The sequence below is a fragment of the Tenrec ecaudatus genome, chromosome 12 (genome assembly GCF_050624435.1).
Source record: "Tenrec ecaudatus isolate mTenEca1 chromosome 12, mTenEca1.hap1, whole genome shotgun sequence".
In the NCBI taxonomy this organism is placed as follows: domain Eukaryota; kingdom Metazoa; phylum Chordata; class Mammalia; order Afrosoricida; family Tenrecidae; genus Tenrec; species Tenrec ecaudatus.
In genome coordinates this window covers 8,463,549-8,535,637 of record NC_134541.1, presented here as the reverse complement: position 1 = coordinate 8,535,637, position 72,089 = coordinate 8,463,549, and the positions used below count along the sequence as shown (strand labels likewise).

At 42.9% G+C, this 72,089-nt stretch overlaps 1 pseudogene; it reads right to left on the bottom strand.

The window, feature by feature from the left end:
• Positions 1-43,425: 43,425 nt before the first annotated feature.
• On the bottom strand, positions 43,426-44,836 carry LOC142422343 (NEDD8-activating enzyme E1 catalytic subunit pseudogene; annotated as a pseudogene).
• Positions 44,837-72,089: the final 27,253 nt, after the last annotated feature.

The following is a 72,089-nucleotide window of genomic DNA, read 5'->3' as shown; positions in this document are numbered from 1 at the left end:
CACAGCAGAAAGATGAGGTTTTCTACTCTGTTAAAAAGTACAATCTCAGGGGCAGGCCAACTCAGCCCTATGGGGTTGCCATGAGTTGGCAATGTAGTGGTTACCCGTTGGTCTGCGATCGGCATGGTAGGCAGTTTGAAATCACCAGCAGCCCTGTGGGAGAAAGATGGGGCTTTCTACTCCTCTAAATAGTCTCAGAAACGTACAGGAGGTCACTCTGAGTCAGCAGTGATTTGATGGCAGTGAGTCAGTGAGTGAGCTCCTCTGTGGGAGAAACATGGGCAGATTTTCTACTCCTTTGACCAGTGAAGTCTCAGAAACGCACAGGGGCAGTCCCACCTTGTCCTACAGGGCCACTCTGAGTTGGCATCGACTCAATGGCAGGCTTTTGTTCACTTTAATTCAGGAGCCCTGGTGGTGCAGTGAGTTGGTTTGCTAATCACAAGGTCAGTCTGAAGCCCAAAAGATGAAGCTTGATATTTCTGTAAAGATTTGTAGTCTCAGACGCCCAGTGGGGTGATTTTATTTTGCCCCATCGGGTCGCTCTGAGTCACAACCGGCTCTATGGCATCGTAATGGGTTCACTTTTCTTAACACTTATTAATTTGAATTGCCAGTCGAGATGTCTGGTCCCAGGTAACCAGGCAGCCCCAGGACAACTGTCATCATCGTGTCCTGTTGCTAGCTTGATTTGATGTCTATTTTTAAAAATCTGTCAAAGGAGGCTGCTTCTTTTTGGTTTGTCTAAAAAATTGTTTTAAGTGTGTAGAGTTGTTAAGAAAAAAATAATATATCTGTTGAAAAATAGTAAGTCAATTGGAGTGATTTGGTAGAAAACTTCACGGCAGCAGCGTGGTTTCACTCCCAGGCTTCTGATGCGTGGTTTGTCCCAGGCACTCTCTTACTCTTCGCTTTATGAATTCCCTCGTTGCAATCCCCTTCCTTACCGCTAGATGCTGATTGTTGCTTCTGCCCCCACCCCCACCCCCACCCCCATAATCCCTGGTACCTGTGATGGTGACCTTACTTGGAAACAGGGCCTTGAGCGAAGTAATTAGTTCACATGAGATTACACCAGAGTTGAGTGGTCCTTACGCCAATACAGCTGTTGCCTTGGAAGAAGAAGGTGAGCGCTACAGGTACACACGGAAAGAACAGGGAGGACAGCCATGTGAAGAGAGGGGCGGGACTGGGGAGGGGCATGTATAAGTCAAGAGGAACCCGAGACCACCAGCAGCTGGAAGAGGCAAGGAAGGAGCCTGCCTTAGACCCTTCAGACAGGGGGTGGCTCTGCTGACGAGTCACTGTCCGGCTTCTAAACTCCACAACCCTGCAGCAGTCATCCTTCTCTATCACCTGATTTGTAGCACTTTGTTACACAAGCTGCAGAAAACATATCCGCTTACTGTATGCGCCCCCTGGTCCTCAGGCCATCAAAATGACCTTCGAAGCAGCCATATAAGTAAATCCATCGATTGGGTCCGTAAAGCTGTCCTTGATCACATAATAAAAAATGTTCTCGGCTGTTTTCCTTGAGTCATTTCTATCATTTAAATCACCTCCTCCTTCCCCACATTTCCATTATAAGTATGAGGAAACCTGGTGAGACTGTTAATGAACCTTCTTCCTCCAATCCTTGGGTCCCTTCTTCTTCAGGTAGTCCAGCATCTCAGATTTTTGCTCAACATATAGATGGAAATAGTACAGTGGAAGGGTACGACTCTGAGGCACACTCCTCCTGGCTTTCAAACATATTTATGACTACAATTCATAAATATGCTATTATTATTAATTTGGAGAAGTGGAATGATTAGGGGTGATGCTATTTATTTTTATGAGACTTTTCTATATTTCTAAAATTTCTGCTCGTGTAATGCCAGCAGCTTTATTGAGATATAATGCATAGGCCATAAAACTCATTCATTTTAAGTCTACAGCTCAATAATTTTTAATATGTTTACAGAGTTGTGAAACGATTACCACAATTTATTTTAGAAAGCTTTCCCATCACCTCAAATGAAACCCTTCACCCATTTGCAGCCCCTTCAGATCTCCATCTCGTTGAAATGGAATCACATCATTCAAAGGATCCTTGGGTCTGCCTTCTTTGACTGAGCATCCTGTCTTTGAGGTCTGGTGGGCTAGAGGATTTTCATAGGGTGGTTAACCACAAGGTCAGCACTTTGAAACCACCAGCTGCTCCTTGAGAGAAAGACGTGGCTTCTACCGTGTCCTACAGTGTTGCTATGCATCGGAATGGACTCAATGGGAGTAACTTTGTTTTGTTTTTATGTGCATTTGAGAAGGTGCCCTGGTGGCGCCGTCGGGTCAACATTGGACTACTAACCTCAAGGTTGGTGGTTGGAGCCTACTAGCCACTCTGCAGGAGAGAGAAGAAGCCCTCTCCTTCCATCAAGAGTCAAAGGCTCGTATGGATTGTGATAAGAGTTGTATGAGCCCCTAATAAAATGTTTTAAAAAAAAGAAAAAAAATTGAGCATTCTGTTCTTTGATGATCTATACAGGATGCAATTGGCAACAGCAACTTGAAATATTAGGTAGAGACCTTAGGGGAAACGACTTTATGTTAATGAGAAAGGCACAACGCAAGAAACGAAACGAGGATGTTACATCACTCAAAGAATGTTCTCAAAGTCATTGAATTGTATACATCGAAACTTGAATCAGTATGTGTGTCTGTTGTATCTATTCTCAAGAGCAGCAAATAAAATATTAAAAAAAACAGATTCCAAGTCTCAGAAACACGATGTCAAGCTGCGGTGCGTCAGAATCGACTCGATGGCAGTGGGTTTGATTTTGGCTTTTAATAAGCATAGGTGTGCCTACATATCTGATTATACCTTGTATACTGGAGACAGTCGTATCTGTGTCAAGGATACCTGTCTGTATAACCTAGTGCCTGGTGGAGAGTTTTGGGTCCAGGAGGAACCCGATAGACATTGGAGGAACCCATATGACCAGTTTTACATGGGAACCTCTTACCAACGACCACATTGAGTTTTTTGTGCTTTTCTTCACCGTGATGCAAAGCCACTTCTGTGGTGGATGAATCAATGTAGATGCGCTGCTACTGGTTTCAGCAGGCACAGCCTGTTTTTCAATGACCCAGCTCACCTGTAGAAACAGTCACGCTTTGCTCTCTCATCTATCCAGTGAGCCCACCCCTTCCATGTTAAACTCCAAGGCGTTGGGGATGCTCTTGGACCGGAAATGCCAATGGAAGCACTCCACATGCAACTTACACACCGGATTTTGCTGTCGTGTGAGACTCCTGCTCTTGAGAAGATGAGAGTGGAAACAAACCCACAGGCCTACCACGCACTGCAAGTGGTTTCTCAGGACGGAAGGGAGGAGAAGAGGCCGGAGTTCAGCTTTCTCGTGTGGGAAACGTTCCTTTCTCAAGTTGGTTAACATTTCAGAGGTTAACAGTCACGGTGGGGGGTTGAAATGATGCCTGTCCTGTAAGAAGTCCCCAGTGCATGGGCCTGCTGGATGGTGATGGGCTTCTCTTTTCTATACGACACAGGCTCTCGCCTGGAGTTTCCGTGTGTGTGTGTGTGTGTGTGTGTGTGTGTGTGTCCATCGCTAACATTTCTCTTCTGCTACTTTATCTCACTTCTTCCCTGTCAGTGAGTCAATTCCCCAAATACCTGGGGCGGCTGGGTTGTGTGTGCAGCCTCACTTCTGGATGTTCATTATTTCTAGATGCCCCAGCTGCAGATATTTATTTTCTGCAGAACTCAGGCCACAAACTGAACAATAAGCTCTGCTGTTTGTTACGGCAGCAGAACCATCTAAAATGCTCTTTCTCTTTCTGAGGAAGTTCAGAGGCCTTGCCATCTGAATTTGTCTGTCTGTCTGTCTGTCTGTCTCTCTCTCTCGTTCTCTTTTTTCTCCCCGTTTTCTTTTTCCCTCAAGGTTTTCTCAAAAAAGAAATCATCTGCTGGTGGCCTTTTGTTTTTTCTCCTACACCAGCTCCCTCCTCCAATAATGGAACCTGCAGGGTTTCTGTTCTTTCCCTGATCACCGCAGCAGAGCCATCTCCCAGTTAAGATGGAATGTTCAAGCAGGGTTGGCTTGCCATCCAAGATGTTTGAAAGTAAAACGAGGGCGGCTGGCAGAGAACGAAGACGATGCTTGCTGGTGTTTACCTTTGGACAATTCTCACAGCCCCGATGCAAGCACCAGGCCAAGTTCTCTGAAGGCGGGTGACATTAAATGGAGGATTGGGTTGCAGTTTGCAACTTATTCCATTTCTATTTAAACACTGAACTCTGCTCCCTTCATGTTCATCCCCAAGGACACTAAGAGCCTAAATAGCCGAACAATGTCAAAACCACCTGCTGTAGACTGAAATCAGTTCTCCCAAACGACTCCGTGTCCATCCTGCTCCTCACGTCTGTGTTATAATCCCGTTTGGGAATGGGCTGTTTCGTCACTGTAAGCAGGCAGGATTAGTGTCGGGTACATCTTGCGTGGACTCAGTGGCTGCATTGGTGGGCTCAACTATGAGAACATTTGTGAGGATGGTTGGGAGCCGGGCAGTGTTGCTATGAGACGGAACAGGTTGAACGGCACCTATCAACAACAACAGCAAGCACATAGAAGAAGGCCTGGCCTATCTAACTGTTAGATATAATGTTATTTTTATTTTCTTACTCATTTCTCCATGGCACCTCTCTCCCTAATTCCAGTCAGAATTAGTTTTCTTTTGTGGGATGCTTCTCGTCCCCTCATAGAATGCTAAGTAGAACATTCGCTAAACTCTTCCACCAGCTCTACAAGTTCTATTGTTGATAGGGTCTCTGTGAGTCAGACCTGACTCTGTGGCACTCAACAACAACTACACTTGAATCAATCTCTTTTAAAATAGGAAAGAGTTAAGCGGGCTAGAGAAGCCAGGACAGAAGCAGAGAGGTGCTCAGGCACATGGTGATCACTCAGGACCAGAAGCTCAGAAGACATAAAGGCCTTCTTCAGGAGGTGACAGTTCAGGAAGCCTTCCCCTAGAGCTGGTGCCCTGACCTGGGACTTTGAGCCTCCCAAACAATGAGAAACCACTTTTCTCAGCGCCATCCACGTGTGATGTCTCTGTTACAGTGTCCCTAGAGAAACCACACAAAGGCCCAAGTTCAACATGCAATCTTTATTTCTCTCTCAGTTGTTGGAGGAGCTCTGGTGGCATAGTGGTTGTGGGATGGACTACTAATTGCAAGGTCAGCAGTTCAAAACCACCAGCTGCTCCATGGGGGAAAGACAAGGGTTTCTATTCCCGCAAAGAGTTAACAGTCTTGTAAACTTATGGGAGTAACTCTATCCTGTCCTGTGGGGTCTCAATGAGTTGGCCTTGACTCAAAGGCAGTGCGTTTGAGGATTTTAAAAAGCAGTTGTTGGGAGAAAGGGCACAGACAAGGAAGTGAGCCAGAAGAAGGCAGAGAAATAGAAACAGCAGGAAAGCCATTTCTGAGTAATCTCTGCTTATTTATTTCTGCATAGCATTATTTAAAGTATGTGCCTCCTGCTTTGCTTAATAGCATGCGGTCATTCATAATATTTACTATAAATCCCCAATAGTTATAAGGAGACGTTGACTGAGAATGCGGAACTCATGCAGTTTCAGGGGCCAGAGACACAAGCTCTATGGCAGCCGATGAACCAAATGGCTGTTTCGTTTTCTCAGCTGTGTCTTTATTTTTCAAACCCGCTGTCCCAGCAATGTTCCCACTGGGGGTCAAGAGCCTGCTTATTTTCCTCTAGCTCAGATGTTAACTGTCAAATTCAGGACACCTGCTCCAGAAGATTCCCTCTGTCGCATCTCGGGAAAGACCTCCTTCTGGTTCTCTAGCCCCAATGTTCCGTGGTTCTGTGGCCATGTCCGCATATCTTGTGTCTTCCCTTAATGTGGTTCTGACTTGCCTCTACTTGAGTCACTCTTTTTATGTTTCAAAAGTGACTTTTAGACACCCAACACGGATAATGTCCTTATTAACACCATAAAGAAGATCATGGGCCCAAACGTAGCAACAATTGTGAGGCTGGCCCAGGACAGGTCATGCTTTGTTCTGACTTACAAGGGTCGCTGTGAGTTGGATCCAGCTCCGTAGCACCTAACAACAACAACACTGAACACCCGGTGTCTGATATGTGATTGGAGTCCCATCAGTGCCTTCTGAATTGATGCATGAATCTTAAAGAATGGATGCTACAGCATTGCATTTCCATCCAGCTGTGTTTTTGTTTCATCCTGATCAACAATGTTATGATTCTTGTGTAATTTGTTGAAGGAGTCAGCAGACGGACTGTGCATATTTCCCATCCACAGAAGAGCAGTGTTCAGGCTGAATATGTAAAATGCCCCCTGATTATGACATGAATTCACATTAAGCTTTTTTTTTTTTTTGCATGTGAACAAAGAGAGAATTTTCTTTTCAGGTTAACCCAACTATTTATAGTTCACTTGACAGTTGTGTTTTTCTCTGAAATCAATAAGTCAGTATTCTGGTAACCATCTCCATCTTCTGGAAATTTTAAACAATATTGAGCCGGTGTCTCAGAGCCTGGTCATCTTTGGAAAAAAGAAACCAGAAATGTCTTAGGATTTCCAGTGAGGTCGATCTGAATAGTCTTCTTCTGCGTCTCTACTAAGCCTATTTTAATTTTGTGTCTCCAATCCTTCTCATCCTATTTACAAAATTGAGCAAATAACTTACTTGAAGTGAGACCATTTAGAGCCTAATCCCAGCTCTTCTACTGATTAGTTACATAATCTGAGCAAGTTATTCAAACTCCCTGGGTCTCATCTTCCTTGCCTATGAAGTGGTTTATGACCATGCAGATTTTGGGAGATTACTCTGCAGAGTAAATGGAAGAATCCTGTGCCTGGCACCTCCCACTTGAAGAGTATCTCAGACATAAGACATGCTCAGGGGTGGGGGCCAGTGGAAAAGGCTGTTGCCACATTTTCCCATTCATTCTTCATTTGAGATATTTGTTTTTATTTTGTAGGATAAGAAACTGGTCAGTTCTGTGTGAAAAATGACCAGCTACTTTTAATACATTTTTATGTTCATTTGAGATTGAAAAAAAAATGGTATATTAACTGACTTTTCCCATCAGGCATGAAACTGAACCAGGTGAAGGCATTGCAGGTTAGGCAGAGGCTTTGGTGGTTGGTTCAAGAGAGGTGCTTTATTCAAGATACCCCATAATAGCTATACAACTAAATCTTTTTATGAGATATGCTGTACTATATGTGTTATGAAGGGTTCTCTAGAGAAACAAAAGGAGGACATTTATATATATATATATATATATATATATATATAACAGCTAATCAGCTAATTAGTCCACACAGCAGTATAGAAGGCTCAGTTCAACTCCCTTCCATGAAACAGTTAATATACTGAAAGTCCCTCAACTCACAGAAGAGGCTTCAGTCCAAGGTCAAGGAAGCAGACAGAGAAGTCTTCCCTCAGGACAAACAGGCACTATCTGCCCACAGGCAGCAGATAGTTGGGCAGGTCAGCAAAAGTCAGTATTTCAACATTTTCGGGAAGAAGGCCTGGATGGGATATCAAACTCAAGCAATTCAAGGCAACAGGATTCACCAGTCTCAAGCTCAAGCGATGTACGCATCAGCAGTGGAACTCTCAAAGGAGCCTCAAGCTCCAGTGACATGATCGACAGGTTGACTTGGCCCACAAGGAGTGTAGCTCACAGGTTGAGGCATAGAACTCTCTAAAGCAGCAGCACGCTGGTCTGATCGCCAGAAAGCAAGACGGGGATGGGGGCTGACCTGGGAGAGTCATTTATCTTTTTGCCCTCCAATCAAACTTTGACCTGATCAACCTCCACCCACGTGTTCGTTTTGGCCAGGTTGGCACAATGAGCCTAACTATCACATTACGGGAGGAGCCCTGGTGGTTTAATGGTTATGCATTGGACTGCTAACTGCAAGGTCAGCAGTTTGAAGCCACCAGTAAGAGTTATGGTCAAATGTGCTTGACACAACGGATGGATGGATGGATTGTGAAAAGAGGCGTACGAGCCCCCAATAAAATGATTACCTTGGAAGCCCACAGGGGAGTTCTAACGTGTCCTATATGTTGCTCTGAGTAGACATCAACTCCATGGCAGTGTGTTTGGCTTTTGCATGTGTGTGACTCAAACATAACAACAATTGTGAGGATAGAACTGGGCAGTGTTTCATTCTGTTGCACCTAGGATCACTGTGAGCCAGAACTACCTGGATGGTACTTAACAAGAAAATAACTTACCTGCTACAGAGGAGCCCTGGTGGCATAGTGGGTTGTACTTTGAGTTTCTAACCTCTAGCTCATTGGTTCATATGTGCCAGGCACTGCTCAGAGATAGAAAGGAGGCTGTCTACTCCCATAAAGATTTAGAGTCTTAAAACCCCTGTATAGGGTCTAAGGTTGCTATGAGTCAGATTGACTCAGTAACCGTTGACTTGGGTATATCTGGTATGTTACAGTGTTTCCTTTAGTGGGTATTGCTTTCTAGGTGCTAGTCTTGGTGACATAAATGGTCAAAGGGTTGGTGGTTGAAAACCACCTGGTGTACCTCAGAAGAAAGGCCTGGTAATCTATGTTGAAAAGACTGCAGCTTGGAAACCCTACAGAGCTCAGTTCTACTCTGCACACACGGGACCATTCTGGCCAGAATCAACCTCCCAGCAGTTTGCAGTGGAGGGTATTAGGTGTGTTGTAGATAGTCTCGTCGGCCTACTTTTGAAACTGCCCTGGTTAGGCTGCCTGGCATGAAATATGTTCTTGCACAACTGAATAATGAGAGGGAAAGACAATTATTAAGGAAATGGGATGCATGCATAAAATGATTAAAACCAAACAAACAAACAAAACCCAAACGGACTCCATGTAATTGAGTCGATAAGGATTTAGAGTGATCACACAGGACAGGGTAGATCTGTCCCTGTAGGTTTCCAAGACTGTAACTTTAAAAAAATTATTTTATTGGGGGATCTAACGGATACTATCACAATCTATAAATCGATTATATCAAGTGAACTTGTACAGATGGTGTCATCCTCATTTTCAGAACATTTTCTTTCTACTTGAGCCCCTTGATATCGGCTGCTCTTTATTCTACCACCCTTGTGAACCCTTAATAAACACACAGTTCTGTTACCCATCCCCCTCTAGGGGTTTATGCATCCATCATTGTTCTCCACCCCCTTCCCCCCTTTCCCTTCCTTCCTATATCCTCTAAGACTGTAACTCTTCTTTGGAGTAGAAACCTCATCTTTCTTCCATGGAGCATATACTTTAACCAAATTCCCTATCTAATAGCTTTTATATTCCTGAAATGAGCTAAAATGTTTACAAGATTTTATTCAAATGCTTAAAATTCTTATTTGAAAAAAAAATCCTTTGTCTTATTATTCTTAAAGGTAGTGCTTGCCAATTATAAAATTTGTTTTTAAAAAACCTCTCAAATGATTAAGAAATGTATAAATGTAAAAGGATTCCTTAAATTCTTTCCTTCTCCCTAATTGAAGTGGTTCAGAGATATTTTTAATCCATCTATTTGTAAGTGTTATTGACATATTTTTTTCTTGTGTAAGTTCATAATGAACGTCATTCTTGGTTTGCAGCTAGTCTTTGGGCATGAGAGTATAGACTAGTAGCTCTCAACCTTCCTAATGCCACGACACTTTAATACAGTTCCTCAATTTGTGGTGACCCCAAACCATAAAATTATTTTATTTGCTACTTCATCACTGTCATTTTGCTACTATTATGAATCAGGCGACCCCCATGAAAAGGTTGTTCTACCCCCAAAGGGGTCGCGACGCACAGGTTGAGAACTGCTGGTCTAGAAGCGTTTTCCCTTGTATCCCACATATTAAGCCTTTATTCGTCTAGTTGCTCAATGAGAAAAGAACTAAGTATAAAAACAAACAAACAATGAAAAGACATGACTTAAAACAATTTATTTTTCAATGTGATTTTCCACTATATTCACATTTCCACAAAGACCCCAAATCTCCAAACTCACTTCTGTGGGGTCAGTTCCAACTCAAGGAGACCCTGTAAAACAGGGTAGAAATGCTTCAGTGGGATTCTCAGGCTGGAACTCTTTACAGGAGTACATGTACCTACTTTCTCTTACAGCTTCTTTAACATCAAGGAGCCAAACAGGGGCATCTCCTCCAAGTGGCTGTGCTCTGGGTCTTAGGAACAGCCTCACCAAGGAGTTCGGTGACTTAAGGAACATCAATCCTGCCCTTTGGAAGGCACATGACACGGTAGCATGCTTTCTGTTTCCAGATCAGCTCCATTCTTCTTAGTTGCTGGGTAACAATTTGAAACCCACTGGGAATCCCGGTCACCATCCAATTTAACACCAGCACGAACTTGAAAATGGGGTCCAATTCCCAAGTACAGGATTTTTGGAAAAGCATTTTTAAAATATTGATCCTATCGCTATCCAAATGACTTCAATGGTAAAGCATGAAGTCAACTGAAATCCATCGAGTTGGCTGCAGGAGGAGTAGATAATTGATGGCTGTGGAGCAGACTGACCTGCCCAGACTTGCAAAGTTGGTTACCGATGAGGAATGGTAGACTGCATTTCTTGGGAAGCCCTTCTAGTTTGGTAATGAACTGGGTTCTAAGGACAGAATGCCCCACATTTGGCAACCCTGCTTCTTGGAGAAAGCTACTACTGGCTCTCTTTCTGCGTTGTTTTCTTCTCTGGTGAAAGCACATTAATAACAGAATGGGACTGTATCAAGAAGCCCTGGACGTGGCCCCGCAAGAACCCGCTGTCTGACACCAGCAGCTGCTCCGGAACGGAAAGATGGCGCTTCCTACTTCCGGAGACAGTTACAGTCTCAGCAAATCATACGAGTAGTTCTGTCCTGAGCTATAGGATCACCAAGAGTCAGAATTAACCCAATGGCAGTGAGTTGGGAGTTCTGCTCTAATAGGGTTTCTTTGAATCAGAAGGGGCTTGGTGACATTGGGTTTTGGAGTTTGACTCTGCGACATTGTTCGATAGAGTGCTGGAGGGTGAACCCCCTGCCTTGGACGGCATAGCATACTATTATTATCACAGATTCAAAAATACACCCGACAGAAAGATGGTGCCAAAGCGGCCAGTGTCCCCTTCTGCTAGGTGTAGAGTCACTGTGGGTTGGAACGGACAGAGCCTCAAACAGTAACAATAACAACTTTATGATTATTCTGATTAACACAGGGCGATTGCGTGCCCGTAGGGCTTTGCAGGGTACATTTAGTAAAATGCCAACAAGTGCTGGCGACAGCCAGTCTTTAGAAGTGTGTCAGATATATGAAAGAAAACGCGTGGCCAGGACTCATGCTCAGCATGGACTTGGCTCATCAAAGAGCCCGTGATGATTGACAGAGGCAAGGATACAATAATTGATCTCAAAATCTACATGCTTAACTTCTCACCCTACAACAATACTCAAGCCCCTCTGTGAACAAATGCTGACTCTCTGGGTCAGCACTTTTCCAGAGAGATTATCCTGGAATAATTATTCTGGTAATTGGGACTTGATAAACCAATGTTCATTTTAACTGGGTACAATAATTTATTAATAACTATTTGAAAAGGGGAAAAAGCCAGATGATGATGGATAGCAAGCATTTTATAATACCCCCCAAATATGCTTGCTTCTGATTAAACATGCACCATCAACTGCTCTCTGCTAAAGTAAAATATTTCCTTGAACATCTTAGGGTATACATTATTGATCGGCTCATTTGAACCATTTTCTAGTGGGATTCAACTTGGACTTTCATTTTCAGGACACAGGTTCACTTTTCTGGATAAAAACGTTGCCTGATAATCAATTTTCCTTTAACGGCTGCCTCATTATGACCTTTCCACACAGATAACACGGATTTAGTTCTCTGTTTCCTGAATACAGGGCTGAGAGGATGCAACTCACAGCGTCGGTGCTGACGATCCCAGGCAATCTTTCTAGGCAAGAGCATTTCCAAAGGCTAATTTTCTAAATCTGTTTTTTGAACACCCACTTTCCATTATTTCCAACACTCCTATTCTTAAATGTATAATCTCTGCTGGAAATAAGTGAAGTATTTGAAACATTGTTTGTTATTCGTTTAAAAAACCAAGTAGCCTGGCCTTTCTTTAAACCTTCCTAAATTGGACTTGACATACACTTAAAAAAGATTTTTTTTGGTCAGATAGGTATATTTGTGATAGGTGCTTTTCTATGCCATGGTAAATTTCCAAATAATCTAGAACAGGAATCGCTTAAATAGAAACCCTGGGAGAATTAATTTACACGTCTGGATGGGAGAAGTGCCAATGTTCACAGGAGCAGGCAACCGCTTCTTTCTTCCTAGAAGCAGGTAGTGGGTAGGAAACACCAAACTTGTAGTTAGTAGCTTGGTGCTTAACCCAGGACACCAGCCTCCCACTGTCAGCCAGTTAATTCCAGCTCATAGCAACCTAGTAAGACAGATAACTACCGTATATTCTGGAGTACACGTCGACCCGAATATCAGCCGAGGCACCTAAGTTTACCACAAAAATGCATTAAAAAGTGCTGAAAAATTCAGTTTATACACAGCATAAACAACACTCTACGATTTCCAAGGCTCCGAACTTCTCTAGGAGCAGAAAGCCTCATGTTCCTCATGTGGAGCTACTGGTGGGTTTCAACTGCCGACCTTGTGGTTAGCAACCCATCACATAACCCGCTGTGCCACCAGGGAGCCTTCACGGTAAATCCTTGGGAGAATTTACTGAAATACCTTGATGTAAGAAAGGTGAATTTTTTTTCACTCCATGTGAAACTTGTCAGAAGATGCCTCAATTCATTCTAAATGAATACCTGGTGTGTTGAAATTCAGGTTTTAGTGGTAGTGTCTTTAAAAATCCCCCAAATGTCACAGCCACTCTCATGAAGTTCATTTTGACTCACAGCCAACCCTATGAAGTTTGCTGGCTGAGGCTCTAAATCTTAATGGGAGCAGAAAGACTCTTCTTTCTCCCATGGAGCAACTGGTGGGTTTGAACTGCTGACCTTGCAGCTAGCAGTTCAAGTGTCACCCACAAGACTTCCATGGCTCCTGCCAGCTGAACCAAAATATGTAAATAAAAATAAATAAATAAATAAAATAAAACCAAACTCACTGCCATCGAGTGGATTCTGACTACTAGGGCTCTCTTGGACAGGACAGAACCGCCCTTGTGGGATTCTGAGATGGCGACCTATTTGGACAGGAGTAGAAAGCGCCCTCTTTCTCTAACAGAGTGCCTGGTTGGTTCAAAGTGCTGCCCCACCAGCACTGGACCACATTGCATCATTAAGGCCACCCTGCTTGGCCAATTGGAGGACACCGATATTTTTCACTGTGTTAAACCTCCTGTTCACGGATCATATTAATGACCAGTACTCATTGATGTCAATATTGATGCCACGTAGTCTATAATGAAACTAGAATGGACAGCAAGATATGGGCATCCATTGTGTTGCTTCCTCATCAGGGCATGCTGTGGTTGTCCCCCCTATTTGAGATTCTAAGCAGAGCACGTGGCAAATTACACAGATTAAAAAAATATAATTTTATTGGGGGCTCCTACAACTCTCATCACAACCCATACATACATCAATTGTATCAAGCACATTTGTACATCCGTTGCCCTCATCATTCTCAAAACATTTGCTCTCCACTTAAACCCTTGGCATCAGCTCCTCATTTCCCCCCCACTCTCCCTGCTCACCCCTCCCTTGTCATATCTATACTTTGAATTGGGTTTATGTTTTCAAACAATTGTCTTCTCAATTATATATGAGGGCAGCTTTGAAAGTCTGTGAGAAAATGCTACTATCTTATATCTCATTTTCCCACCAGCTTTTTGAAGCCCTTTTGTTTTAATAAAATAAACTCTATGTTGTTCTGATTGAAATGAATTCCATCAAAACCCAAATCTTTTGTATTTTTGAAGTAGCCACCCAGAAACAAAGATTAATAATAGTGAATAAATAAAGAAGTAAAATTCCATGCATGTTCGTTACAAGTTAAATATATGATAAGGAGTTTTTGTCCTAGCATAAAAAGAATGTTTACAAATCAATAATAGTAAGTAATTCACTTTGTAAATGAGCAAAAGGCTTGTAAGGGCATGTCCGCAGTCAAGGTATTTGGATGACCAACAAGCATATGGAAAGATGTTCAACATCAGTAGTTATTAGGAAAACACACACCCAGGCTCCTCTCAAATGCCCCTTCACACCTACTAGAATAACTGTAAGCCGAAGACAGGTAACACATTTGCGTGAGGAAATGGAAAAACTGGGATTCACCTGCATTGCTGATGGGAAAACAAAATGGTGAAGTCACTTTGGGAGACAGTTGGCAGTTTTTAGATGTTAAAGACCAAGTTGCTGTTTGACTCAGAAAGCTTACTCTTAGGGAACATTTCCTATCTCCAAGTTAAAAATGGACACCTGCTATAAGATGTATGGACTTCAGAATCATGATGTTAAGTGACAGAGAGAGAGAGAGAGAGAGAGAGAGCGAGAGAGAGAGAGAGAGCGAGAATCCAAATCCATTGCCACCTGGTTGAGCCTGACTCATAGCGGCGGTCCTATAGGACAGGCTAGAACTGTGCTGTAGTTTCTGAGACAAACTCTTTTGGGGAGTAGAAAGCTTCATCTTTCTCCCTTGGAGCAGCTTGGGTTTTCTCAACTGCTGACCTGATAGTTTATGCAAAATCATTCCTCTGCATGGATCATAACAAACTGTGGAGAGCATTGAGATGAATGGGAATTCCAGACCACCTTAATGTGCTCATGTGGAGAGTCCACCGCTCAAGCATAGTAAGGGAATAGTGCCTAGCTTAAGATCGAGGAAATTGTGCATCAGTGTTACGTCATCTCACCATAAGTATTCAGTATGTAAACTAAACAAATAAATGGAGAAGCTGGACTGTATGAAGAAGAATTCAGTAATCAGGATCGGAAGAACATGATATGACAACACAACCTTTCATGTTGAATGTGAAGAAGACTTGAAGTACTTGCTGATAAAGATCAAAGATTGCAGCCTTTAATATGTATTACAACTCAATGTCAAGAAAATCCAAATCCTCATTACTATACCAAGAGGTAACATCATGATAAATGGAGAAAAGCTTGAAGTGTCAAAGATTTTGTCTTGAAGATCCACAATTAATGCTCTTGGAGCCAGTAGTCAAGAAATCAAGCAATGCATTGCATTAGATAATTCTGCACAATAACTCTTGAGTACATTAAAGAATAATGAGGATGTCACTTTGAGGACTAAGGCACGCCTGCTCCAAGCCTTGGTATTTCCAATCACCTCATATGCATTTGAAAGTTGACATTGAATATGGAAAAACTAAAGAAGAGATGATGCATTTGAATTATGGTACTGGTGAAGAATATTGAAAGGACCATGAACTGCCAAAAGAACAAACAAATCTGTCTTGGAAGAAGGACATCCAGAATGTTCGCTAGATTTGGGGATGCCAGACTTCATCTCACATACTTTGGACATGTTATCAGCAGAGGCCAGTCCCTGGAGAAGAACCTCATGCTTCGTAAAGTGGAGGGGAGTAAAAATGAAAAAGACCCTTGAAGAGATGGATTGACACAGTGGCTGCAACAATGGGTTCAGGCATAAGAAGAGTTGGGAGGATGGCCCCGTCAGGACAGTGTTTCATTTCCGTGTACGTAGGGTCACTGTGAGTTGAAGTGACTTGGTAACACCTCACAATGACAACACAGGAGAAGTTGGCACAGTTACATATAACATCTGCCGGAGTCCATCCAGTAGGTTTCTTGTGAGCCTTAGTCTCTACCTTTTCTTTGCCCTTCCAGACAGTGATGAGGCTGTTTAATGACTTCCCCTTTAATTGTCATGCTGTGGAAACCATTATTAAAAGCTTTAAAACAGAACCACGATGGCTTCTTATTTGTGCGGTAGAAAGATTGCTCCAGCTGTGTCAGAAATGGATGGCGGTCAGGATACATGACTTATATTTCATTTCCAAACCTTTAAATCTTCCATTTGTTTTTGACACATGGTTTGATATAGACATGTAATTCGATTACTTTCCAGATGATTAACTAATTTTCACAGGATCATTTGTCTGAAAAATAAAAAATATTTTGTTTTGACTTTCATTATGAATGAATGCCCAATTATTCCCTGAAGATAATTATCAAGTATCTACTATGTTTCAGGGACAATGCTAGAGATTGGGAAGTAGCAATGATTCAAAATCCCTGCCCTTGTACAGAGAGATACATACTATAATGCTTATTTTAGAATAATAATTGGGCAATATAGGTAGACCAGGTATGGTTGTATCTACACCAACTCAGGGAAAATGTATGTACCTGCTCCATAGATTTTCTTTGGCTGTAATCTTTTTTTTTCCCCTCAACAACTTCTACATGTATAATTCGGTGCCATTGATTACACTCTTCGTGTTGTACAACCGTCATTGATATCCCTCTCCAAATTGTTCCGCCAGCCCTAAAATCAACTCAATGCCTCCTAAGCAAAAACTCTTCCTCCTTCCTCCATGGTAACCATAGGTCAAGTCTGGTTCCTTTTTGTGATCTGTGTAGAAGTAGATCACCAGGCCTTTCTTCTGTGGGGTCGCTGGATGGGTTCGAACTGACACTCTCTGATTAGAAATCAGGTGCAAACGCCTTGCACCATATTGGCAAGTCTATTGAATTTTCTTCTTCTGGGTTTATTCCATTCATGCCGTTGTATGTGTCTCTTTCCTTAGCTAATGTGGAGAAACGCTCTAATCCCATCCTGCAGCAATGCTGTGATTACATAAACCCCATACTACCATCAAGTTGACTCTGATTCCTCCGGAGCCTCTAGGACATGGTAGAAGGGCCAGTAGGGTTTCCAAGGTTTTCTTCTTTACAGACATCGATGGTGACATCTTTCTCCCAAGGAGTGACTTGTGGGTTCAAATGGCCCAATATTCAGCTCGCAGTTGGAGTCTTAACCACTGGGCTTCCAGGGCCCCTTAACTTGATACATGTCACTCTATATAAATACAATGAAATGGAATGCATAAAGATCAATGCCCTAGGGAGTGAGCTGAGCTGGACTGGTAATGGATATTGAAAGTACCATGGACTGCCAAAAGAGTAAATGCATCTGTCTTGTAAGAGGTAGAGGCAGGGATGGCAAGACTTCATCTCATACACTTTGGACATGTTGTCAGGAATTGCCTGACCCTGAAGAAGGAAGGACCTCATGCTTGGGAAAATAGAGGAGCAGTGGAAAAGAAGAAGGTGCTCGACCAGATGGATGGACGCCGTGGCTGCAACAATGAGCTCAACAGAAGAACCATTGTGGAGATGGTGCAGGGCTGGGTCGTGTTTTCTTGTGTTATATTATGGGTCACTATGAGTGGGGACTGATTTGATGGCACCTGACAACACACAATGACAGCAACACCAACACCTGCTGAGGTAAAATACCATCCATGATTTAAAAAAAATCATTTTATTAGGGGCTCATACAACTTTTATCACAATCCATACATACATCAATTGTGTCAAGCACATTTGTACATTTATTGTACTCATGATTCTCAAAACATTTGCTCTCCACTTAGCCCCTGGTATCAGCTCCTCATCTTACCTCTCCCTCCTCATTCCCCCCTCCCTCATGAACCCTTGATAATTTATAAATTATTATTTGTCATATCTTGTCCTGTCCGATGTCTCCCTCCACCCACTTTTCTGTTGTCCATCCCCCAGGGAGGAGGTTACATGTAGATCCTTGTAATCGGTTCCCCCTTTCCAACCAACCCTTTCTCTAAGCTCCCAGTATTGCCACTCACACCACTAGTCCTAAAGCGATCATCTGCCCTGGATTCCCTGTGTTTCCAGTTCCTATCTGTACCATTGTCCATCCTCTGGTCTAGCCAGACTTGCAAGGGAGAATTCAGGTCATGATAGTGGGAGGGGAGTGGGGAGGGAGGAAGCATTTAAGAACTAGAGGAAATATTTTTCATAGTTGCTACATTGCACCGTGACTGGCTCATCTTCTCCCTGAGACCCCTCTGCCAGGGGATCTCCAGTGGCCTACAAATGGGCTTTGGGTTTCCACTCTGCATTCCCCCCTCTCATTCACTATGGTAAAAGTTTTTGTTCTGATGATGCCTGATACCTGATCCCTTTGATACCTCGTGATTGCACAGGCTGGTGTGCTTCTTCTGCGTAGGCTTTGTTGCTTCTGAGCTAGATAGCCGCTTGTTTACCTTCAAGCCTTTAAGACCCCAGTCACTATATCTTTTGATAGCTGGGCACCATCCGCTTTCTTTGCCACATTTGCTTATGCACCCATTTGTCTTCAGCTACCATATCATGGAGGTGAGCACACAATGATATGATTTTTCTTTCTTTGATGCCTGATAACTGATCCCTTTAGCACCTAGTGATCACACATGCTGGTTTGCTTCTCTCATGAGGGCTTTGTTGCTTCTGAGCTAGATGCCCGCTTGTTTACCTTCAAGCTTTTAAGACCCCAGATGCTATATCTTTTGATAGCCGGGCACCATCAGCTTTCTTCACCACATTTACTTATTCACCCACTTTGTCTTCAGTGGTTCTGTCGGGAAGGTGAGCATCATAGAATGCCAATTTAATAGAAGAAAGTATTGTTGCATTGAGGGAGTACATGAGTAGAGGCCCAATGTCCCTCTGCTACCTTAATATTAAACTTATAAATATAGGCACATAGATCTGTTTCCCCATGCTCAACTGACATAGTGCAAGTGGATCAATACCGGATGGTGAGCTGAGAGATGGGCAGTTAAAACCTACTCAGAAATGCCTTGGAAGTGAAGTGGGACAGTCTGCTTCTGAAAGGTCACCACCTGACACCCTGTGCAGTCCCATCCTCCTCTTCACACATGAGGTTGCCATGGGTTGGAATCAACTCCATAGCAAGTGATCATAATAACCAATTATTTAGCCCAAATTCCATAGTCTAGTCTCCAATGGCTCGATGACATTGACTGAAATCAGTTGCTCTTCATAATAAAAAGAACAGAATGGGTTCCCCTCCAGGATACCTCTAGCCCCAAACCAAACTCACTGCCACTGATTCAATCCTGACACATATGGACACTATAGGACAGGATAGACTGCCCCCATGGGTTTCCAAGGCTGGCAATATTCCCAATAACAAAAGGCTGCATCTTTTCTGATCATATGGTTAGCAGACCGATGGGCAACCTTCTTTGCCACATAACTTCCTTCATGGTGCCTCTAGATGAAGTGGTATTGGCCAGGTCACTGAAAACCAACTCACTGATTGATGTACTCATCAGAAGTGGGTACTGCATTATAGACATGGCTATGGGGCCCTGGTTGTATAGTGGTTATGTGTTGGGCTAACTGCAAGGTCAGCAGTTCAAAGCCCCCAGCTGCTCTGAGGGATAAAAACAGGGCTTTTACTTCCCTAAAGAGTTGTAGTCTTGGAAATTCACAGGGGGAAGTTCTACCCTGTACACCAGGATCACTATGAGTTCCCAATGACTCAATAGTGAATGAGTGAAGGATCCCTGGAAGGTGTACTGGTGGGTCAGTGGTTATGAATTGAGCTGTTAACCACAAGGTCCATAGTTCCAAACCACCAGCGGCTTCTCAGGAGAAGAAGAGACTTTCAATTCCTGTAAAGAAACACAGTTCTGGAAATTCACAGAGGAAGTTCTACCTGGTCCTATAGGGTCACTATGAGTCATGACTCTATGACATTGACTCAGTAGCAGTGAGTGAGAAGGGCTGGTGACACCGGTGGATAAATGTTTAACTTCTGACCATAAGGTGGGCAGTTCGAACCCATCAGCTGCTGGGGGGAGAAAGCTGAAGCTAACTGCTCCTGCGAAGAGTTGCAGCCTTGAAAACATGAGTCCAGTGTCGCTGTGAGTTGAAATTGACTCGGTGGCAGCAGATTTAGTTTGGATCAGGTAGACACAGCTATAGAAAGAAACAAAAGCATTGAACTATTACGGAAGGACGGCATTCCAGACACATGGTGGGATGCTGGCTTAAGAGAACAGGCACAATGGGGACTGAGGTGTGGATGACCAATATATTTTAGCAGATATCATCCCCAATAAGGAGCCCTGGTGGCACCGGGGCTAAGTGCTTGGCTACTAACCAAAAGGACTCTTGTTTGAACACACCAGCCCTGCCCCAGGAAGATGTAGTAGCCTGTGTCTGTAAAAGTTAGACCCTCGGCATGCAGTTGTCTTCTCTCCTAGAGGGTCCCTATGGGTCAGAATTGAATGGATAGCACAAACAACAATGTGGTCCTTGTTAGGTGTCCCTAAAATTCTCTAAGTACTCAGTGGGAGATGACATTTTTGTATGGACTTGTGGATTAAAGACTCCAGTTACATGATTTTAACAAATCTTCAAATACAAGGAAACAATACTATTTTTTTAAAAGAAGCACAAAGTGCCCACCCCTTTAGTTTTCCCTTGCAACTTGGGGCATACCGTTAGTTATCGAAGCTAGGATCACGACTTGAGTTGGCCTAACAAGATCAAAGGGACTTCATAGCTCGTCTCTTGATGGGCAACTTGCCATCATGGTCAGGAGCTAGAGTCCGGACTCAGAAAGAACTGGGTTAGAATCTTGGTCCTCCCTCTTGCCTGCTGAACCACTCGGCACAGGTCATTTTCTGAGAATCGGTTTCCCTGCACACAATCACGGGGGTAATGTAAATATCTGACACATAAAGCTGTGATGAGGATTCAGGGAGAGCCAGCATAGGAAGTGCTTTGGTGCCATGCCTGGTCTACCCGCAAAAAAGGTATTGAGTTTACATGACGACGACGACGACGATGATGATGGTGAAGTTCAAAGTGTTTGATACCGCTTGCCACATTACCTTCTGTGAAGTTTGTATCAAGTTCTATTTCCACGATAGTTTATGAGAGGCCATTACTCCACTTCCTTCTTTTCAATTTGGTAACGAAGCAAGTCATCCATAGGTTGGATTGCAAATAGGTGGGGAGGGGTGCATGCCATGATTTTTTACTTAACTTCTTTGGTGCTGGGTTGTTTGGTTCTGCATCGAGGCATGCAGTGAACAGGACAGAGTCAGTTCTTGCTGTCACAGAGCTCTCCTGGTAGCTGTGGTTCTGCTCAGACTGAATTCTAAGGATGCCAAGCCCTTTCCTACAAACACTTCCCCTCATCTTCTGGCTCAACCTGATTTAGTTTGTGGAGTATTTTATTGTATAGCATGCTGAGATTTCTGGGTGTCTCTCCCTCTGTATGTGTGTGTGTGCATGTGTGTGCCTGTTTCAATAACTGGATCCCCAAAGAGGTCGTCTAGTCACCTTGCTGTCTGCTTATTGAGCTAGACTACTCTGGGAGGAGACTGACATTTGCCTACACGATTTAGCCAATAGTGGGCATACCACATATTCCCTAAACACTTCGTATATTCGTAGAGCTTATACTCTGAGCACTCGCTTTGCAGAAGGCTATGCATGACAGCGAAATCCCCAAAGCTGTGGGCAGAGTCCATAGATGGAGTAAGCATCCATTGGATTCCTTGGGACCGTTAACCAGGAATGTGAACTGTCGTGTCCTCAGCCAGAGTGCGTTAGAAAGTAGACTCCCTCCACTGCCCACGAACCCGCCCAACTGGTACAGCAGTCTGCCTGAGGGGCTTGTCTGGCTGTGTCCTTGATGGAGACTGTCACATTGTCATGAGTCATGCCCTGACTGCCTTGGTCAGGGGTCCCTGAACCAGTTGTGCATGTTTTTCTATCTGGCATAATATACAGGTCCCATTCCTGTTTCTGCAACTGAGATGTATTGATCTGCCCAATCATGCTTCTGAGAGTTGCCTTTGCCCTACTGAATCTGCCAGTGCTCAGTAGACACCTGGACACCATTATACCTGTGTTAATGATCACCGTCCTCTGGATGATCTTTGTCCTGGTGAAGACTTAATAAATATTCTCCTTAAGTTATATTTCAGATTTTGGGGGTCTCTTTTATATCCTAAAACAGTAGGAAAGGACACTGCAACAGGGTCCTAGATAACAGTTCTCTTTGACATTGATAAGGAGAAAATTTCTCAATAAATTTCTTCTCTCTTTTCCTTAACTGGTTTTCTTTATGATAAGATTTAACTCATGCACATGCGTGTATTGTTGGCAGTGATGTTTTCAGGTGTCATCAAATCAGTTCTGAGTCATAGAAACCGTACATACAACAGAACAAAACACTGTCCGGTCCTGCTCCATCCTCACAATTTTTCTTGTATTTGAGCGATTGTCGTAGCCACTGTGTTCATCCATATTCTTGAGAGCCTTTATCTTTTCCCTGTCTCTCCACCAAGCGTGACTCCTTCTCAATGAACCGGCCTCTCCTAGCCACGTGGCTGAGGTACCTGAGACAAAGTCTCTCCATTGTTGCCTTGAAGGAGCATCCTGGCTGTACTTGCTCCACGACAGGCTCCTTTGTTCTCTTGGCGGGCCACGGCACCTGCAATAGTCTTCCCCAGCACCATAGTGCAAATGCATCGATTCTTCTTCATCGTCCTTAGTCAGTGTCCGATTCCACATGCACAGGAAGGGATTGAAAGCACTCTGGTTTGAGTCAGGGACTCTTTCATCCTAGAAGTAAACTTGTTTTCAGCACTTAAAAAAAATCAACTTTTATCACAAGCCATCCATCCATCCACTGTGTCAAGCACATTTGTACATTTGTTGCCATCATCATTCTCAAAACATTTGCTTTCTACTTGAGCCCTTGGTATCAGCTACTCATTTCCACTCCCCTTCACATTTGCCCTTCCAACATGGACCCTTGATAATTTATAAATTATTATTTTGTCATATCTTACACTGTCCGATGTCTCCCTTCACCCACTTTTCTGTTGTCCATCCCCCAGGTTATATGTAGATCCTTGTAATCAATTCCCCCTTTCCACCCCACCCTCTCAGTATTGCCACTCTCACCACTGGTCCTGAAGGGCTCATCTGTCCTGGATTCCCTGTGTTCACAGTTGCTATCTGTACCAGTACACATCCTCTGGTCTAGCCAGATTTGTAAGGTAGAATTGGGATCACGATAGTGGGGAAGAGGAAGCCACTTTTAAAGAGATCTTCTCTTCTTAGTATTCAATGCATGAAAATCGTTTGTGTTAATTTGGGTAGACTAGAGACACAAATTCATAGAAACTCATATGTGTACAAGAGAGAGGTTTACGCTCTGATCAGGAGGGAGACCTCCTGAGAAGTGGGTGTTTGGAAGCCTCCGTGGGGGATGCGTTCATTCTAATCCCTTACTTAGCTGGTTTCTCCTGCTGCTCCTAAGTGGGCTAAGTTTTCTTTGGCTCTTGATTGTCTTTGGAGGCTTTGATAGAGAGGAATGGTACTGTTTATAACAAGGGCAGCCATATCACTTCTTATCTCAATGTGTATTCCTTTGAAAGTGAAGTGGGACAGGGAGGCCATGATTAATAAGGAAACAGAGGCAGTGGGCATCTAGTCTGGGATCTTTGGGGTCAGTCTGCTTACCCATCTTATCCTTGCCCATTCATTGAAAAAACATTTATTATGAGGTCCTTTGGTGGAGTGCATGGTTTGCTCTCAGCTGCTAGCAGAAAGCTTGGAAGTTCAAATCCACCCAATGGTGCCACAGAAGAAAGGCTGAGCAAGCTGCCTCTGTGGGATGAGGTGGAAATCCTGTGGAGCACAGCTTCCCTACATAGCACATGGGGTTGCCAGGAGTCAGAATCAGCTTGATGGCGAGGGTTTGCTTGTTTTGCTTTAAAGCTTGTGTCGGTGTGGTTGTTGTTATGTGCCATTGAGTTGGTTGTGTCTTCTACTGACCCTATCTATGATGGAATGAGGCGCTGCTCAGTCCTGCATCCTTCTCATAATCTTTCCTGTCGGCCCATCTCACTGAGGGTCTCCCTCCTTGTCACTGACACTCTACCAAGCATGAGGTCCTTCTCCAGAGACTATTAACAAAGCAGAAACAAAATGAAACGACCTAAATCCATTGCTACGGAGCTGATTCTGACTTACAGTGACCCAATTGAGGGCTTCCAAGGCTGTAAATCTTCAGGGGAGCTGGTAGCCTCATCTCTTTCTTGCAGAGGAGCCGGTGAGTTTGAACTGCCGACCTTTTGGTTAGCAGTCCAATATTTATAGGGCTTCTCAAACTACATTAGGCTCTAGGAAAACAATGTTGAAGACGTATTAGATTACTGGTTCCTTGGGGTGTGACAGGGGAGGTTGGAGGGAAATGGGGAGCTAATGACAATGAGTACAAGAACAAAGAAAATGCTCTAAAACTGATTGTGGTGATGGTTGTACAATTCTTCTTGATATGACCAACCGACTGAGTGATATGATCTGTGAATTGCATGCCAATAAAACTGTTGAAAAAAGAAAGAGGTTTATATGCAAGAACAGTTGAATATTGAGAAAGCATCCCAGGCCAGTCCAGTCCAAGCCATAAATCCAACATTAGCCCAGATGCCTGATACCAATCTATAAAATCCTCTTCAGACACAGGTAACACATGCAATGATGCCAAATGCAGGAAGATCACAGGCCAATGGGTTGGAAGTCTTCTGGATCCAGTGGTGTTGGAGGAATCTCAGTGCTGGGAGGGTTCTCCATGTGTCTTCCCCAGCACCAGAGGTCTGGTTGCATCAGGGTAGGTCCATGTGGCTTCTTCAGCTCCCGGGGTGTAGCACCATGTGTCTTGTCCGTAGAGCTTCTCCAAGGGAGCGAGCCAGAAGAGAGAGTCGTTTCCTGTCTCCAAGGAGGAAAAAAAACACCAGATTTTCCAAAATTCTCAGGAGAAAGCCATGCCCAAACAAGGCCTCATTGGCTATGATCCGGCTGACAGTCTAGACTCTACCCCTTCACTCTTAATCCTCTCAAGTCCCAAATTGACACCCGATTATGTAATTACTACATTGTTCTTAAGATGTTCTGAAAATTCAGATGGGATAGATCCAAGGTTTACTTTGGCTCTTATGGACTTGTTTTAATTTTCTTCATTTCAACCGAGCTTATATATAAGCAATTGATAGTTTGTTCCACAACCAGCCTTTGGCCTGGTTTTAGCTGCTAAATTTAAGTACCTCCATCATCTCTTCGCACAGATGTAGTCAGTTGATTTCTAAATATTTCCATAGCAGTCCATGTGTGTGTTCCCCTTTTGTGTTGCTGGATAAAGGTGTTTGTGAGGAAGGAGTCATTGCTCTCACAGAATTCTATCTGAGATCACCAGCTCCATTCATATCAGCAAGGCCACATTTTCTAACTGCTGTTTCTTCTTTGTTTCCAAATTTTGTATTCTAATCGCCAATAATTATCAATGCATTTTGATTGTATGTTTGATCAATTTCAGACTGAAGATATTGGTAGAATTTCTTCTTCATCAAATGCTTTTATGGTTGGTACATAAAATAGAATAATAGCTGTATTGGTTGGATTTCCTTGAATACAGATATATATGATCTTATCATCGCACTGCACTTCAACATAGATGTTAATGATGAATGCAATGCCATTTCTCTCGATTATTTCATTCCCAGTGTAGTAAACCTATGATTTTCTGATTCAAAATGCCTAATAGTGGTTCATTTCATCTCACGAATGCCTCAAGTATGATCTTTATGTGCTCCATTTAATTTTTACAACTTCTAATTTTCTTAGATTCATATTTTGTACGTTCCAAGTTCCAGTTATTAGTTGATGCTTGCATCTGTTTCTTCTCATGTTGAGTCATGCCCCATCAGCAAATGAAGGTCCGGAAGACCTACTCACACTGGCCCCCTCCATCCTTTCATTATGGCTGGCTCTACGTTGAGAAGGCAGCTCTTCCTCACTCACATGAGTGCCTTCTGACCTACACCGGAGGGGCCCATCTGCTGTCATCACCAACAATGTTCTGGGTTTTTTTCATGAGCTTTTCAGTATCTGACAACATTTTGCTTCTGACCATAAAGCTTTCAGTGGCTAATTCCTCCAATATGGACAGGCTACTCTTTCTTCATAGTCCGCTCTTAATCTAGAAGCTCTGCTTAAACCTGTGCACACTGGGTGACCATGCTGGCATTTGATATTGGTGATATAGCTTCCAGCATCACAGAAATACACAAGCCACCATACTGTAACGAACTGATAGGCAAATGGTGGTTGTGTGAATCTAAGCAGACCCTTTAAAAGGATGATCATATAACAGAATTCTTTATTGAATCCTGGTAATTTTCCTGTCACATACAACCTCCTCCTACTAACATATTTTCAGTTCTCCAAACTCTACTACTGTGAAGTTTCCATTCTGTGAAAGCATGTTCTTCATTGATAAGAAAATATGAATATATGTAGCAAAGAAGGTGTCAGTGAATTTATTCTGTCTGTCTTTCGTATGAATTTAAATCAGGTTGCAAGTTCATTTCCCTCCTTGACTTACTAGAAGCAGAAAAGGGAGAAGCTTGTAAATGATTCCAAAGTGAGGTTTTTTTTTTGGATATAAGTATAGGATGAGGCAGGGAGAGACCATAGACAGCAAAATAACAGTGGATGCCTAGCAGCCAAGAGATGATATTAGAGAGAGAAGAAACTTTCTAAAAACTGATATCCACGCTTGATATATACAAGGAGGCTTCAAGGAGTCTCTAGGGGGAAAAATCCCTTTATCTTTTAATTTCATTTTTCCCCAGGAGCTTTTTAAGGGTCCCCACCCTACCCTTTGCATATTCACATTGATTTATCAAGATCATTTATTATCAACATTATGACTCTCCGGTGAGTGAGATTTTAAAACGGACTTTCATTTGCATTAATGAGCACGTATTATTTGCTAAGGAGCCGTCTTTAGTCCTTCGTATAACTTATCCCACTGTAGCATAACCATATACCCGAGAGAAAGATAGTATTATGATGCTGAGCTATAGATGGAGACAATGAAACTCTGTCCAGGCCAGGAGATTGACTTGCCAGCCCAAACAGCTTTGTGGGAGAAAAGTACCACAAGGTCTGCGGTTCAAAATCACCAGTTGCTCCATTGAAGAAAACAGACTTTCTACTCCCCTAGAAAGAGTTCCAGTCGCATAAGCCCAAAGGGGCAGTTCTACTTGGTTCTGTAGGGTTGCTGTGTGTTGGAATAAACTCTTGGGCAGTGCGTTTTGAGTTTTTGAATTTGCTGCCTGAGTCTGGGCACTTCCCTGGAGCTCCATGTGGTCATATATAACAGATGGAGGACAGAAAGATCTTTCGGGAAGAAGCTCACAGTGAAAAGTACTTCCACCCAGAGGATGTCTCTAAAGTATCTGTATTCAAATAACATCGATTGGTGCTACAGGTTAGGCCTTGGGCAGCTTAACTGTGAGATTTGCAGTTCAAACCCACCAGCCACTCCACAGGAGAAGCTGTCCACTCCCATAAAGATCTACTGCCTAGGAAACCCTGTGTAGAGTCACTATGAATCAGAATTGACTCGATGGCAGTGGGTTTGTTGTTATTGACACCTGTTGTCAAGTCATCCCCTGACTGATGGCGACACCCATGCACAATGCAACAAATGCAGCAAACGGTTGTGATTCACAGGGGTTTCTTTCGCTGATTTTTAAAGAACGGATCATGAGGTTGTTCTTTTGAGTCCACCTCAGTGTAGAAGTGCCACTGAAACACAGTGGTCATCACAGTGACATCTATACCGCCACTGGCAGCCGAGGGATGACTACCCAGGAATCAAACCCAGAGCTCAGCTCAGAAGTGGAGAACTCTAACAAGGAGCCATCACCACCATCCAGAAACTGCTGGAGATGCTATATTTTGGCTATAGCTTTGGGACATATGCCAAACTATCTATTTCAGATTGGCTTATGAATAGATAATAATAAAGTAAATTTACTGGCTCAGGCAGTTAACAGAAGAGTACCAATTTAACTTTAGGAGAGTCCTAAATCCATTTTAAGTCTCCACATAGATTGAGTCTCCACTGAGTGCTTTTCAACTATTGACCCCAATGGGAAGAGCTTTGCCTTGGAGGAGATGAGTTGGCTGTAACTCCCTTGGCATGTCCAGCTAGAGGGCAGTCTAGCCTTTGGGAATTTTCCTGCACATGCCTGTGATAGACATTGGGGGACTAGGGCTACATGATCTTCAGCCAATCTTATAGACCTTTCTAATCTATAATAATGTATGTCACACAAGGCCTTCCTGCAACTGTAATGAATCAATCTACAGCCAAACATGATCTTCTGGCACTTTGCTTTTTCTGCAAGTTCTCTTTAAGAGACAGCAGGACCATGGATCCTTGGACGCCATGATGGCTTGTGTTGATGCTCTCTCTTATCCAGAGGATTCATCTCTTCCCTTGCCTTGTCTTTGTCCTGCCTAAGATATACTAAATCAGTCCCCATATATTATATTGGACTTGGGGTATCTCTTGTCTCCCAAAACACTGCCAAGGCAACCAGAGGTTAAATCCAATGAAGAAGAATGATGTGGGTCTTGTCCCCAATATCTCTAGAGAAAGTTCTAATATTTATTTTACTTAGTCCTGTTTAGGACGTCCTATGTTCAGGGAAAGTTGAATGGCTGATTGGTTCTGGGCTAAGTATGTGCTCTAACTCTAGCGTAGAAAATTGAGTTCCTTGGACTTTATAGGGTCTGACTTTGTAGGGCACTTAGGAGATTCCCATTAATTCAGGGATGGTTGGAAGGAGAATAAATGAATGCTGAGGAAGCAAGCTGTAAATAAACCCCCCAAAACAATTCCCTGCCGTTGAGTCCATGTTGAATCATAGCAAACCTACAGGGTAGGATAGAAGGGTTCCTGTGATTTTTCATGATTGTAACTGGTTCTGGAAGTACAAGGACCTGTCTTCCTTCCTTGGAGAATGGTGGTTTCAAACCTGGGACCTTGAGGATCACAGCCCAACACATCATAATCCTCACCACCAGGGCTCCTCACGCTGCAAATATTCACTGCACAATCTGAATCTAATTTCTGTGGGAGAATAGCTCAGCTCTTTCCAAACCATCCCTCCTTGCGTGGGCTCACTACGTAGATACCTTCCCTTTAATGAACAACTTCCAGGTTAACAAACTTAATAATCCCCTGGGTTGGTTTGCGACCAGACGGTAGGAAGAATTTAATAAAGTTCTCTAGCTCTGAACCTGTACAGGGGCTTTCCTTCTTCCTGCCATAGAAAATACTTTCTAGAACTCCAGTTGCGATTTCTTGTCCAGCCAGAGATATGCATTGCGACATCAATTAAGATTGGCGACGGATTATGGAGCACAGACACAATGCACTTTGACAGAACAGGGGAATCAATTTTCCACCTCAATGGGCCAGCTCTGGAGAAGGAAATATTTCTGATCTATGTGAAATTCATGACTAATATGCTTATCTGAAGGAGACTCTCTCCCACTCCCATTAATAAGCATTGTATGTTTAGTCTTTTTGATTTAAGTGATTTGCATTATTATGTTGGTTGTTGTTATTTCTGTTGAGTTCACTTGGGATTATTTTGTTCATTCAAAAGTAAATTAACTACAGGGTGAGATGCAAGTCGCAGGGCTCTGTCTTCTTTTGTACTAGTATGGAGTCCTGGAGGACTAGTTGGTTATTCCTTGGGCTGCTCATCTCAAGGTCAGCAGGTTGAACCAATCAATTGCTCTAGTAGGAAGATGAGGCGCTCTCTTCTTATAAAGACTTACAACTTCAGAAACCCTACGAAGCAGCTCCCTTCTGCCTTGTAGGGTCATTACGAATTAGAAGCCCCTCAGTGGCAGTGGGCCTGGTCCATATTTTGCTTTGACAATAGTATTAGTCCTGATTTAGAGTTGGTGGTATGGAAGGAGAAAGCAACGGGGACACCCTAAAGAAATATCATTATTTCTTGCAAGGAAAAGTGATCATGTTTCAACTCCAGTTCACAATGACTCTAGAAGCCTATATTTCATAATTTCTATTCAGAAGAGACTAGCAGATGAAATGAACAATCACTAGACTTGGGAGGCAGCTCATGCCTCTTGCCTTTAGTGAAGAAAATGGATCTTGTTGTTAGGTACCCCCAGTCAGTTCCAATCCATAGCAACCCTGTGCCAAACAGGATCAAACAATTCCTGGTCCTGTACCATCCTCACAAATATTCCTATGATGGAGCCCATTGTTGCAGCCACATCGTCAATTCATTTCCCTGAGGGCCTTCCTTTTTGTTGTTGTTGGCCAATCCTCCCCCCCCCCCCCACTTTACTAAACATGATGTCCTTCTGCAGGGATGAGGTCTCACTGTCTTTACCTCTAAGGAGCACTCTGGCTGTACTTCTTCCAAGACAGATTGGTTTTGTCCGTTTAGGAGTCCATGTACTTTCAATATGCCTCTCTAGCACCACAATCTTCCAAAATATCGATCCACCAACATACTGCCAGGGAAGCATTACTTTTGTTTTACAGACACAGGAGGGAGAAATAACCACCAGTTACTGCCCAGTCAGTTCCAACTCATAGTGATGCCATGCGTGTCACCGCTGAATGTGCCTGAAGGGTTTCCAGTGGTTGATTGTTCAGAAGCCAACCTTTCTTGTGAGGGACCCCTGAGTGGACCCAAACCTCCAAGGTGTTGGCAAGCCATCTAGTGCCCAACTGTTTGTGCCTCCTGGTGCCCCTTCCAACAGAGCTACGCAGTGCTAGTGGTTGCGCTCATTTTATGGTTAATGGTTAATCGAAGGAAAAGTTCAAGTGCAGATCATTGAACCCAGCAAGCTTAGCTAATGCTATCATTCAACACTTGGCAAGTCCTCTTCCCAAGTATGATAGCTTACAAATCTGCTCTTTCAAGACGAGCTAAAGTGAGGCAGGTGAGAAGCCTTTGGTACAGAATATAAGGAATTACTTTTGGGTAAGGAGCTACTGCCAGTTGAGGTTGGTAGTTCAATTCCCTGGGAGAAAGATGAGGCTCCCTGTTCTGGGAAAGATGCGCACGGGAAACCCCGCATAGGAGCTAGATGAGTTGGAATTGATCCAATGGCAGTGGATTCTCAAGCCAAACCCGAATTTACACTCATTTTCTACAAATGTTCCACATGGACATAGTTTTGAGGGGACTCATTCAACCCAAACTGTTTTGTATGATTAAAATGCAGTCTTTAACCCAGTCTGGGACTCGTATGTCTTAAGTGCCCAGTAAGTGCTATTCCATCAAGATACAGCTGTGACAGTTATAATTATTAGTCTCTATCTTGAGTTCTTATTTTTTTTCCCATATTTTATTTGATTACTTTTTATATAGCCATGCACACCCATGGGGGTAGTTTTGACTTGGTCCCAAGTGAAGTTTCTTGTGCGACATCCCCAGGACGGCTCAAGGTGCCTAATGACTTGACCTGTGTGAAGTCCATATCCACAGAGACCACATCTTGGGGACGAATAGCATTTCTTCAGCCATTTAAAGTTTCATAGAGCTTTTCCAGATCCCTAAGACAAGCTCCACACAAACACCCTTGTGCCGACATCAAGGTCGTTTTTTACTTTTATATGTACTATTTCTCCCTTGACAGCCTCATCTTCCAAATGGAGGGCCAGGGGCGGTGTTTGGTTACAGCACCTCTTCATCTTCCTTTCTCCTGCTTTTCTTCCCCTGCAAGATCATAAAATATTGGTCTGCGGTGGCTGGTTACAGGGCTTTAAGAAGAAGAGTTTCATGAAGTGTAATTAAAGGCATTGACAAACTTGTCTGCCTGATATTTGTTCAGGATGATGGGCAGATTACAGATGGATCGCAGCTGAGCATCAAAAATCAAAATGAAACCAAGCAGCACGATCTTCACTGACTCCCAGAGCAAGGTGTCGACGGGGACTTGCATGTGATGCCAAGGACGGTCTCACAGGAGGGAACTGACTTTTTCGTTCGACAGTGTGAAGGGAGTTCGTAAAATGAAGGTGGCCACGACACCTTCCATCAGCTGTCTGTCAGTCTGTCTAACTGGGGTGGCTTGTGTGTGCTGTCATGCTGGATGCTAGGTCACCGGTGTTTCAAATACCAGCCAGGTCACCCATGGTAAAGCAGGTTACATGGGAACACACAGGCTAACACACATGAGGAAGAGCAGGCTGATGATGATCTATTGCCAAACGTTAGCCAATGGAAACCCTGCGGATCACCCCAGAACGTTGTTTGTTTTGCTTTCTCTGGAAGCACCACCACGAAGGATCAAATGCTGCCGCAGGGTTTGCTGAAGTACAAGGCCAGTGCACAGGAAGGAGGTCCTTGGTGAGATGCTCAAGTCTGTCGTGGATGCTCTTGTGTCAATTCATCTCACCGAGGACCTCCCTCCTGTGAAGGCTTGTGATTGTAAAGATGATCCTGGATTGGACCACGTTGACTTCCATTGCACAGTCAGGTTGCTGGGATTCCTAACCTCCTGGGAGGCAATCGACAACAAGCATATCACTGCATCTAAGCAGAGATTGCGTGAGGAGGCCAGCAGGCACTCTGCAGAATGCTCTTTAAAGTTAGAACTGTGTCCACAGCAAATGGCAGAACCCAACTCAACGAGAATGGAGCTGAGGAAATCCCTACACTCTGGCATTTCTCACGTTCCCTGGAATTTCTTTTCCTGTTCTGGCTTCATTCTCACAAAGACTCTCCTGGTGTCCTTTGGGGACAATATGACTATCAGACTCTCCGGCTCTGTATCACAGCCTCTCAGGAACACCGGAAAAGAAAGATTTTTTTCAATCCAACTTAGCTACAGAAATCTGTCCCCTGGGTTTCTGGCATTGATCCCCGGATGCTATGGCCAGAACACAGAACGCTACCAGGCTCATCCGGGTTGTTAGCAGAATATAGTCCTCTACTGGATAAGGGTTACTATCCATGCTTACAGACCCCTCTTGAGTTCTTTCTCCCTCTACCTTTAATAGCGCAACACCATATTGAATCCTCTTCATCTCCTAATCTCTTGACCCCTCTTCTGCTGGAGAAACTCTGTGTTAAAGGGTTCATTGAATTGGGTCCAGATCATCCAGATAATCTCCCCAACTTGAACCCATCCTCGCCATAGAGCCACCTCGTCCCAGGAGCAGCAGTCACCCTATTGGGCCAAGGGCATGCACAGGGTTTGTACAGCAGGGTTTGGGAAATCTTGGGGGACATCGCTGGTACTCACCTACAACAGAGACATAAACAGAGAGGCTGACGAGGAAGAACCTTGGAGGACCTGCCCCGTACCTCTATCTAACACTATGCCGAGGGGTAGCTCATGCAAACATTTGTGCAGAGTGGACCTAGAAGTCCAGTGAGGTCCTTTAACCCCACAGTCAACTCTGACTCATAGCTTTCCTTTAGGACAGAGCAGAACTGCTCCGTAGGTTTTTTAAAGTATAAACCTGTAAACCTTTATGAGAGCAGACAACTTCCTTTCTCTCACTGAGCAGCAGGTGGGCTTGAACTACTGAATTTTGGAGTATCAGTCCAACTCTTAACCCAGTGTTTTACAGGGGAACTTCTCAAGTCCTCTAGACCATTCTAATTTGCTTACTGATGTCAGTGAGAAGTAGCTGTACTGTAAGTCAAAGATCCTGAGGCTAGACTTCCTAAGGACAAACCTTCTCTGTCTTTCACTAGCTGGCTATCACGTCCCTCTTGTTAACCTTTGGGGCTCATGTAGGAACTCTGGTGCACAGTGGATTATGAATTGGGGTACATACCACAAGGTTTGAAGTTCAAAACTACCAGCCATTCCATGGGAGAAAGATGAGGCTTTCTGCTGCCCTAGAGATATGTAGTTGTAGACGCTCACAGGATCTGTTTTATTCTCCCCTGTATAGGGTTGCTATGCTCTTTTGCCTGTCCATGGTAATCTCAATGGTCTTTACCAACACCATAATTCACATGCATCAATTCTCATGCATTTTCCTTATTATTATTCAGTTTCCCCATGCATATGAGGCGACTGAAAATACCATGGCCTACATCAGGTATGCTTATTCTTTAACGTGACATCTTTATCTTTAGCATTTTAACAAATTAAAAAAAAATAGCACACTTGCCCAATGATAAACATTAATTGATTTCTTAACACTGCTTCCATGAGCTTTGATTGTGATTCCAATGAAAATGAAATCCTTGATAGCTTCAATCTATCCTGTTGGTCAGAATGTTGTCACCTGGTCCAATTGTGAGAATTTGTGTTTCCTTACACTGGGATTTAATCCAAACTAAAGGCATTCGCCTTTGATTTTCTTTAGTAAGGGCTTTAAGCCATCTTCGTGTTCAGCAAGTGAGACTGCTTCCTGTTGTTTATTTGCCTTCCTCAGTGCTGGTGCCACGTTCTTCATACGGTCTAGCTTCTCAGAGTATTTCCTCAGCATACCAAGTGAATAAGTATGGGGAAGGGATGCAACCCTGCGGCATCCCTAGCCTGATTTTAAACTTTTGTTCTATTGGAAGGACTGCTTCTCAAGCCATGTACAGGTTTTTCATGATCACAAGACTGTTTTCTGGAATAAGCTTTTTCACAATGTTATATATAATTTTTTAGGATCCACACAGCCGAATGTTTTCGCATAGTCAATAAAACACAAATAAACACCTTTCTGGTTTTCTCTGCATTGACTGAATGCAGAGATGTCAGCAGTTCCTCTTTCCATATTCCTATCTGAATCTACCTCGAATGCCTGGCAGCTCCCTGCCGATGTCCTGGTACAAATGGATTTGAATTATCTGAAGTAAAATTTTACTTGCTTATGGTATTCATTGTACTACTCAGTAATTTCCCCATTTTTTTCAATCCTCTTTCTTTGAAGTGGGCACGTACACGGATCTCCTCCAGTTGATTGGCCAGGCAGCTCTCTTCCAAATTCCTTGGCACTGACTAAGTGTTTCCCAATCCGCATATTTTTGGTGGGAACATTTCAATTGGTCTTTTATCAATTCCCGAATCCTTGTTTTTCACTAATGTCTTCAATGCAGACTGAACGTCTTTCTTCAATACAATGGGTTCTTGATCATATGCTACCTCTTGAAATGGTTAAATATTGACCAGTTTTTTGTTTTGTTTTTTGGTACAGTGACTCTGTGATCATGTGGCTAATTTTTCTGAAGTGAACTGCCGCCTCTTCATCCTTCTTCTGATTCTGTGGATGCATATAAAGCTTGTACTTGGGGGCTACACAATGGGGTGCAGCAGGAGAAAGAAGGAACAGGCATTAAGGGTCCAAGAGATTTCTAAGGACAAGCTCCCCAAGGTTCTTATTCACAAGGTGGCTACAGCTCAAAGAAGTTTCCAGGGCCTGTTATGCCAATCTAGCTGAATTAGGTCACTTACGAAGCATCAGTGAAGAACTCGTTCTAGAGTTCACCCCTGCAGTGTCTGACTGGAAACAGCCCAGACAAAGCCCATTGACTACATCTAGGCCAAGTGTGAAAGGCAGACATGCTGGCTCCCCAGAGATAGGGGCCACTTTTCCAGTCCACCTGCAAGTCAACTCTATCGTCCACAGCTCCTAGTTCCTTATGGGAAACCTGTGAGGCATCATTGTTTGGAGCTATCATCAAGTCAGCCCCCAAATGCATGATGATACCATACACAACACAACAGAATAGAACACTGCTTAATCTTGTGCATCTCCATGTTTGGCTGTGCAGGAGAATGTGGTGATCCATAGGAGTTCATTGGCTGATCTGTTTGGAAGTTGATCACCAGGTCTTCCCAGTCTGTGTTTGTCTCAAAGTGACATTGAAACCTGGTCATCATGGCAAGATGCAAGTCTCCATCGCCAGATGATCTTCTGACCACTGAAACGTTACCCCCTCCAAGTATCATAAACAGCAGTAAAGCATCCAGAACGGGGCCTAGCACAAAGGAAGCACTATAAAGCACTGATGTGTATACGTGTGCTGAAGAATATGCAGATGATTTTGTTTATTCACATAAGCTAGTGAAGCCTGAAGAGATTTGGGAAACCAAATTCTCCTCCATCTGCAAGCTGCCCTGGTGGCATAGTGGTTATGCATCGGGCTTTGATCTGCAAGGTAAACCATCTGAAACCACCAGCCTCTCTACTCCATGGAAGGTTTCTGCTCCCATAAAGGTAGGTCTATCCTGGTTTGTAGATTGTGTTGGCATTGACTTGATGGTAGTTAATTTGGTTTGCTTGTTTGTTTTTGTTTTCTAAAACTTGGAGCAACTGTGCTTATATAGACTCACATTGCAATTATAAAGATACAGGGGTACATCTCTCTGTGATGGGGTGAGCTTGTCAGATGCCACAAAGTGGCATCTCCTATAAAGACTTTCTAGCAGATGCAGTATTGGGTAAGTCAAAAGCAATGAATTTATATGTGAAATTCCATGGGTGGCTCATTTTCTCCGGGCCTTCTGGTAGGCAGATTCTTCATGTGTTGTTGGAGCCATCAAACACACCCCAAGTATGTGTGGAGGATTGTGTTCTCTCCCCAGAACCTTAGCTCTGGAAGCACAGCGCCAACTGCCTCCCCCATCCCTCACCATCTTCATTACAGTGATAATTAGCTGATTCTACTATGCTATTCATATATTTAGCTCTGGGTGTAATATTTTGTCAACACTTATATGTAAGAGTACTTGAAACTCAGTTAAATTGTCACCAAGAAAATGTTTGTGTTTCAACTAATTATTTTAAGCTTATCTGCCATTTGCTTAGGGCCCTTCATTCAAACACTGAATTCATGTATGAAACTAAAGATGCCTAGAAGGGAGGGGTTTGGAGTGGATAATGCTTTATATAAAAAAAAGCAAGTGAGGATGGGTGTTTGTCAGCAGTTCTCCGGGTGTGAAGAATAGTTTTACACACACACACACACACACACACACACACACACATTGCAGCTACATACAAATGGGAAGGATGTCCACCATTGTTCTTTTACTAGAGTGAGAGAGAAAAGAGGCTTGCTAATGATCACCAATCTTCCTGAAAGGCCACCGGACAGGAGGCTGTTTATGTGCAATATGAGGAGGCTTCAAAACGCTTGAATTCTATTTTCCCTTTTCTTTGAATTCTTTTTTTCCTATGGATTTTTTTGAAGCCCCCCTTAGACTTGCAGTTTGTTGCTTCCGAGTAAGTGCAAACTCTTGTCTGGCAGAACAAAATGCCGACCAGGTTCCTGCCCCATCTTCGTGCTTGCTGGTACCCTTGGGTCCAGTGAGGCACCTATCAGTATGCACGTGGGGATTACAGCATCTTCAGTAAAAGGGCTCAAGCATCCTTCTCACTTGGGGTTAGGGTTCACACTCATGCTATCACTGTGACCCCTATTTCCCCCTGAATTAATTTTTCTATATTAATTTATCAATTAATTGTCTTCTTGGCAAGCTTCTCTTTTTTGCCTGCAAGTCACATTATATCCAGAGCTCTGAGCAAACATCGTTCAACCATGTGGGAAGCCCAGTCTGTCAGATCAAGGCAGCCGTAGCAGGCTCCAGAAATATAGAGCCGAAGAGGGAGAGAAACGATTGATGAAAATCCGCCCCCCCGTTGTTTGGAAGGGAAGAGTCGACAGCGTATCACGAAATCACATGTCACCAATTTCACATTGTGAAGCGGGAAGTGTTTTGTCCTGTTGCACAGAGACCCTGTGAGCCAGAGCGGGGAGACAGCACACCACCCCCAAAGTTTGCTTAATAAAATACTCAGCCTTATAGTGCGTCCACTCAGGGGAAAAATAACAACAACTTAACCAAGAAGCACTGTATAGTGTGGAACGTAGTTCAGATTTGGGATTCTAGTGTCTGTCCTTGCAGCTCGCTGGACATTCAGTGAGTAAGCTCACTTGGTGCCTGCGCGGTGTGAACCGTCTTTCTGTCCACCCATCGGCCATTCATGGATCTTCTTTTGTGAAAGCATATGTTCAAGACATTGGCTCATTTTTTTCTTGAATCACATGAGTGTTTTATGACTGAACTGTCTTAGTTCTTTACAGAGTCTGGATTAAAGTTCTTTGTCAGATGTGTGTACATCTGGTAGGCCTATCCTCCTGTGTTAGTCCAGGGAGACTCGAGAAACAAATTCATAGACACTCATATGTGTATAAGAAAGAGATGTATATAAAAGAGAAATTGTATATTGAGAACACATTCCAGCCCCATTCAGCTCAAGTCCATAAGTCTGATATTAGCCCAAATGTCTGACACCAATCTACAAATTCCTCTTCAGACTCTTGCAACACATGCAATGATGCCAAATGCAGGAAGATCACAGGCCAGTGGATGGGAAGTCTTGTGGATCCAGTGGTGTTGTAATCTCATTGCTCGCAGGGGTCTCCATGTGGCTTCTACAGCTCAGGGCCATAGTGTAGCTCCAAATGTCTTGTCAGCTGCAATGTCTCCCAGGGAGTGAGCGTGTGTCCCACCTCCAGCAAGCTATTTATCTCTTTAACAACTCCAAATGAAGTCATCAAACTTCAACCTGATTGACAGGTTAAACTCCACCCCTTTACCCGTAAGTTTCAAACTGACAACAGATTATGTAACTACCACAATCAGAGTGATCATTTTAGCTTGTATGTATATGCTTATAACATATCTCAAATTGATATTTGGTTGGGATATAGAGGTATATGTGAAGGCGTATTATTTTTCCATATATATATATCTTACACTGCTGTTGAAAGACCATGAATTTACTAATTAAATTATCCTGGTACATTATTTTGAAATATCAATTCATCTGGTCCTGAAGTTTTACAAATTTAACTTAGTTTTTTAGGAGGGAGACCCCAAACTCAAACTTGCCGCCATCTAGGCTGACTCATAATGCCCCTATCAGTCACGCCGACTACCCCTTGAGTTTCTGAGACTCTTTTCGGAAAGCAGAAGGACCCGTCTTTCTCTCATGGAGCAGCGGGTGGTGGTTTTGGCCTGCTGGCCTTGTGGTTAGCAGCCCAGCAGACCCACATTCAATTTCTTTACCAAAGCGAGGGCTATTCCAATGTTCTATTTCTCCCTGTGTTCGTTTTCGTTAGTCCTATGTTTTATCTTATTTTCTATGTGTTTGCCAAACTCATTAACATCAAGTTGATTCTGAATGATAGTGTCCCCGTGGATTTCTGCGGCTGGAAGCTTGATGGAGCAGAGAACCCTGTCTTTCTCCTCCAGAAAGGCTGATAGTTTCAAAGTTAACCTGATGGTTAGCAACCCAACTGTAATCCGCCACACCGCCAGAACTCATTTAAACTCCCCTGCCTCCACCTGCTAATAGTCAGAACTTGGTCAGGGGACCCAGGCCTCTCATGCATTCCACTCTCCAGCCCTTTCTTCATCCAAGCATGCATGCAAGGACCAGGTTGGGCCAATGAGAGCCAATGCTGAGGAAGTTTGCCATCACTCCCCGTCCTTCTTCTGGGAGCGGCAATGGTGAACCTGTGCGGGTCCTCTGAGCACAGAGTTCTTTCCTGGGAGACACATCAGTAGAACAGATAGTAAAACAAAGAAACAGAGAACAATGAAGGGAAAGAAAGCAAAACACCACTCCTCTCCTTAAAACTCCTGGATCCACTGAAATAACAGAAGACGGTACATTGCTTTCATGCATCATTCAATTTATTTACCAAAGCAAGGCCTTTTGGACACCATAGTGCTGATTTCAAGTCATACTGACCCAACATGACGGAGTAGAACTGTCCTGAAGGATTTTCCAAGCTGTAAGTTTTATGGGAACAAGATCTTTTCTGCTGCAGAAATGCTCGGTGGGTGTGAATGGCCAACCTATCAGTCAGCAGCCACGGCCTTAACAATTGCACAATCAGACCCCCGTCCCCACTTATGTTATTGAGGCTATAAATCTTTATGGGAGCAGAGAACCTTAGCATGATGATGTTGCCAATGAAGACTGCTGTTATTTTGGAAAGTCTTCGAAACATTGTTATTAGATATCTGGAAACATTTGTAGGACCCCAGTCCCTTTCTTGAACCCTGTTTCTCTTACCCCCATGCACTGAACAGGCGGCTCCTCCCAGCGTGACTCCAGAATGTGATTTTAGAGTCCTGTGTGTGTGCGCTTGGCAAAAGACTCTTTATATGACTCCGTTCAAAAGGTGCTTCATCACTTTGTACCCAAGCCATCCCCTGCCACATACATCTTCCCATGTTTTAGGTGTAACTAATTACTACACTAGTCAGTTGCAAAGTTCTCCAGATAAGGTGCTAGAGTCCCAGCTGCCTCCAAGAGGAATTGCTAATGAAGCTTCAGAATGAATGAAATATCATGTCTTCCATCACCTCTTTATGGGATGTCGGGGATTACTTGTACTTTGAAAGTGGTCATCATTCTTTAATGACAACTTGTTAACATTTAGATTATCATTTTGTGTTCTAACAAGTAACCATGCTGGCGAGCCAAAAAAGAGAATGTTGATATTAAAGGCATAGAGCAGGCCTCCTGCCTGGAATTAATCACCCATTTGCCTTTAACGAGGAGCCTTGATGGTGCAGTGAGTTCCCTGCTCCCTGAAGGTTACAGTTCAAACCCACCAGCTACCCTGCAGGAGAAAGATGAGACTGTCTATTTCCTTAAAGAGGCATAGTGTTGAAACCCCCACAGAGCCATTCTTCCCTGTTCTACAGGAGCACAATGACTTAATTGCAAGTGATTGGTGATGGGTTTGGGTTTTCATTAGGTACATACGAGACACCCAGTAAAGCCAAAATACCCTGGTGATGTAGTGGTTAGGCATTGGGCTGCGACCCATATGGATGGCAGTTTGAAACCACTGGCAGCTCTGCAGGAGAAAGACTGGCTTTCTACTCCCATTAACAGGCCCACTCTTGGAAACCACAGGGGTTTGCTATGAGTCCACATCGACTCTACGGCAGTGTGTTTGGTTGGTTTGGTCCTCAAACAACAAGGAATCCTCTATCCTTGGAGGTGAGGTTCACTCTGACATTTTACATGTGAGTGTCTCTGAGTGTCCAGAGCACTCACATTTGAGGTAAAAAAGTCAACTGAAAATCAATGTTAAAGCAAATGATGTATAACTCTCCTCCTTCACAAGTTCTGCCTTAGCATCCCCGTGCTAGAAAAGTCGACTCCACCCACACTTGCTGCAGCACATGCTGCCTGTTAGCAAAATTCTGGGTGATGTGAAGGCACATTGAGGCTTGAGAAAGGGCTGACAATGACCACAAGCCGAACAAGGACGACAATCACCGAGGGGCTTGTCTTAGCCATACGTGTGCTCCAAGTGGATTAAAAATTATAGCTGCATGGGCCCTAGCCCTGAAAACATTTTCTCCATAGGCCGAAGAGGGTGATGGTTTTGACAATGTCTTCCATTAGAGTATATTCACAGGACAATGGGAGGAAGAAGCTTCGGTTGGAGCAATGAGTACGTTATCATGAAATGAAGAAAGAATGGTAGCAAAAGCAGCAGGACAGATAGACATTGATATGACTTCTGCTCCTGGTTTAAGGCTTTGTGTGTTCATGGGCCTTTGTACATATATAAATAATTTTATATATGTGTGTGTATGCATATATGTCAACTCACATATGGGCCTACACATAGTGAAAGTATCTCATGGACATACACAGACACAAGGTTCGTTTCTATTTAGATTGGAGTGTTTGGCACATTCAAGTAATACATGTAACAAGTTGGATTAAACCTCTGGGTCTGCCATTTGAAAGGGCTGTCCAGGCTGAGTGAGGAGTGCTGGTGTTATAGCGAAGTACTCCCTGGACTGGGAACGGCAAGGTCAGTAATTTGAAACCACCAACAGATCTGAGGGCAAAGATGAGGCATTCTACTGTCTTAGAGAATCACAGTCTTAGAAACCCATCAGATGATGGAATTGGCTTAATGACAGCGAGCTTGAGGGTGTTTTTGCTGATCAAAGTTGAGTGACTACTATTGATAAGCTGTTGGTCTTCCTTCTCCCCTGCTCGATCAATGGGTTCTCTATTACTCCCCTTGAGGATATTTAGCTATACTTTCAATTACTTGTAGCCAGATAGTGGCTCAGATCTGGACTCTCATCAGAATCCTCATGTTTGAGTTCTCATGTGTCCAGTTTCTACCTGTGTGGCTGTGGTCACATTGGTTATCATCTTAGCCTTTGCTTATTAATATTGAAAATAGAAATAATTTCTAATTTTCATGGTAATTAACTTAGTTAATATGAAGCCTTGAAAGAATACCTTCAATTAGTATATGAATCAAAAACCAAAATCACTGCCAATGAGCTGATTCTGACTCACAGCGACCCTGTAGGACAGGGTGGAACTGTCCCTGTGGGTTTTCCGAGGCTGGAGCAGCAGCTGATTGGGAAGCGCTGACGTTGGCGGTAGCAGCCCAGCATGTGACCATGAGCTATTATTGGTCCTGTTGGGTAAAGGTTGAACTACTACTCACGAGGTCACTGGTCCAATCCCACCAGCTCCTGTGCAGGAGGAGGACGCGGCGAGTTGCTCCATAACGGTCTGCAGTCTTCAGGATCACTGCGGGTCACCATCAGCCTGGTGGCAGCAACTGCGCTTTGGGTGTATTGTTGCCATGGTGTCTTAATTCATAAGGATGAGTGGATGAATGGAAGTATTGCACTTAGTTAAATGCTGATATATGGTTATCACATACATGTATTAGCTCATGCATATGTGCACACTAGCCTCTAGTAAGATTTTTTTGACAATATATGATTTTATTAATAAATAATGTGAAAGCATCAATGATAACTATTTAAACATTAAATTCTTCTTAAACATCTTGGCTTTAATGATGTGTATATTAGCCTCTATGGCACCACAAATAAATACATGTAAATATTCCCATTTCTATGCACAGGTATTTGGCTATAACACCATTTACAAATTATGGACAAGATAAACCTTTTCAATAATTTACATTCACGTGGACAGCCACAAGTAAATAATTATTAAATCACGCAAAAAATACTCTGGTAACTACGCTCTAGAGGGCTGATAGGTGGTTACATTTTTGTTTGTTTTTAAAATTCCATTGTCTTATTGTTGTCAAGGGGTGTAAGTATGCAACTGAAAGCTGAAGAATACATTCTTTGACCACAACCAACAAAACTCACACACAAGAGTGTTTGCCTCTCTTCCGGGAGAAGCAAGTCACATGCACATCATCTTTGCAGGCATTTCACAGGTTATTCGAGAAAATGCTTATAGACGCCAACCCCAAAATTCTGTCTTCAAGGGTAAGTTACAAAGTTGTAAAAAAAAAAAAGAGGATTCATTGTATATATATATATATATTAGAAAGTCAATTCCAGCAACACCAATGCTAAAAATGAAGTTAAATTTCTTGGTAGCCACAAAGTCTATTTCCATGAGTTTACTCTTAGGTGCACATTTATTTTCCTTAAAAAGTAAAATGAAGTTTGAAGAGTACAGTCTGTGGTGTGGAGACATCAGCAACTGCCAATTCTTGCCCATCAATGAGTCCCGGTTCTTTCAGTGTCTTGGAGAGATTTGGCCTTGTTCGTTCTTCAGTAGAGGCTACTGACTGCAAATGAAGTGTTCTGTTTTTCCCTCTAATGTGGCTGTAATGGCTGGAGATGTCATTTGCAGAGCAGCACGGTTGGTCGGGTAGTCCAGAACCTCCCGCAGTGTAGTCAAAGGGGAGAATGCGGTGTTCTGAGGAAGCTGGCTACAAGCTGGGCAGTGTTCCTTTCTCTCTGCTTCCAATGTGTGCGTGTCCAGCCCATCTGCATTGCTGAATACCAAGTAATTGTTAAGGGGAATGTACGCACTTGTTGCTATCTTAAAAAACTTCAGTGGCTGTGCACACAGCTGCAATAACTGCATTTGTGGAAGCTACTGCAGGAATAATTCACTTCACCACCCCTTGAGTGAGTCTATATGTAACACCCCTAATATTGTATTGTGATGCTCTCTCTAGAGATTTTTGGAAAACCCACTGAATATGATCAGGATCATCTCCATCTAATGGAATGCCTTCTCCAAAAGGCTGCTTCTTAGGCCACTGCAACATCCTTACATACACAATACAGTGTTCAGGTAGCCTGGGCATTGATGCAATGGTGCACATGGGAAAAGTAACCTGAGGTGGATAAAGTTCCAACGTGCACTCAATACAAGCAGTCATTCCAGGCAGAATCACTCGGGCACTGCCTTTAAAACCGTCAGAGCCTCCGTCTATCAAAGGGACAATGGAGCTGGGATCTAACACACCATCTTCATAATTTAGAAGCGATATCAGCATGCCATTTATCCATCTTCTGGCAACGATAGAGTCTAGTCCACAAACTATAATATGAAATTGTCTGTAGAAAGTGTCGTTAAAATCTTGAATCTTGTTGAAATGTGGAACTACATTGCAGTTAGGAACTCTGTCAGAAATTCAGCAGCAACCTCAGCCTTTGGTCTTCCAACATCTTTGGGCCTACACAAAAACTGCCTATTTCGATTGGAAACATCTGTAGTGTCCATGTCTATAACATGGATCTGCCTAAAACCAGACAATGCCAGGTTTTTCAGGAGCTCACATCCTAAGCCGCCAGCTCCAATGACTAGAACTTTACATGTATCGAACAAAAACGGAAGAGATTCATTGCGTGGTTCGAAATCGGGGTGTGTGAAGGGTCCAGAATGCTCGAGGAACTTCTTTACATGGTTCCAGCGACCTTCCCAGTCTCTAGTGTCCCCACACCCACCATCAACAGCCATTTTTTCAGCCAGCAGCTCCTCTGTTCTCCTGTTCTTCTCCGGGGCTTCACCATCCGCCATATTGGTTTCTGCCTCTTCCCAGAATCCCTCGTGGTGGGTGGGGCTGCCGGCAGGGAGGGCGGGGTCTCCGGCCCTACGAGTAAGATTTAAGTGATTATCTGTGCCAACATTCGTGGTCGATTTCTAACGTTCATGTCTGATACTAAATAAGTAATTTTTTTTGTGATCTCTAGAAATCTGATAGGGTAACAAAAAAGAGGAAGCTTGCCGGCCCCCCCACACCCCCACCAAGATCTATTGATACATCCTGCCTACCACAATGGGCTCAGACACAGGAATAAGTGTGAGGATTCGTTGGTGTTTCATTTATTGTACACAGGAGCACTAACAACAACAACATAAATCTGATGAAAGTATTGAACCATTATACCAGAATAATGTGCATATGTGTGTGTACACACACAAATACTATGCATATGTATGTGCATTCTGCACACAGTATTCTGGTATCATGGCTCATATGTATGTGTATACATATACACACCCCTCCCACCCCTGCCAGACATTCTCATGTATACGCTTAGACACGTACACAGTGTGATGTATACATTCAGAGCAGGACACTGCTGGTGCTGATGGTGGTACGTCAATCCATGCATTCCTGTATTGCCTGATCTCTGGGCTTCTTCAGGGAAGGCCCTGGACACACTCCAGCCTGTAAACCAGTATGTGGCACATGGGCACCTTAGACATGCCCCTTAACTGGCTGCTGCCCTGATCATCCAGCTTCTTGATTATAAGCAATAGACTCTTGATTTCTATTTCTGATGCAAAAGAAAACAATATCAACAGCTAACTTGGGAATTGTTATTGTAGACTCAGACATATACTATGAAATGCATTTCCTAGAATAATGATTCCCAAACTAAAAGCAAACCAACCAACAAGCAAACCTACTGCTATTAAGTTAAAGCTGTTCCGATGTATTATCCTGTAGGACAGAATAGGACCGATACTTGGGGTTTCAGAGACTAAATCTTTATAGAAACAAGACAGTGTCATCTTTCTATCACAGACCAGCTGGTGGGTTTAAACCACCAACCTTGTAGTTAGCAACCCAACACGTTTCCCAGTATGTAAAAGTTACAATTGCATAAAACCACCAGCCATTCTTGTACAGTGCAGATTTAAAGGGTCTGGACTTGGAACTCTACATTTCTAATAAGCGTCTACAGAATTCTGATGAGGCTAGCCCAAGAACCACCAGACCTCCTTCAAGGTACAGAGTTACAGAAGAGCCAACGTGGTATGGTGGAAAGGGGAGAAGACCTCCAGTGTACATCCTAGAGCTCATGTTGTTGTTGTTGTTGGGTCTCACTGAGTTGACTGACTCTTAGCAACACGTGTGAGAGAGCAGAATCTCCATGCAGTGTTTTCTTGGTTGTAATCTTCATAGTTGAAGATTACCTGGCTTGTTTCCTGCAGAGCTGCAGAGTGGATTCAAACTGCCAGCCTTTTGATAAGCAGCTGAGTGCTTAACCATTGTGCTAACAAGGTCTCCTTTCATAATCTGGCATCAATTTGGGACTTGAGAGGATTAAGAGTGAAGGGGTGGAGTCTAGTCTGTCAAACGGGTTATAGCCAATAAGGCCTCTGTGTGAGCATGGTCTTCTCCTGAGAATTCTGGGAACTCCTGGGTTTCCTCCTTGGAGGTGAGAGACTCTCTCTCTCGACTCACTTCCTAAGAGACTCTCTACGGTCAAGACAGATGGATCTACACTAGTGCCCGTAGCTGGAACAGTCACCTGGAGACTCCTGCCAGCTCTGAGATGCTTACAATGCCACTGGATCCACAAGACTTCCCACCCACTGGCCTGTGATCTTTCTCCAGTCGGCATTATAGCATGTGTTTCATGAGTGTGAAGAGGACTTTATAGATTGGCATCGGACATATGGGCTAATATCAGACAGGGATTAGATCTGGACAGGTTGGGGAATTTTCTCAGTATTCAATTGCTCTTGTATATAAATGTCTTTCTTATACACCTTAGTGTCTATGAGTTTGCTTCTCTAGTATACCCAGACTAACATACCTCGTAAGGTTTAGTCACCCAATGCATATTTACTGAGGATTTACATCTGCTTTATAACATTCTAGGCACTTTGGATCAGGTAGCAGTCAGGATCGGTGCTATTTTGTGTCAGTTAGCTATGACTTACATATTAACTATCCTACTGGAACCTTTCCCATAGGCTTGTTGAGGGTAAAACAAGCTAATATGAATGGAGCATCCAGCACAATGACCCGCACATAGTAGGTGCTCAATAAACTATTTATTTTAAAGGCACGATCCCAGACACCCTTCTACCTTTTCTATATACAGGCACTTTAGAACTTATCTTGATTTTGACAATATGATAACCAACTGGGAACCAATGCAAGCTAGTAAATCAAGGCTCTCATGAATAATACATTAGGTTAATATTGTGTCGCAGAATGGGGAGTTGACTCTATGTAATTTAAGGAAGCTGAGTGACTTTTCAGAGTAAATTCTTGATCATTAATCAAAAGGCATGATCTCTAATCCTTAGTTTTTCACAGAAGCTTTTAGAAATTCTAGACAGATCCCCATAACTTATATTCTACTTCCTACAAATAAGGTGGTACAGAGTCAACTCATGTAGAAATTGACTATTAAAATACTTAATAATTCAATGCAACAAATATTTATTGAGCATCCACAAGGGATGATTTCCTATGGGAGACAAAAACATTAAGTCATAAGGTAAGTCTGGACTCAAAGAACCTTGAGATGTTTAGGAAAGCAATAGTTGCAGATGTTTCTTTGTTGAATTCCGTCAGTGAACACATATTTATTAAGTGCATCTTCGAACATTGTCATTGCAAACTACACTGCGGCACTGGAGTTAGCTGTCACCTAGGACTGTGCACCACAGGGTTTTCAGCACCTGCTGGATCAGAAACAGATCATCAGTTCTTCCCTCTGAGGGAATCAAACCTTCAACTTTTGGGCAGCAGCTGGGATCAATCCCACCACCTAGGGACTCCTGGAGTCACTCCTGGAACATTAAAAACACAGCAATTCCCAAATTCCCTCTCAGACCAATCAAATCAGATATTCAAACAAAACCCCAAGCAACAACTGCCATCGAGTCAATTATAACTCACCGCACCCTACAGGACAGAGTGGAGCTGCTCTTTAGGGCTTCTGAGGTTGCACATCTTTAGGGGAGGAGATTGCCTCACCTATCTCCCTGGGAGTAGCTAGTGAGTTCTCATGGATGAGCTTGAGGTTAGCAGCCGAATGCATAACCCACCACACCATCAGGGATCCTTGAAGGTCACGTATTTGTACTTTTATACTTGCTAGTTCATCCAGTGGGGGCCAAGTAGAGCATGGCCAGGGGTGCTTTGGGTTGTTACTGATTAGAAAGACAGTGATTTAAACCGTAGGTGCAGCTATCACCCCAGAAAGGACTCCCATTTCCTCCAATCAACCACAAGAGCATTAACCCACAGGCAGAATCTCCCCCCTCCCCCCTTGAACCAATTCCCCTGCGTACTTCCAAAGGAGCTCCCATTTGCAGCCCAGTCTATCCAACAACACATCCTACCAAGCTGCAGTCCTTGATCTGAACTTATGATCTAACAAGGTTTCAACCTTTCCTGGTGGATAACAACCTATTAAAAACACAACACTTTCAGGAATTTAGATGGCTTTCAATGACATGACTAGATAAATCATATATGATGGTTGCAGATCAGCAAACTGCTAATGTTCTATGCTTTGCATTGGGTCTTAAAACTTCCTAATGATTCCATAGAAGACAGTGAGTCAAACCATCCACCAGCCCCGTGTTCACTCCAGGCCTAGATCTTGTCATCCTTGAATCTTTCTAAGCCTTGTTTGGCTTGTTGAATCTACCCAATGGGACAAAAAAAGCCAATGTCATCGGAATGCGTAGGACTCATTTAATGTGATGAAAGATGATAAAATAAGTTAATAGCCTGTTCCCATGAATCACTGAGTGACACAGGCAGGTAAGTGCTCATCTCATCTACTTAGTGCAGTGGTTCTCAACTTGTGGGTCACGACCCCTTTGGGGGGTTGAACAACCATTTCACAGGGGTAGCCTGATTCATACCAATAGCAAAATTAGTTATGAAGTCGCAACAAAAATAATTTTATGGTTAGGGGGTCACTACAACGTGAGGAACTGTATTAAATGGTCACGGCATTAGGAAGGTTGAGAAACACTGACTTGGTGCAAGGTTTGAAGTGTAAACTTTCTCCAAGAAGTGTTAAAATGTCAGAAACAAACCGGACAGTTCTACCCTGTCTTCTAAAGCCAATGTGGGTCAGAATCTACTTGATGGCAAAAAGTTTTCAGAAATAGTCTTCAAATGCAGATTTGGTGAAATATCACAGCCTGGAAGCCCAGTGGAGCATCCCTCTGTCCATGGGCTTGCCAGCAGTTGCAATCCACTGGATGACAAATAACAGTACCAGAAGCACGGAGCACGCAGTGCCGTGTGACTGCTACTGCTCTTGTTATTCTCTTCCAGCCCAGGAACTTATGCAGTCACCATTTCAGGGAGTAGAAGTTATCTCTTCATGTTGAGAAAGGAGAAGGGGAAGGGCTCCATTCTCATGTCTGGAGGCTGAAGGCTCCCCAGGTTCTACTTCGGCATTCCAATCACTCGCAGGCACCTCGGCAGATAAGCCATATGCGCATCGCGTGTAGGCACAGCCATCTCGTGCTTGTGCATTTCTGACGCTGTCGCTAATCTGTAAATGACAATCTGTTTCTGGGACTGCAGATTGTGTTCAACATTGATCGATAATTATCACATTTCAGAGCTGGGTGAGCAGTGTCAAGCCGCTAACAGTCTGACAGACATATTTCATCTGAGGCTCATTTGTCATATCCGATAAGTAAAACTAGCCGGGTCTTTGTGTAGTGATGTCAGCACGGCGTGGATCCTCTTACTCCCGCGCAGTCTTGGAGATGGATGTCGCGTCCTGAGAGCTCTCCAACAGCCAGGAGCCCAGTTCCTGTCTCATTAATATGTGCTGACAGGTCTGATGGCTGTCTCCTAGGGAGTAAGTGGCAGAGATTAGTCCACGTCAGGTGTGGGCTTTATCGAGGGATGTGTCTAAATGGGATGCGCTGAAGCTTTGGGAAGAGGTGTGCTTGCAGGTCAAATGGAAGGTAACAGAGTAAAATGCTTTGCATCAATTTTGCATCATCAGCATATCCAGCATCACTGGAGAGTAAGCGACTTGGAAGATGCGGCCTATCCAGGGTGTGTCATGTGGCTTACAGGACACCACATAAAAGTGTCTAAACGTTTTGTTTTCATCTGATACTGGGTTTCTAAAAGGCGAAGTCATTCCAATCAAAGGGATTCTCTGGCTAGAATTTTACTTCTACCTACCAGGCATCTCTGAAGGATTTTTAATGCTGGGTTGGTGTTATGGAACAAGGGTAAGAAAGTAAATAATGCTAATAATGTTAATTACACTGCAATGACTCAAATCAAAACCCAAACCGAACCCCCAAGATGCAGCCATTGAGTCATGCCAACTCAGAGACCCTAGAGGATAGGGTAGAACTGTCTCTGTGAGTTTCTGAGATTGTGTTTCCAAGAGTAGAAAGCTCAATCTTTCTCTCTCAATCTTTCTCCCTCAGGGTGGTTGGTGGTTTCAAACTTTGAACCTTGTGGATCGCAACCCAACAAATAACCACCATGCCAGTAGCTCTCCCTAGGGCTCAAACAATAATGACTAATCGCCTTTTCTAGTTTCGTTGCAACTGGATTTGACTCATGTTGGCCTTTTGTATGACATAATGACAGATTGCCCAGTTGTGCGCCTTATGTCTCACCATTGCAATGTTTGAGTCCAATTTGGGGGTTATGTGTAGAACCATCCAACCTGGAGTCGCATGTGTCAGCATCCTATTGGACAATGGTCTGCAGGGGTGCACAGAGCTCTTTCTGGCTAATTTTAAACAGCAAATCATCAAACCTTTCTTCCTACTCTGTTTCAGTCTTAAAGATTCACTGAACTCTACCATGAACGACCCTGCTGGTATTTGAAGTATCAGTGACACAGCTTTCAAGAGTGTAGCAACCCCCCAAAAAAAAAAAAAGAGTGTAGCAATCCATTATCCACACCAGGATGACAAGCTGCCAGATTGGTAATGGGACTAATAATTATTGATTACTTCCTATGTGCCAGCCCCTGTGCTTAATTATGCTTTCTCTGGCATAATCAAGGGGGTCCCTGACTATCTAGTGGAACAGTTCAGAAGCAATAAAATCATAGGGTGCAAGAGTGGATGAAGGGATCAAGGGCACCGTTCACAAACCAAACAGAACTTTAAACCCGCTGGTGTTTGGGTCATGGGTGCTGGGAATTGGTCCTGACTCATAGCTAACCAGTGTGAAGATTCCAACTGTCCCACGGTGTTTTCTTGATATTGACCTTTATGGGAGCAGATTGCCAGATTGTTTCTCCCTCGGAACTGTTGGGTGGGCTTAGAACACCAATCTTTCACTTAGCAGCTAGGCCTTTAACAGTGAAATGGCTACATTTCTGAGCTTGAGCCAGGAAGCAATCTGACTCCATTTCGGTGATTCCCTTCCTCTTTGCACTGCCGTCAGGTCAGGTATGTTTTCTGAAAATCAATGTCTAAGATTTCTTTACAGGAACGTAAGCCCAAATGACAACACCACGCTTCTAACAAGCTGGCGTCTCGGGCCTTATGCTCCTTATTTCCAGGGTTTGTCAAGAACAAAGGAGAAAGGAGGCTTCATCATGATTCATAGGGTGACACCCAAGGTCATGGTGCCTTCTGGGCCAAGATTTATTTCTCTGCTCTGGCTCTTGATTTACTCCACATTTATACATCTGGGGGTCAAATATGTTTATCATTGCAGGAGACCAGAGTTCCCAATATTCTGCTTTATTTTTTCTCACATACCTGCTTCTGAAAAAAAAATCAGCCATTGAAAATCCTGCGGAGCACAATTCCACCTTTGTTCCTCTTTTTTCCTTCTTTTCTTGACCAAGTATTTGCTACACAGCTATTTGTTTTCAGATTCTGGATGTAACATCTGAAAATTCACGGCCATCGAGTCAACGCCAACACACAGCCACCCTACAGGACAGGGTGGAACTGCCTCTGTGGGTCTCCGAGACTGTCACTCTTCATGGGAGTAGATGCAAAAGTGAACCAAGATAGCGCTCATGTTTCAAGGAGCTGGAAATATCACTGAAAGGATAAGGGCTACAAATCTGTAGATCCAATCATGCTGTAATATGGGAAAGTTTGTGCAAACGCTTGTCAGTCTTGAACCCTTTGCATCTTCGTTGTGTATTTACTTAAAACACCCATTCTTTGTTTACGCTCTCACATTCTTTTCCACCTGTCGCTCCCATTCACAGCACCCTAACCTCACTATGCGCACATGCACCTCACCCATTATTCTTTGCGCTGCCTTTGAGCAAGAAGTGTAGTTTCTTCTATTCAAAGCTGAACTTCTTCCCTGTGTTCTTGTTCACATCTCCTCCAGTGTTTTTCACAAGACCAGGATCTCATCTGCTAAAATGCAAAAGCATCCATAGTGAACCTTTACTAAGCTGTTCAGGAGCCCTGGTGATGCCATGGATTAAGAATTGGACTATGGAATGATTAGGTTCTGTGTCAACGTGACTTAGTCAGGATTCTCTGTAGTTTGTTAGTTAAGGCCTAGTGATCCCTATGATGCGACCTAACTTAGTATAACCGATTTCCTGATGGAATCTGCTGTGAGCAGTCAAGCAGTTACAAGATCAGGGTGGAGTGCAATTGAAAGGAAGTCGCAAGTGTGTGGCCTACCCCTAGGTAAGTAGACTCTTTGGTGGGCTTCTTCGCACCATACTGGGATCTATCTCTGGGAGCTATCAGAGGCGAACACCTTGGACTCTCTGCCTCTGCATCCACCAGCCATGGTCTTCCTCTTTGTTTTCCTGCTTCCTGGTTGGTCCACCTGTTAGCTTTGCAAGTCACAAAAGGCCTCCAGTTTTACATTGGACCCACAGACTTGAATTGGCTGGACGTACCAATTTATACACCTCTTGGGGCCACTTTCTTGATTTTAGTTGCTTTATATTATACATGAGTTACTGATGTTACGTTCCTAGGCCACCTGACTTAACACAAGCTGCTAATGGAAAGGACGGTATTTAGAAATCACCAGCCACACCTTGGGGGAACAATAAATGTAGTTTGCTTCTGTAAATATTAAAAACCTTAGAAATCCTGTGAGGCAGCTCTAGTCTCTCCTAAAGGGTACAGGGAGTCAGTATTTACACCACAGCAATGGAAGCATTTATTTGTTGAGTGTCAGGAACTGTGTGTTCCTAGCCTCTTTTAATATATTATTTATACAGTATTTCTTTTTCTCTTAGCATCCCTAGATATCATGTTATTTGTTCCATTTTACAGATGACTAAAATCCCAAGTTTCATTGTATATCTTCTTTAAGGTCACATAGCTGTGAGTGAGGAAGGCAGAATGTAAATTCACCTCTTCTTGCTAGCCTAGGCTTTTCTGCTGACCTACAGGGAAGCCCAGGGTGCCTCGGTGGTACAGTGGGTTATGCGTTGGCCTACTTGTAAACAAGATTGACAGCTCAAATCCACCAGCCGCTTTAAGGGAGAAAGAAGGGCTCTCTGTTCCTGCAAAGCTTTACAGCCTCAGAGTAACCAAGGTGGTAGTTCTAGTCTGTCCTCTAAGCTCCCTATGAGTCTGAATGAACTTGATGGCAATAAGGTTTAAAATGAATGAACTTGATGGCAATAAGGTTTAAAATGTCTTGCTTCTTCAAAATTATTTCAATCAAACAGATTTGTTTTGATCCTACTCTATGTCAAACTATGCAGCTCCCCTCCCCCCCCCCACACACAATTTAAGAACTACCCTGCACCATGAGCAACTCTGCTTCTCACCTGCACCATCCAACCCCCCCCCCCACCCCCACTTGCTGTTGGATGCCTTGGGGTCAACGCCAACTCATTGGGACCCTATGTAACAGAGTAAAATTCCACCCCGTAGGATTTTTTTTTTGATATACTATTTATGGACTCATGGAAATCCGACAGGACAGGAGTAAAACTTCACCTTGGCAGAGAGGCTGTCTGGTTAGCAGTTCAACAGGTCGGGCTGCTACAAGTTCAAGTCAACTTGATGACAGTGATTTTATATTTGTCATTTGGAAACCTTATGGCAATAGATACCCAGGTCTTTCGATTGTGGAGCCACCAGTCGGTTCAAAGCCTACCTTTGTAGAAGAGATCAGCTTAACCACGACACCGCTAGAGCTCATTCGTCACTCCTTAGCTCCTTGTAATCTAGTAGTGTTGGCTCTTACCATCCCCTTGCACCCCCAACAAAGGGAACTTCTCTTTCAATGGTTGACAATTTGTCTCTCAGAAATATCTCTTTTGGGGTGATTTTTGTTTTATTTTCAGTAAAAGCAAAACATCTAAAGAGTATCGATACATATTTTAGAATCTTCGTGTGCTGAACATATTGTATATATTCTGACTTAGTATTTTCCATCTTTTCCATCTGAGATTCATTCTTTCAGTCAACTAGGAGCATTTGATTCTATGATTATTTTTCCATCATCTCCTCTGGAAATAAAAGCTGGATGATGAAAGAGGAAGACTGAAAAGAACGAACACGTGCAAATTGTGGTTTTGGTGGAGAATAGGACTATGCCATGGACGTTCAGAAGAGTGGACAACTCCTTCTCAGAGGAAATACAGTCAGATGCTCCTTAGAAGCGAGGATGGTAAGACTTCAGCTTACGTACGGTGCACATGTCATCCAGAAAGGACAATGGTGGGAAAAGGATATCGTAGTTGGGAACGTAGATCATCAAAATGAGGAAGCCCTCTCAGATGGACCAACACAGTCACCAGGGAGCTCATTAGCTGAAGCATAGCCCCGACTAGGAAGATGGCTCAGGACCGGGCAGTGCTACCATCCGTGATACACAAGCTCTCCAGGAGTCAGCGTCAACTCGGTGGCAGCAAGCCACACCCTTTTCCTAAATCACACGAGTTCAATTCCGAGCCTCTTGTCTCTTTTTGTTTATGCCATACACTTTTTATTTCAATTCTTTTTTGCTCTATTGTGTAGAAACCATGTCCAACTCTGCCTTTTACTTTTTTAAGCTCATTATGCGCTCCTTTTATTTTCTCAGCTTCTCCATGGAGGTGGTTATGCATCAGATTTTTTAATATCTGCACAATGTTTTTTAAAAAGTTTTGATTGTTTTTTGTTAGCAGCTGGTGTTAGCCTATGTTCTTTGTATGTGGTTGCACAAATATTTGCTTTTATTGTAGAAACTATTAAAAGACAAAAACTAAACTCACTGCCATGGAGTTGATACATAACTAGTTACCCTGTAGGACAGGGAAGACTGTCTGTGGGTTACTGTGACGATGACTCTTTTCAGGAGTTGTCTGTCTCTTGAAGAGAGGATGATGGATTTGAACAGCTGACCTTGAAGTTAGCACTCCAACTGTGCTATTTCAGAATTCTTTGCTTGTACATGCCTATGGCATGTTTTTGGTTTACTGTGTGGTGCTTTCTCCCATGAGTGTGTATGCTCAGAAGTGTACAGGATACAACATTCCCTAATTTCCCTGAGATGGTTGACTTTTACTCCTGGACGGAGCTTTCTTTTTATATTGTTCTTGCTCACACCCTATGCCTGAGTCTACAGTCGTGTCTATGATCACACCTCCCTCTAAAATTCATTAGGCACCTCAGCTTTCGAGAACCTGTGGTCTACAGACCAGTACTGCAGTTATCAACTCTTTTATGAAGAGGTGGGAGACTCAACCGCCTAGCTGTTCTGATTCTTCTTTCTTCAATGAAATAGCTGGTGTTTATGTCATCTGGTAGCTAGCAAACGTCAAGTCCATTTCCATGGAGTCCATTCTCCCTCATAGCAAGTCTATAGGATAGTGTAGAAATGCCCCATAGGGTTTCCAAGTTGCAATCTTGTACCTCTTCATGGAAGCAGACTGTCATATCTTTCTAACATCAGGTCCTCGCAGAGCTAAATAACCTTGTTATTGTGTACTGCTGAGTGATTCAAATCCACAGCGATAGAGTGGAAGCGTCCCATACCAGTGGCATCACGAGAGCTGGTGTCAATATATGTCATGACTCATGGTGTCAGGCCTCTGCCCCCATGAGTCTTTTCTTCTACCATCTTAGCAATGTTTATCATCAGTTTTAATCAGAGAATAATATATTTCTTAAATATAATATTATTTAGATTATATGACCACTAACAACCAAAGTATTTTAAAAATCATTTTATTAGGAGCTCATACAACTCATCACAATCCATACATACATCAATTGTGTAAAGCACATTTGTACATTCATGGCCCTAATCATGCTCAAAACATTTGTTCTCCTCTTAAGCTCCTGGCATCAGGTCCTCATTTTTTCCCTCCCTCCCTGCTTCCCCCTCCCTCGTGAACCCTTGATAATTTATAAATTATTATTTTGTCATATCTTGCCCTGTCAGACGTCTCCCTTCACCCACTTTTCTATTGTCCATCCCCCACAACCAAATTATTTTTATAAAATCTTTCTGTAATGAATTTCAACCATATTAGGTACATTATAAGCAAGTGAGCAGAAGTCTTGATTTTTCTCAGCCTTTTCCTTTAATTACTACTTGATTCTCTAAAGAGCTATTAATACAGGTTCGTGAATACAAATTACCACAATATTGTAGCAAAAACATCAGGAAATGTGAGCAAAGCAGTGACTATGAAAGCATCAGCAATGGAAACACCCGTGGATACATGTTGCTCATGCAGATCCAACTCTGTGGTTCCGAGCTTCACTGTAATTGGCGAATAATGACAGCTCTGACTGGAACACATTGCCAACTTCACAAAGGAAATTGTTGTTAGGTGTTTTTGAGTCTATTTCAACTCATAGCGACCCTACGCTCAACAGAACTAAACATCGCCCAGTCCTGTGCCAGCCTCACCATTGTTTTGTATTTGAGCTCATTATTGCAGCCACTTTGTCAATCCATCTTGTAGAGGGTCTTCCTCTTCTTTATGGTCCCCCTGCCTTACCAAACTATGTCTTTCTCCAGGGACATGCCCAAAGTATGTGAGATGACGTCTCACCATCCTTGCCTCTAAGGAGCATTCTGGTTGTACGTCCATCAAAACAGATCCATTGGTCCTTTTAGCAGTCCATGGTACTTCCAATATTCTTTGCCAGCACCAAAATTCAAATGCATTGATCCTTCTTCAGTCTTCCCTATTCAATGTCCAACTTTCACATACATATGAGACACTTGACAATACCGTGACTTAGTCTTCAAAGTAATAGCCTTTCTTTTCAACACTTTTAAGAGGCCTTACACAGCAGGTATATTCGATGCAATAAGTTGTTGATCTCTTGACTGCTGCTTCCATGAGCATTGATCAAGGATCCACGCAAGACAAAATCCTTGACAACTTCAACCTTTTCTCTGTTTATCATGATGTTACCTATTGGTCTAATTGTGAGGCTCTTGGCCTTCTTTACATTGGGTTGTAATCCATTCTGAAGACTGACATCCTTGATCTTCATCAACAAAGTGCTTCAAGTTTTCCTCACTTTCAGCAAGCAAGGTTGTGTCATCTGGGTATTTCTCCCTCACTGCCATTGAGCCAGAACTGAACTCTGACTTAGAGACCCCACAGAACAGGATAGAACTACCCCTGTGAGTTTCTGCAACTCTTTGTAAGATTAAAAAGCCCATCTTTCTTCCAATCAGGGGCTGGTGGTTTTGAACTGCTGATCTTGTAGTTAGCACCCAAAATGTATCCCATCTGTATATTACAGATTGTTAATAACCCTTCTTTTACTGCTGATGCTGCCTTCTTCTTCGTGTAGTCTAGCTTCTCTGATGCTTGCTCAGCATACAGACTGAGTAAGTACGGTGAGAGAATACAACCTTATTGCATGCCTTTTTGAAGTCATGCAGCATTCTCTTCTGTTCACACAACTGCCTCTTGATCTACATACGGGTTCCAAATGAGCAAAATGACGTGTTCTGGGATTCCCATTCTTCTCAAGGCTCTCCATAGTCTGTTATGTTCCACACAGTCAAATACCTTGGCATATTCAATAAAGCACAATGTGTGAGTCTGGGTAGACTAGAGAAACAAATTCATGGACACACATATGTGTATAGGAAAGAAATTTATATGCAAGAGGAATTGAACATGTAGAAAGGATCCCAGCCTAGTCCAGTCCATAAGTCCAATACGAGCCCATATGTCCGATACAAATCTATAAAGTCCTCTTCAGACACAGGAAACACATGCAATGATGCCAAATGCAGGATGATCAAAGGCCAGTAGGGTAGAAAGACTTTGTATCCAGTGGTGTTGTAAGCATCTCAGCGCTGGCAGGAATCTCTATATGGCTTCTCCGGCTTCAGAGGTCTGTTTGCATCAGGGTAGGTTCATGTGGCTTCTCCAACTTAGCCCACTAGTGTAGTTCCATGTGTCTTGTTGGCTGGAGTGTCTCCCATGAAATGAAGTAGTGAGAGAGAGGTGTCTCCCACCTCCAAGGAGGAAGTATCAGATTTCCCAGAATTCTCAGGAGAAGGCCATGCCCACACAGAGGCCTCATTGGCTACTATCTGATTGACAAGCTAGACTCCATCCCTACACTCTGAATCCTCAAATGGACAAACGATTATATATCTACCACACACAGGTAAACATCTGTTTCTGGTATTTTACTTCCTTGCAGAGCAGACAGGAGCCCTGGTAACATAGTGATTACATGTTGGGCTGCTAACTCAACATGCCAAGGTTGGCATTTTAAAACCACCAGCTGCTCCATGGGAGAAAGTTGAGGCTTTCTACTCCCATAAAGAGTTACAATCTTGGAAACCCATAGGGTGTAACCTTGGAGTCACTATGACTAGGCATCAACTTGATGGCAGTGAGTCTGATTTGGTTTAATAAACTTCACAGAAACCCAGGTTGTGCAGTGGATTAAATTTTGGGTTATTAAGCAGAAGTTCAGATATTCAAACCCACCTGCTGCTCCTCTGGAGAAAGACAAGACTGTCTGTTTCTTTAAAGGTTTACAGCCTCCAAAAGTTGGACCTTGGATAAAGAAGACCAGAGAAGAATCGATGTGTTTGAATTGTGGAGCAGAAGCACATTGCAAGTACCATGGACTACTAAAAAGGCACAGAGTTCTGCTTGGAAGAAGTTCAGTCAGACTGCTCCTTAGGAGCAAGGATGACAAGACTCCGTCTTGCATATTTTGGACATATTGTCAGGAGAGACCAGTCTCCGGATGAAGACATCACACTTACTACAGTGGAAGGGCATCAGAAAAGAGGAAGGACCTCTACCCGATGGATGGAAACCGTGGCTGCAACAATGGGCTCCACCACAGGAACGTTTGGGAGGGTGACGAAGGGCTGTATGCTGGGTGGCAGGAACTGACTCAATGAAACCTAACAACAACGACAACATGAATCGACCACAGGTTTTTGGTTTGGAATTTCACCATTCCTAGATTTCCTTTTGTCTCCAGATCAGCACAATTCTAATAAAGCAAACAAATTCCAGGCACTCCTTAATTTGCTAAATGATTGGATCAGAAGTTCTCCAGGGATAACCCCAGACCAGCAGAATCAGCTGCCACCTGGGGATATGCAGAAATGCAAATTACCAAACTTCAGCTCAAGATGTAGATAATCTTACAGGATGTAGATTATCCCATGGCAACTAACATTTGTATTTTAATAAACTCCCCAACTGATTCTGATGGGACCTAAGGATTGAGAATGCCTGGGTTCCAGGAATGAGTCAATTGCCTGCTGTGAATTTAGACGTGTGTTCTTTGTCTTTTTGATGGTGCGTTATCACATAAGCACCCTCCAGCTATATAAATACATATACAGCTATATGTCCCTTTTCTTTAAAGTGACTGTAAGAACTCCCCCCACCACCGAAGCCCCAGGCCATAGGTCATTATTTATTAAATTGAGTATACATCTCTGAGTCAGCTATTCAGTCTCATGAAAATGTAACTCTGGTCATGTTCTCCACGAATGTTTTCTTCTGGTTTTCATATTCTGTGATTCAGGTAAAAGTGTTGACTCACATGGTGAGGATATACAACTATTATCATCATCACCTGAATTTTTAGGGATCAAGCCATCACATTTTTATTACTGTCCCTAATTGTAGAAATTCCTGGCCATCATAGAAAATATCACTATCCCCTTAAAAAAAACTTCAAAAATCTCTCATTAAATTACATATACTCTCATTTGGACCTTTTTAATGGCTCTTGAATTGTCCTTCTATTCATGCAAGAATTTATTCAACTGGAGAATATATCTTGATAACTATGTTAGAAAAGAGTATTATATGCAATTAGGATGATATGAACATAGTTTTATGCATAAATGACTTTTTAAAAAACACATGTACAAAGTTGAATCTCATCACTTTAAATTTTATAAATATAGTGACTGTTTAATTGCTCTTGATTTTCTTTTTAAAAATCATACCATCTGGGCCCTTGACACTGAAAGACTATAATGATGATTTCAATTGTTGTAAAGTTATTTTAAACTTAAAAAATGATGAGGTAGATTCTTCAAAAAGAAAGGCAACTTCACAACCACAGTAAAGCAATTAACTTCTAAATGAGACAAAAAAGACATTATATTTATTTTGTGAGGAAATATGTTAAGATATAAAAATTGATGCAGCGATTATACTTTGTCCTTGGAAAAAATGAATCTCTCATGGACTGTCATGAGCATGGCTATATATTTTATTTCAATAACTGTTGGTTAGAGGATTCACCATTTATTACTAGCATCAATAGGAAATTTTTACTTTCCTTGAGACGTTAAAATTTCAGTGATTTTTTTTTTTTTGAGAAGGGAGAAGAGAAAGCTATTTCAAATTACATGACTAGATTTTTTTTTTTTTTTACTGTGGAGTTGATTTTGACTCCAAAGGAACAATACACATGATTCAGGGGAAACAAAGCATAAAGAGTCCTGGTGGTGCGATGAGTAAGTTCTCGGCCTTTAACAGAAAGGTTGGCAGTTCAGACCTATTGGAGGGCAATCTGCTTCCCTAAAGATTACATTCTAGAGAAGCCTATCGGGACAGTTCTACTCTGGGAATTAACTTGATGGCAACCCACCTAACAGGGGACAACAATCTCTATCCTCAACTGAATATTCAATAATTGTTAGATTTCACACATTTTCTTCTGTGATAAAATCATGCTTGCAAATCATCAGCACAAATAAAAACTCACCCAGATGTTCCCGTTCTTCCTTAACTGGCTTCGACATGCTCTCAGTGAGCGGTGATGGCAGAGCTCTGGCCTCCATGGTGACTCCTGGAGGCCCTCGTGTGTAATTCATGAGATCCCGTGGGTGTTGAAGCATAGTGGTTACCTTCCCTGGGGGGCTCACGGCTGTGCCTTCTGGCGCGCGCCACCACACCTGTGTTCTGAATTGCCTCTAGGTGGGTTTTTGTATGCCAGCCTTTCAGCTAGTTGGAGTGCTTATAGATTTGTGTCCCCCTGGGACTCATACCTATATCTGAAAACCCACAAACTCCTAGTCTTGCATTGTATTTACGCAAAGCCATAGACAGCCTATTTTTACCTAAGGTAGAAGCATCATGGGAGCCCTGTGGGTGCAGTGAGTTGGGTGGCGGGCTGCAGGTGGAAACTACGAATGGCTCATGGAGAGAAAGATCCAGGCCTTCTGTCCACTTGGAGATTGATGGCTGCGTAAACCTGCGTGAGCAGTTCGACTCTGTGTTATCGGGAAGCTATGTGTTGGAATCGACTCGATGCCATTGAGCTTGTCTTGTTTGTTTGTAGGGTTGTTTGGTTTGTTCAGATAATGTCATCACCTAAGTTGTTTTTTAGCCGTTAAATTGTGTAATCTATAAGATATTGTTCTATATAGTGGTTGACTTTGTCTTTCATGTCTAGTGATCAGGACTGTCTTTTGACCAGAAAATAATGTCTTCTAGATTTGTATTTTTCAATAAAAATTCCATGTTTTATGTTTTAAATTAGGATTTATTTTCAGTAGCAACTTGAATGGTCACCACTGAGACAGGTGTTTGTTCACTCATTTCCTTGTTTTCAGTTTACCGGACAGCGAGTATGTGTCTGCTTAGCTCAAACACCTGAGATGAAACCCATTGCTCCAACTTGATGGTGACTCCCCAACAGTAATTTCATAGGGGACAGTATTACACCACACACACAGAATATGATCTAGAAGTAGCTGAAGATGCTGCCACCCTTTTTTTGCACCAAGATTAAAATGTGTACCCCAAAACATCCTTTGGCTTTCTTTGGCCTCACCATTCGCCTTTTCTAATTCATGCACTTTTAAAAATTGAAGCACATTTAAACAGAAGTTCAGGGGAGCAGCAGGTCAAGAGACCACAAGACATGTTGTGTTGGGTAAATCAACTGCACGAGAGCTCTTTAGAGGATTGGAAAGCAAAGATGTTACTTTGAGGACTGAGGTGCACCCAGCCCAAACTAGGGATTTTTCCATTTCCTCATAGGCATGTGAAAATTGGACATGGAATAAAGAAGACTGAGAAAAGAATGATTTCAGTTGAAGAGTGGTGATGGAGAAGAATATGGGAAGCACCACGGACTGCTAAGAGAACACACGTATCTGTCTTGGAAGAATACGACTAGAGTGCTTCTTGGAGGCAAGGATGGCCAGACTCCATCTTACATATTTTGGACGTATTGTCAGGCGAGACCAGTCCCTGGGGCAGGACATCATGTTTGATAAAGTAGGGGGCACTCAGAGGAGAGGGAGCCCCTCAACGAACTGGACTGACACTAAGGCTGCGACAATGGGCGCAGGCACAGGAACCATTAAATCGGTACGATATGAAATAATAATAACAGTATAATTGATCAAGGAGGATTCATGAGGGTGGGAAGGTGGAGAGGGAGGGGGAAAGAGAGGGAGGAACTTATATCAAGAGTTCAAGTAGAAAATGTTTTGGAAATGATGATAGCAACATATGCACAAATATGCTTTCTACAATTGATGTATGGAATATTATAAGAGCTGTTAAGAGGCCCCAATGAGATGATTTAAAAAAATTGTAAGGATGGTGCAGGATCGTGCAGTGTTTCATTCTGTTGTGCATGAGGTCAATAGGGGTCATAGACAACTCAATGACACCTAACAACGACAACAGCAATTTATGCATGTGCTTGCCGTGGTGGCAAGAACTTGGCTGCTAATGGAAAGGTATTTGCAGTGCACCAAAACCTCTGCTGGCAAAAAAAGCCTAGTACCCTGTGCTCGAGAGTGCAGTCTGGAAGATTGCCACTCTCCCTCAGACCGATGCCAACAACCACCTGATTCTTTCTCAGGCTGTCCCACCTGCAGGTTTTTCTTTCTTAAGTGCAGGTTGCATAGCTCTTCTCAAAAATCACAACTCTAATGAATGACGTTAGACTTTTGCAACATTGAAAAAACGTGGCTGGTGCCTTCATCAGCTCTAGTATGAATGGGACTACTTTCCAATTCTGTGCTCTCGCTGCCATTTGGATGGAGGTTGGAGCAGAGAGAGCATGTGAATGTGTAAGCTCAGACTGGAGACTGGAACTGGAAACCCGTGAACCCAGGTTTTCCTCCCATTCAGCTATGCCGGCTTCTCCCTTCATTTCCTCATGGAGGCCAAGCATGCAGCACTGTGATGTCTTCACATTTACAGCAGAAACAATCGACGGTTCTTAGGATTAACGTGATTATAAGAGCAAGCCAACCCATTGTGATTCCACAGGCCACAGGTATGTTGCCTTTGACATCCCGCTCACAAAGCTGTCTGGACATCAGTCTAGGCAGAGCTTCCAGGAAAAACAAAAATAAATAAGCAGCTTTGCTTTCTTTAGATGAAATTCATTGTTTGGGAACCAGAGTCTAGTGTATCGCAAATAATACGCTTTGTCTCCAGAGCGGTAACTGAAAATCAATTTCCTTTCACCTTCTCCTTGTTCTTTGCCTCCTCATTTCTCTCCACCACCTTCCAGCAGGCTTTTCCAAATCTCTCTACTTCGGGCCCTGTTGTTCTTAGTCTCTTAGAAAGTGAAAAAGAGGATTTTAAGGGAGTCCTGGATGGGTGGTATTAATGCACTTGGGTGGTGACCAAAGATTGGCAGCTTGAATCCACACCCGTTGCCATGGGAGAAAGTTGTGCCAGTCTGCTACCACAAAGGCGACAGTCTGGGAAGCACTATGGGGCACTTCTACTCTGTCGTTTAGGGTCACTATGAATCAGAATAGACTTGAAGATGATGAGTTTTAGTTGTGCTTAGATGCTTTTTAACATAGGAGACTCTTCCAGATTCTTATCAAGAATTAACTACGTGGTCCCAACGGAAATCATCCTGTGTTTCTGCTCCCTCGTTGCCTTGCTTTATGCTTCATCGTCGTTTTTGGTTTATATCTTCATCATGACCTGTCTCAAAAACTCAGACTCACTGCAATGGAACACATCCTGACTCATAGAAACCCTACACTAAAGACACCCCACAAAACAACCAAGCAAACAAACAAAACCCCTGCTGATAAGTTGATTTCAACTCATAGTGACACCATAAGATGGGATAGAACCGCCTTTGTGGGTTTCCAAGACTGTGACTTTTTATGGGATCAGAAAGCCTCATTTTGCTCTTACAGGGCGACTGGTGGTTTCAAACTGCTGACCTTACAGATGACTCCCAACATGGAACCATTCCATCACCAGAGCTCCTCAGCACCTCGATAGGATTGAGTAAAACTATTTGTAAATCTTTACAGGAACAGAAAGTCTCCTCTTTCTCCCCTAGAATGGCTGGTAGTTCAGAGCTTATGACCCACTAGAACACCAAGGCACCAGTCACCACCTGCAGTCCCAGGTAATTCGTCGTGGAGTATAAGCATGGGGATATTTTACTTCTAAATCTTTGAGGACTATAGGTCTTAGAATCTGAGACAGGCATGTATTTTTTCACTACAGATTATGTTCATAAATTTATTAAGCAGGTTGAAAATGGGAAGTACTTTATGAAAAAGCTATCCTATGCTTCTATAAAGATTTATAGCTTTGGAAACCCCGTATAGGTCCACTATGAGTCAGACTGATTCAATGGCTGTGGATTTTGTTTGGATTTAATAGCAGATAAAGGAGTCCTGGTTGTGCAGTGGACTGTGCATTGGGCAGATAACTGCACAGTTGGCTGTTCAAACCCACCAGATGCTCCTTGACAGAAAGATGAGGTCGTCTACTCCCATAAATATTTTCACTTAGAAACCCCATGACACAGTTATATTTTGTCTCATAGGGTTGCTATGGATTGGAATCAACCTGCTGAGAGTTTGATTAAAGCAGATAACATGGTCTGGGTGATCTGTGGGTTAGGTATTGGGCCGTGTACCACAAGGCTGGTTAGCCTTTCGTTGGGAAAAGGTGAGCTGAGGATCAGCCCCATCCAGATTTCAGTTTTGAATTCCAGTACATTGCTGCTGTGAGTTGAAATCAACTCAGTGGCAGTAGGGTTGCTGCTGCTGCTGATGTTGTTATTGTTTACAGCACAGAAGAAAAAAACCTGGCTTGTTTAGTGGTTAAGCCCTTGGATGCAAAGTGAGAGGTTGGTGGTTCAAACCCCTCAGCTGCTCTGCTGGAGAGAGACATAACCATGTGCTTTGACAAAGGTCATAGGTAGCTATCTGGGGCCCTTACTGGGGTTGGTTCTCCTGGTCTGCCACTGGTGTATGACTCTAGTGTTAGGCCTTGAAGAAGATTCTTTTGCTTGATTATGTTTCAGGAAGTTTTGCTGGTTTTAATCTTCAGGTTGATTTCATAGGTCCTCTGTAACTCTTGGCCCTCCACCCTGTGTTCTCTCCTCTGTCACTTTCCCCCTTGGGATTTTTCAAGCTTGTCGCTCCTGTCCTTTTGACAGACGTATACCTTTTTGTTTCTAGGGACTGACCTGTACCTTGTCGGATATTTAGCAGCATCTCTGGTTTCAGCCCTCATTGTGACAGCCACAAATGACTCCAATCATGACCAAATGTCCCCAAACAAAAAATAAATAAAAGTATACAGACTTGGAAACTCTGAGGCCATTCTGCTCTGTTCTTCAGGATCTCTATGCATCAAGTTGACTGTATGGCAACACGTTTCCCACCACCGAAGCTGAGAGCGAACATTCAGATGGCTTATGTCCAGTATTATCCTGGATAATCTCTGTATGACTTAGTCCAAATTTTAAAAACTACCTGAGCCCCCAAGTTTGCTGACCTGTAAAATTGGTCAATGTTTATGGCTGTTGAGTGCTATGGGTTCCATGCCGGCTCATAGTGACTCCACGTGACAGAGTAGAACTGCCTCATGGGACTTCTTCCTATCCCGTCCATCATCTTAAGAAAGTGCATTTCCAGGTCCTTCCCCTGTGCACCCACTGGGTGGGTTGTGACCACCAACCTTTCTGTTGGTGGGCAAGTACTTGACATTGCTTCACTAGAGCACCTTAACATTGGTATAATAGTAATAAGTATGCATATTTCTGTTTGCTCTGAGAATGAAACGAGACTGTACATACAGAGAGTTGTTGTCCTTTGTTGGCATGGAGTTGGTTGTGGTATATCAGAATAAGAAGTTATTTGATCCTGCAACACCTTCATGATTGTTGATGAGTGGGTTAGGCAGGGTTCTCTAGAGAAACAAGACCAGGGCACATATGATTTTATATACACACATAGATAAAAGAATAGCTTTATCCAGTGAGAAGGAATATATACATTGGCTAGTTAGCCCACAGAGCAGCACAGAGGGCTCAGTTCAAATTACTTTCATGGAACAGTTAAAACCCTGAAGGTCTTTCAACTCACTCAGGATGCCAGTCCCAGGTCAAGAAAGCAGTGGAGTTTGCCTTCAGGCAAGACTGGCAGAGTCAGCCCACAGGCAGCAGACAGCAGAGTGGGGCATCAAGAGTCAGTATCTAGGGAGCACAGTGAAGCAGGCCTTGGTGGGGTCTTGAGCTCCAGCAGTGCACACACAGTGGCATGATCCACCAGCAGCATGGCAAAGCAGGTCTTGAAGAAGCTTCAAGCTCCAGAGCTGCACAGCAAGGTGACAGGCTCCACAGGTTGGCTGGGTCCACAGGTAGTGCAGCACACGGTTGAGGCAAAGAACTAGCTCAAGCAACAGCATGCTGGTTGGATCACCAGGGAGAAAGAGAGATGGGATGCTGGCACTGGAAAGCATTTATCTCAGTCACCTTCCAGTCAAGTTGTGCCTGATTAAACTCTGCCCACATGCTCCTATGGAGGAGGCATAGTTGCCATGACAAACCCAACTATCACAATGAGTTTAAGTCCATTGTTGTGGCCATCGTAAAACAAAGCAAACTCATTGCCATCAAGTCAAGTCTGACCATTAGCAACCCTATGGGACAGGGTAGAACTGCCCCTGTGGGTTTCCCAGACTAACTCTTTGTGAGAGTAGAATGGCTCGTCTTTCTCGGAAGTAGGATTTGGTGGTTTTGAACTGCTGAGCTGTGGTCAGCAGTGCAGTGCATAACCACTGTGCTACTAGGACTCTGGCTATTGTATAGCACCGTCAAAGCTAGAGGTTCATCTGGCAGCAGTACATGGGACAATCTATAAGGTCTTCATTGGCCATATTTAGGAAGTATATTGCTGGGTCTTTCTCCCTAGTCTGTCTTTTACGGGAAGCGCCACTGAAACCTGATCACCCTGGGTGAGCCTGTCTTTATTTGAAATACCAGTGGCTTAGCTTCTAACCTCACAGCCACAAGCAAGCACGATGACGAATATGCAGATGAGTGAATTGGAAGCCTCCCCATTGTAAAACAATCACAGCAGCCATTCTGTATCACTTTTGATGGGATGGTGGCAGATTTCCTCCTCCCTTGCCACCATACTCTTGGCCAGTAAACAAGCATCCTGATAAAACACATGGGTGCATTCTCACTTCCACAGCTCACTCTCCACGTGGACAGAGATGGTCATTGGTTGCTCTACCTTTCTACCTCATTTCTTCTATAGCCCACCTCCATGTCTATTGGTCATCTCCTGGTTGCCTGCTTAGAAAACTGCAAGTTACTTGCCAAGCTGGCTAGTTAGGGGGAGCAAAGACAAATTTAAACATCCTGGCCTCTTCATTGTTGCTGTGAATGTTCTTGCCCATCCAGCCCAGTCCTAGCTGTAGGATAGTTAGGTCATGGAGAATATTCAATACAGGAGACTGGCAACACTTCTACTTATCCACATCAGTATTTCTTGCCTAGAAAAAAATGAGCCGTGGCAATACTTGAATCTGAGGATTTGCTTCCTTGATGCACTGGCTACTGATTTTCCAATGTTTATTCTACTTATACTGACTAGAACCAAGTCGACAAAGCTAGAGATCTTAATGTATGGTATAAATACACTCTTAAACATAAAAAATGTACAAACAACAGAAGATAAACTAGATAAATGGAATCTCCTAAAAATGCTTCATCTACAAGCCTAACCGAAAAAATAAAAAGGGTAAGTAAGGATTGGTAAATAAATACTGGGAATGGCATCTGAGCAAGGCCTGGTCATTAAAACACACAGAAAGCACCAACATCTCAACTACAAAAGATACCATTAAATTGAAAGAAATGAGCAATGGACATGAACAGACTTCACCTCAGAAGATAGTTCTTATGACAAACACGAGAAGACACTTGTGATCACTAGCCATTTGTGGTTGTTAGGTGCCCGTAAGTTGGTTCCAACTCATTGCACCCCTATGCACAACCCAAGGCAACACTGTCCAGTCTTAGGCCACCGGCACAAGGGTTGTTATATTTGAGCCCGTGGTTGCAACTGCTGTGTCAGTCCTTCTCCTAGATATTTTCTGTTTTTTGACCTTCAACTTTGCCAACCATAATGTCATTTTCCAGGGACTGATCTCTCCTCCTGATAACATGGGCAGGGAATGTGAAACAGAGCCTCGGCATTATTACGTCTAAGGAGTATCCTGGCTATCCTTCTTCCAAGACAGTTTTGTTTATTCTTTGCACAACCCACGGAGCTGTCAATATGCATATGAGGCAGTTGAAAATACTATGGCTTGTGTCAGGCATACTTTAATTCTTAAAGTGTCATCCTTGCTATTTTAACACTTTCCAGAGATCTCGTGCAACAGATTTACACAATACAATGTGACACGTGATCTCTTGACCACTGCTTCCATGAGCATTGATTGTAGATCCCAGAAAGCGCACATGCTTGACAATTTTAATCTTTTCTACATTCAGCATGTCGATACTACTGGTCCAGTTGTGAAGAATTTGGTTTTCTTTGTTGACTTGCAGTCCACACGGAAGACTGTAATCCTTAATCTTCATCAGCAAGTGCTTCTGATTCTCTTCATTTCCAGCAAGGTTGTGCCATCTCTGTGTTGTGGGTTGCTACTAAGTCTTTCTCTAATCATGATTCATTCTTCTTCATAGAGCCCAGCCTCTCTGATTCTTTGCTCAGCATGCAGATTGGGTAAGTATGGGGAGAGGATACAACCCTGATGCCAGCTCTCTTGATTCCAAACAAGGCAGCATGCCTTTGTTCTGTGGGCCCATGTACAGGTTCTGCATGAGTACAGTGACGTGTCTGGAATTCCCGGCTTTCTCAATGATGTTGTTAGTTTGTTATGATCCATATAGTTGAATGCCTTTGCATCGTTAATAAAACACAATTAAATATTTTTCTAGTATTCTTTCCTTTCAGTCAAGATTGTCCAATCAGCAATGATATCCCTTATTCCAAATCTTCTGAATCCAGCTTGAATTTCTGGCAGCTCTCTGCTGATATATTGATGCAATTTTTTTTCAATTATCTTCAGTAAAATTTTACTTACATGTGACGTTAATGACATTGCTCTATCACTTGAGCATTTCGTTGTGTCACCTTTCTTTGGAGTCTGTATAAATATGATTCTATCCCATTGGCTGGTCAGATGGCTGTCTTATAAACTTCTTGGCATAAGAGATTAAGGGCTTCCAGTGCTCCATCGGTATGTTGAAACATTTCAATTGGTAATTCAGCCATTGCTGTAGCCTTGTTTTTCACGAACGCCTTCAGTCATGTTTGAACTTCTCACTAGCAATTGGAGAAATGTAATTCAAAATTACAATGAGATACCATCTTACACGTGCAAAAATGACACTGATGAAAAACAAAGGTAGAAAACAAGTTAAGACAAATCTATGTGGAGATTGGAACTTATACACATTGCTGATGGATTTGTAAAATGATACAACTATGAAAAACAGTATGGTGCTTCATCAAAAATCTAGAAATAGAAATATTATATGATCCAGCACTCCTACTGTGACACAGCTAGACATATATACAATCAGGTTCATTGAAGCATTATTTACTATACCATCAACAGATGACTAGATAGACTGTGTTTCATATATATAATGCTACAAATACTACAAAATGAAGAATAATGAGTCTGTGAAAACCTCTTATAAAGTGGACAAATCTGGAGGACATTATGCTGAGTGAAAAAAAAGACCAATAGTGTATGATACCACTTTTGAAAAAAGTGAAGAATAAGTTATACTAAAAAATCAATATTCCTTGCTGTTTACTAGGGGTGGGGGGAAGTGAGGGAGAAACACTTGCTAGATATTAGACGGTTGTTAACTCTGGTGAAGGGGAAAACAATGCACAACATGAGGAGGTCGGGACAGCATGGTAAAGGTCAATCAAGATGCTGAGAGGTGCACAAAACTTAAGGACAATGACAACATAGGCCATGATATAGACTTAGAGGACTTTAAAATATTCTGGGGAGATGGGATGGAAAGAGAATGGATTTTTTTCCATAAACTTTTTGAGTCCCCTCAAACAAATTGGAATAATGTCATAACAAACAAAAGTTTGTGAGTGATTACGTAGGTAGATCTCTATTCTGTGCGGATGTGGTTGGACATGTGGGTGGAGGTGCATAAATGTAGACATAGATGTACAATTGTGAGGATTTGTATATATATATCTGTGTGTGATACGGGACAACTTGGACATTAGAGATATCAAACACCATGTAGAATTGAATTCCAGGCCTTAAAGGCTAGATAAGTTTGGGAAACATTTATCTCAATTGGTTTAGCAAACTTCAAAAAGATGGTGTTCTACACCTGAATTTGGAAAGCAGCATCTGGGGTCTTCAAAGCTGTGATACAATTTTTGATCTCTTCTAAGATGCAGCTATTGGGCTCTTCCTAGTTGGAACAAAGTAGAGTGAAGAAACCAAAGGACAAAAGACAATATTGTCACCAGGACGAATGGCCCACATGACCACAGGCTCTTCAAGCCTGGGGCCAACTAGATGGTGTTTGGTTACCATTATTAATTGTTCTGATTAGGGACATAATAGAACATCCCTATTAGAATGGGGGGAAATATTGAATAAAACTCTAATTCTAAAAAAGACCACATTTCTTACACATATAGAGATGGGAAGAACCTTTAAGACTATTGCACTAAGACACCCTTTAACTTGGAAATGAAGTCATCCTGGTGGCTACCTTATATATATATATATATATATATATATATATATTAAAACATTTTTAAAAACCAGTAGCACTTGTGAGGAATGTGTGTCTTACAACAACCAACCATTCAAACCAAATGGGCCACATTTGCCCCAAAGCCAAGCCAAGCCAAGCTGAGAAAGCCAGGAAGGGCAGGGAAACTGCAGGGATAGAAATGAAAAAGACACATCTGTACATTCTTTGCCCTAATCATTTTTTTCTCATCTTTTCTTTTTTTATATTTTATTAGGGACTCATTCAACTCTTATCACCATCCACACATATACATACATCAATTGTATAAAGCACATCCATACATTCCCTGCCCCAATCATTCTCAAAGCATTTGCTCTCCACTTAAGCCCTTTGCATCAGGTCCTCTTTTTTTTTCCCCCTCCCTCCTCTCTCCCCGCTCCCTCATGGGCTTTATACAATTGATGTATATATATATGTATGGACTGTGATAAGAGTTGTATGAGCCCCTAATAAATTGTTAAAAAATAAAATAAAACAAAAAACCAAACAAAAAAGAATTATGATTTATATGAATGTAACCCTGCTGGAA